Below are 67,858 nucleotides of genomic sequence, written 5' to 3'. Positions count from 1 at the left end.
TGTGGATTTTACTCATTCATTTCGAGCTTTGACATCCATTCGACTCCATTTCGTGCCACCAGATACTGTCGGGAAAAGAGAACAAGGATCTAATTCCCATTCCCACTACCTCCATTCGCCGGGTAACCAAACAGACCCAATTCACATCCTTTTGCGGCCAATACTCTTTACTTCTACTTTCGAGATTGACAATATTATCGACCCAACAAAACAAAAACAAGATTGACAATAATAGTGGCCAATGTACTTTTAGGTTTTTCATGGCTTGAAATAGGTGAAATTTCCCGGACAATGTTGAAGGTAATTTGTACAGTTCGTAGGAGAACACATCATATTTGTTGTCTTGTTGGCCATGATCTAGCCCACATAACCAGTGATTGAGGAACGGTCCAGACCTCGTGGGTTGGCATAGTGATGGAGAACGAGCTTCTGTACGTGGGTTAGGCGCACAAAACACATTCGATTCTCACATCGCAAAGTGCAAACGATTTCACATTCGAGCCATTTATCCGGACTTTGACTCGTGTCTTAATTAAACCGTTGAGATTAGCACGGTATAAGGCCTCATCCAATCTAAAATGACAAGGACTTATACTAACTGTGCAATTCTCCGTCGCTTTTGTGCCCCCGGATCAAGTGATAAATCCTTACGTTCCCGCCAAACAAGCAAAGAAAGAAAAAAGAAAGAAAGAAATGAATAGGGGTCTTTTCTATCAATATCAAATAAAAGACGCGATCGATTTTGATAACCGGCCACGCGAAAACAACAAGTACGAGAACGATACATTACACGAATTGAAAAGGTCCTAGATGCCATCATTCCTGATTGAATATGTGTCGAATCGAATAATAAATTTTTATATCGATAAGGAAATGAAAAGGGCATCGAGTCTTTCTCTACCGCCAATATTTCAAGACATGTCGGGGGTGGGGAGGGGGGGGGGGATAAATTGAGAATCGATGTGAATGTAAAGTGTAATTAATGCTAATGTTTATTACAAAATTAAGCTGAACAAAGCCGGATAAACTCACGAGTCTCGTGCGAGAAAAAAAAAAAGACGAAAAGGCGAAGCGGAGGCGTTTCCCTTGGGGGCGGCGGTGATACGACGTCGGCTCGAAGATAAAGGAGAGAGAGAGAGAGAGCACAACTGGAGTAGACGCGATAATTGAAGTGGAAGTCTTTCCATTCTCGGTATAAAGTCCCGCTCCGATCTTTAATGCCCACCTTAAAATGGCAAGTAATCTGACGGTTTTCCAAAACGTACCCCGTGGGGGTGGGGGACCGTTCGGCATCGATCCTCCGCCGTCGGATTCTTCGCTAAAACAAAATCCCCGTGGTCCCCACCTCGGCTTGCCTTTTTCGTTCTGCGCAGCTTATGGTCTTGGACAAAATTACTACCCTTTTCTTTAAATCCGGGAACACGACGCGGATGATTCCTAAACTTTTGGTTTAACATGCAATACGGTTTCTGAACTTTATCTTAATATGTAACGTGATCCATGAACTTTATCTTAATGATCGATATTGTCCTTCGATTAATTCGAGTTCGGGAACGACATCAAGTGCAATGATTAAATTGAACATGTACCGAAATTTCAGGGACTACATTGAACAAATTAAACATTCAGAGGATCACATTGCATATTGAGGTAAAGTTTATGACCCACATTGAACAAATTAAAAGTTTAGGGACCGCATTGCACGTTGGGGTAAAGTTCAAGTCCGTGGATCATTTGTGTCATTGTCGCTTTAACTTGGGATTATGTAGGACGATAGCCTCTCCCAATACTTAAAATGTCGATGAAATTATGTCCGATGAAATATCTTTCAATATAAACGAAAATTATGTTCCATCGGAATTGAATCGGCGTTGAAATAACTTTCATATGTATATGAATCGATGAGGGAATCGACAAAAGTTGTGAAGGATCCTTTGTTGACTTTAGACTGGAAAGTAAATGACAAGAAACTTAAAAGTGTGAAGTTAGGAGGCAATCGCGGCTAGTCATATAAATTGCGGAAAAGTAAAGATAAAGATAAATTTGCTTCTATGATTAATTGGGGGGGTTTTACAAAAAGTACGATGCGACTATTTAAAACCTACAATCGATGGCTACTAACAGTTATTGAATTTAAAAAGATAAATTCTTAATCTTATCTTCAAAACAAATAAGTTCATAATCCTAAAAGCACTTACAATAAATTATATTATCCATAGGAAGTTACAAATTTTTTTTAAATGGTGGCAATAGACATAACCATTCGGCGGTTGCCTAATATTTAGTACAACTTATCTAAAAAAAGTTACACACCCAAAAATACTTGCAGTTACATGTCGATGTCGATTATTTTATTTCCTCCGGTGAAGGTTTTCATCAATAACTGATGTTTGATAGTGATAACTTCCTTGACGAGTTATCGATGCTCTTCAATTTGTGGACTGTTCTTTTCATCGACGACTTCTGCTGTTCACCAAACTCTGCCGTTATCGACTAAGTCTATCACTCGTCGATCCTAACCAAAAGCTGGTCATTTTTTTGGTGTCAACAGCGATACTTCCTCTCATAACAATTAATAATTTCAGCGAGAAATGAGAGGCTGGGGTTGGGTTGGTCGTTGCACCTAAAAGGAGTTGGATCGACCAAAGGAGTTCCTATATTGAATTGGGTTGGTGAATTGGAACTGCCAAGCGAGTATAGTTTAACTCACTCGTGGTACTGCCATGTGGCCTTCGTTTTCTCACTTTGCTTCGTACTATGTTCTCTCTTTGTTTCGCCACTTTATGTTGGGACAACACCCGAGTACTTTGCGAGTAAAAACTAATGAAGTAGCCTTCCTAGAGGCTAGGCCAGCTACGCCCCCCACGCGAATCGAAAGGTAGGGAGAGAGTTCCGTTTGTGTGGTTCCATTCCATCGATCTATCATCATCTCCATTCATCTCCTCCATCTAGTTTACCATTTCCTCATGTATTCCTCCCCCTCAAAATTGGAAGAATCCATTCCTGTGCTTTTCCACAAAAGTGATTGATGCCCTTTTTTTCATGGATATGGCCTGATATATTCTATTCCTGTCCACCCACACGAAGGTCCTCTATACATATTGTCTTTATGAAGGGATAACGACACCGTTAGTAGATGGGCTTGTGTCATTCTTACAATCGAGTACCTAAATTTCCTTTTTGTTCGATCAAATGCCTCAACTGTTTTATCGTGAGGCCTCCATTAACATAAATTATCATGTCATGTGGTTTTGCTAACGTGGGTCGTTTACTTAGCAAAAGGTAAGCTGCTGACGGGGCTCGTTTACTTGGTAAAAGTTAAACCTTCTGACGTGGCTCGCTTGCAGTGCGATGAGAGAGAGAGAGAGAGAGGGGGGGGGGAACTTGGATGATTTTGGCTGTCCAAGAAGTTCCAATTAATGTGGCAGCATTTCAAAAGGCCACATTGAATGCCAATGTGGTGGTTAATGGTTATTTAACAGCATCAATTTCCAATTTGGCATTCTCGTCCATGATTTTTAGTGACCCATACTTAAAAAGTTGAAGTACCTGATTGAATAAAAAAACATATGAATACCCAATAATAAATTGGACAAAAGTTCACGTATTTACGGTTTCATTACCTATTTTATGAAATATTCTTGCCAAGGAGCGAGACAAAAAAAAAAGTGGTTTTTCTCTTGGGTCTTCTTAAGGATCCACATGATTACACCTAGTTAAAAAAATTGATTAACCACGATGCCATTGAAATTTATGCTTAAGTGCACGATGGATTAACGTTCCCGCACTTCCCGCGGTTTGACCGGCGCGAAATTGATTAATCACGATGCCGCTCAATCTATTCGCCATACTTCCGTCCGGTACCCAACATCATGTGTCACCCTCCGTTCGGCGGAATCCGGATGTAATCGGAACAACATTAACAATCGAATGACTCGATCACGACCAACTGTAAACTCGAGCACCGCATCGGAAGTCGATCTAACGACCGAAAAGATAAGGAAGGAAGGAAGGAAGGGATCGATCCTGAGTTCAGAAGGCAGGCTCGAAAGTACAAGGAAAGGGACGAACACCTGCGCCTTGCGATCTTTTGTAACCGGCGAACGTTTTTTTGTGGCTTCGAGATGTCTCGGCTCCGTCGCCCTCATCGGATCCATCCGCGATCCAGTTTCATTGGTCATCCCCCTCGGGGTCCCGTACCGACACCTGCTGGTTTCTGCTGTGCATTTGGACCACGCCACAATTGTAACTAAAGCCCCATGTGGACCTCCTAGTAATTATTGGTGCGCCTGTTGCTGGTCCCCGCCGTCCCATCATTCATGCGCACCAGAAGATGTGAAACCACAACTTGGATTTGATGCGGTGAAGAAAGGCGAATCGCGGTGCAGAAAGTGTTTGGAAACTCGTTTCTTGGTGAGAGCTGTTACAGATAACGAGGTGGCAAAATTGTTCCAAAAGTCGTTAAACTATTACATTTTTGTTAATTTAGTTATAAATCTTTTAATTTTGTCATTTGAATCTATAATCCTTTCACATTTTGCCAGTTTAGTCCATCTAGCTAATTTCAACAGGAAATCGCTGACGTAGACGCCATTAATGCTACGCAGAATGTGAACATTTTTTTTATTATTTTATTATTTTTTCTTTCTTTCTTTTCCTTTTTTTTTTCTATTAAGTTTGACAAGGGTTGCCGGCCGACCCTTGCCCAAATCTGGCAAAGGCTGCGACCCTCATTGGCCGTGGCGAGGATTGGCTAGCAGCCCTCGCCAGGCTTGGAATAAGAGAAAGAAAACGAAAGAAAGAAAAAAATAATTGAAAAAAGAAGAAAAAATAAATGTTAAAAATATTATAAAAAAAATTGTTCCTATCAGCACACAGACCGTGCCACGTAGGAAAATCTGCATCAACGTCGACACTGGCCATGCTTATCTTGAATCCAATGCCAGTACCATGTTTAGTCTGTCTGGACAATTAATGACGTTATGGAACAAACAGAGAGAGATAAATGTTGAATGCCCCAAACATGGCCACTCGTCGCCCAGCCATTATAACGGATACATGAAATTCCTTTTCTTTCCTTCTCCTGTTGATGCCTAATTTTGGGCTTAAGCCACAAATTCTCGAAGGAATTGACCCCACATCGATTTATAATTATTTATTATTTATTTTTAGATTAATATCACGAAAAATTTCAAACTGATACACCTGTAATAATTTTACACCATATTAATTTTTTGACTACCAAAAACCTCAAACTAGTATGCATGTGATAAACTTATTCCAAACTAATTTTTTGACCATTAAAAACCCCAATCTGGTACACATGTGATAATTTTACCTCAAACTAATTTGTTGACCACCAAAAATTCCAAACTGGTATACCTGTGACAATTTTACCTTGAACTAATTTTTTGATCACCAAAAACCTCAAATTGGTACACTTGCGACAAATTTACCCTCCGCTAAATTGGATTAATATCATGAAAAATCATAAATTGATAAACTTGTGACAAACGGAAGGTTAAAGCCACAAACTAGTACACCCGTCAATTACCACGTGTCATCAAATTTAGCAATTTGACAGTAAAAATTTAACGAAAACTAACGGAGGGTAAATTTGTCACAGGTGTACCAGTTTGGGGTTTTTGGTGGTCAAAAAATTAGTTCGGGGCAAATTTGTTATAAGTGTACCAGTTTGAGGTTTTTGGTGGTCAACAAATTAGTTTGGGGTGCTAACAAAAAAAAATTAGTTTGGGGTAAAATTATCACATGTGTACCAATTTGGGAATTTTAATGATAAAAAAAATTAGTTTGGAATAAGTTTATCACAGGCATACTAGCTTGGGGTTTTTCATTGTATTAACCCTTTATTTTTTGTGGTTCAGAACAGACTATTATTTTCACAGTAGATTAAAAACCGTCATTCACTCATTTCTCATTTAGTATTATGTGTGTTATAGTTGCAATACCTCAAAACTGGGCGAGACTACGTTTGAAAACGACGTAGTAGTGAGGACTTTGTAGAACATCTCATACAAGGCTACAATGTCTTTTCACAATTGTAACTGCCGGAAGAAAACTGTTTCTAATCTTAAGTCCTGCGATATTGGTAACGCGATATAGGTTCTTGTAGTCAATTGGAAATGTGTTAGCAAATTGTTTTCCACAAGAGTTTAAGGCACGGCAAATGGACAAAGAATGTCCACATAACACGCCGTGTAACACTTCCCCTTGCGTGCAAGCCGGTCCTTACGCACGCGATATGAGATTTGGACATAATTAAATCAAACAGATGACGGGAGACACGAAATCTACACAATAATAAGAATAATGGACATAATTAAATCACTTGTGGTCCGTATATTGGACAAACTATTTTTTTCCTATAAATACAAGCTATCGGGAAGCTAGACGATAATATATACAAAATGTTGCTTATGTTATACGCCCCAGAATGTCACGAACGAACATGTTTATATTTATCTTTTTTCGCTGGTAATAACAATCACTTTCCAAACCTTTTTCGATAAATAATACTCGTAATGTACATATGCCAAATATTAGAAGTGTCGCATTTTCCTTTTATATTTATCGAAAAGGATTTGTTTCACGAAAAAAGGTTTAAGATATGAATGAACACTAAACCGGTGTGGTATCTTTAAAAATCTACGCAATACCTCAATTAATCTGTAATCATTTCTTTTCCTTTGGACATGTTTATCGCAACAAATTATAGTGGCGCAATTAAATCCGACAATAGAGAAAACCCTAAAGTACTAGTTTTTAGGGACATACGATTTTCTCTAATCTTTTTGTTAAGGTTAAAGTTCTGTTTGTTTCACGGAAAACGTGACACGTCTGGAAAATGTTTTCCAGAAAACAATTTTTTAGGAAGATGACAATATCTTTTGTTGTTTGGCTGAAACTTAAAAATGAACTAGAAAATATTTTCCGTCGTTTGATTTGAAAAATCTGATTTGATTTTCCTAAAGAAAATTACCAAAAAAAATTGCATTCTTAATTAATTTTCTTTTTCTTCTTTTTATTTTTTTCTTTTCTAATTTCTTGGCTTGCAACCGGCCACAGGTTAGAAATGAGCTCACCCAAGGCTAGCGAGCTCAAGCCTCGATAGAGGTCGAACTCACCGCGACGAGGTCGAACTCGCCGCGACGAGCTTGACCTCGTCAACCTCTAGCGAGGACTCAAGCTCGCTGCACGTCACCATGGTCGACCATCGGGAGAGGAAGAACGAAAAGAAAAAAACGAAAAAGAAAAGAAAATTAAAAATAATTAAAAAAGTTGATTTTTGAAAAAAATACTGTTATAAAAATGAATGTTTAATTAACTAAGGATCCGAGCTGAGCGTGGGCCGAGCCTGAGCCGCGGACTTGCGCTCGGCCTTTGTGAACCTGGGCCTGAGTGCCAGGGACCAAAGCTCGAGCATCAAGGACCCAAGCACGACATTTATGAACTCAGGCTCGGGTGTCGAAACATCGAGTACAGGCACCAGGGCTTTGGGCCTAGCCTCGATGGACCCGAGCGTGGGCGCTAGGGCATCAGGCTTAGCTTCGATGTACCTGAACCCAGGCTTGGGCGCTGAAGAAATGATCCTGACCGCCGGGGACTCAAGAATCAGCGTTGGGATTTCTATGCTCAAGAGTAAAGTTTCGGGTTCAAGTGCCGATACATGGCCATATTTTAGAAAATGTCTTTCGATTTTTCAGAGAGAAAATCATTTTCCTGAATTTAAGTATAGGCTTTTCATTGATTTGGAAAACAATTTTCGTTAATTTATATTTCTAAGCAAAATGAACCTCGATCAAAAAAAATCTTTTTGCAAAACAAACGGACCATTATTCGTAGATCGATCTCTACTTCTCCTCTTGACACGTGGCACTGGCCGGGGACCTTTCGCATTGATCACGCCAGCCTCTCCAACGTGTGCCTCTCCACTCGCAGCTGACCATTGTCTATCTCTCCTGGTCTCCGTTGGATGTCGTTCCTCAAGCTTTCGTCTTCCCCGCTCCTCCACCGTCCGATCGAACTTTTATTCCCAGCGACAAACGATAAATAGAACCAATCACATCACATAAGTCATAATAGACTTCGTATTTTCAAGCTTTGTGAGCTCTACAAATGAATGCTTTGATATGTGATTGATTCGATCTAATATAACCGGCCTAACTAACATTCCATCGCATGTCATTTTCAGCGAATTTCCAAAGTCCTACCTGTTACGTAGCAATAATACATGCAGGAACCATTATGCATTCAAACTAATCAAGGAGGGGGAGTTTTCTGGGTCTGGTTTATTGGGTGGTTCTGGTCTCTTGACACTGTAATTGCCCTCGAAGAACCTCATCATGACAAAAAGTACACGGGGGGCTGATACTTTTGTTGACTTTACAGCGGTGACGCTTCCTATGAGAGAGGGGAGGAGGAGAGAGACCATGCATAAGTATGGCTAGACACAAGAAGGGTTACAGAAACGAGAAGAGATCTCTTTTGAAGAAGTGAACAAATTTGTGGGATCGTGGGTTGGTGACGAAAACAGCAAAGACAAGAGAAAGGAAAAGAAAAAGGGAGGGGGGGAAAGGATGGGGAGAGGAAGGGTGGAGCTGAAGAGGATCGAGAACAAGATCAACAGGCAAGTGACCTTTGCGAAGAGAAGGAATGGTCTTTTGAAGAAAGCTTACGAGCTTTCCGTGCTTTGCGATGCGGAGGTTGCTCTCATCATCTTCTCCAATAGAGGAAAGCTGTACGAGTTCTGCAGCAGCTCGAGGTATTATCACCAAAACAACAACAAATTATTTCGTATAGCCTCTCCCTCCTAAGTTAAAAAAGAAGAAGCAAGGAAACCAAAGCGAAACCTACCTTTTTTTTCCTCTCTCTCTGTATCTCTCTCCCTAACTCTATTGGGTCATCTTAGATTCTCCAGATTTTGGCTGTTTTCAACCTTTTCTTCTGCTTCTTTTCATTTATTTCGGTTTGGGTCTTGAAGGGTGCGGTGTGAGATGGTTTCTTGCTTTTTTCAGTCTTCTTTGAAAATTAAAGGGAAATAAAGAGGCAGTGTCTTTTTTCCTCTCTTTGATGTTTAGGTTTGAATGTTTTATTTTTTTTGTTTCCTTTTTGAGGAATGTCTCGGCGTTTTCAGAAGGTTGAGTGTTGCTTTGATGTTAGATCTGCAAAAGGGAAACCATGGAAAGAAGCTACCGAGTCTTCTGTGGCTCCTTGTTTTGTGTTCTTTCTTCCTTTTCTCTTTTCTTGGGCTCTTTTCCCCTTCCTTCTCTCTTTCCTTCTTTGGTTCACAATTCAATGCAAAAATCATACATTTTTATGGTAAGTCTGTTCAAAGTGCGATACGATGCACTGCCTTGAGAACGAAACCAATCTTCAGACTTGGTCATGTCCTCAATATAATCCAATCTTTTTGGCTCCATTATCTGATGATAAAATGAAGCACTTTGAAGACGATGCTGCTGCGGAGATCTTCTGATCCGGTAAAGCTCCTCAACCTCAAAACCTTTTCGGTTCCTCCTATCAAAAGGGTCTCATGTGATGCTCAAATCTTGAAGAGTGTCTGATCTATTACTTCTCCTTTTCCTCTCTGAATCTGCGGCCACAGAAGAGGAAGCTGACATTTTTGCAGCAGATCATGAAAATTTATCCTAGCAGAAACCATCTTTCAACTGACCCATTTGATTTTTCGTTTCCTTTATTTCATAATCTGTTGGGTTTAGGAGGGTCTCTAGCTTGAGGAAGAGGTTTAGGTCTTGTTCAAGCTTAACCAGCTTCACGTTGTTTTTGGGTTCTTGTCTATGCCTTCCACCTTAGAGCCCCCAACATGTTTGGGCATTCATATCAAGTTTCCCTTTTTTGTTTTTTTTTTTTTTGGTTTTTTGCTGATCAAACTTACTTGTTCAACTTCACTGCAGTTTTTCTTTCCTTCGGTAACCCAGTTTTGAGAGACAGAAAAGACACCATTTTTCCCAAGAAATGTTGCGTTAAATCGATGGTTTTAAAAAATTTTAAGCAACTGTTCTATCCTGTGTTAGTGTTGCCTCTCTTACCGCTGTGTCTTAAGCCGTCTCTCCTTCTCTATCTTCACATATTGATGTTGCGCAATCAATTTGATTGAACATCTAATCCAGACATCAACTTTCTTCCTAGGGTTTGATGTTCCCGAAGTTGATGGAAGTCTAGGGTTTCCATTCTCTCTCTCTCTCTCTTTCTCACTCTCACTCTCTCTCTCTCTCTCTATTCACGTCTAGATTTGTGGGCGTGATTGAGTGTTTCTTAATGATTCGTGTCTGGATTTTCGCAAATACGATCTCCATCTGCGTGTGATTTTGTGTCTGAAAGGTTTCAAGATGTGCCCTTTTGCGGGGATTCTTGTTATTAACCGCGGGATCGCTCATTTCCTCATGCAAATTCCCCTTGAGACTGAACTATTCAAGTTCCTATCTTTAAGCCTTTTCCTTCTTAGCCAGAAGCTGTTCCAATTCCTTTCTGATCAATTTTTTTTCCCTTATGTGGTCTACACAAATAATAATTAAAAAGAAGTCGTACTCACTCGAGCATACAATTTTCTATGCAGCGCAATGAATCAATCCATAATTAAATTATTCGCATTTTGTTTTCTTTGATCAGTGGATTTTCAAGCAATGGCTCAAACATACGGGCATCAAGTTACGAATTCCTGCCGACATCCTCAATTTAATCGATGAGATGTTTTTGACGGCTTGTATCAATCTTTCCTAAGTTTTAGTCTTTATGGCTCCTGTTCATATGCTTTGTGCTACCTTAGCTTATTATCTCCAAAGCAATGATTCAGATTAGGTCACTTGCAAAGCGGTTCTGGTGCTTGTGTAAATTGCTCTTATCTTTGATTAATTCATTTTGAACGTCTCCAAAGGAGCTCATATCTTCTCCAGCGTTAGCGAGTGCTTGAAAAGCATTCAAGAAGTTTCCCGCAAATAGATCGTAGTCCGCCTGACTACGTGCTGTTATTGACCATTTCTTCCTCTATGAAAATCGAAACTGCCGCTTAGCCATCAAATGTTCTAGTCTATTCTACTCCTAATTCATATTTTTCGTGACAATATTGTAGCATGCTCAAGACTCTAGAGAGATATCAGAAGTGCAACTATGGAGCCCTGGAGCCGAATGTGTCTGCAAGAGAATCCTTGGTAATGGACAGAACTGTCGATCATAATACTTACCTGAACATACTTTAACTCTCCTCTATTAGCTAAATCTTCCTATTACTGCTGGTCCTTGTTGCATTGATACATTGATAGTCTGGCAGTAAAATGCTATTAAAATCTTCTCAATGCCTGAAGCTCATGCACCCACTCATACACGTTTGTTCACTATATATTATAAATGGTATATAGTTTACTAATAAAGTTATTGTTTTCTCTGTGTCTTTTACCATATCAGGAGCTACAGATTTCACACGAGCAAGTTTATCCTTTAGCTAATTAACCATATACATCTGAAGCACAAACATGTCATGCAAATGCTGAACATATAATGGCATAACGCAACACAGCTATTGGTCCTTGATTGAGTTTGGCTTGTCTCATATGCTTGTGGATGGATAAGTATTGAGGGGAAGCATTTGAAAGGATTTGCACTTTGGGGATTTCGTGATTGATTAAAAAGTGCAAAATTTTTTTGGAATCACAGCCGATTGCTTCAAAAGCTTAAATAGCTAGATTAAGACGTGATTTAATATTTTAATACCGTAATAGAAAGAAACATATATAACCTTTTTAACTGATCATGTACTTGATTAGCCAAACTTATAAAAAAATGAATAAAGATGAGTAATGATTATGGTTTGGCGGATGTGGTTTTTACAAGTGAAAATGAATGTCGGGTTGGTTACACAGAAGGTAAGCGGAAGAGAAAAAAAAAATAGACAGTTGCAGCTTTTGCCCAAAAATCCAGGGGCACGAGTGTTGATGCCCCACTACCTGGACAATTGATTGTGTTTATACTGTAATATGATGTAACTTCATAGAAGGAAACATCGTCAAAATGGTAATGAAATTCGAGTCCAAAGTTTATCTACCTAAGGCGAGTTTCTTTTGCACGAACGTAAGAAAAGGCCTAAAAAGAAATTAGAAAAGACCTTTTAGTCATTGAAATTCATATACAAAATCGAGCATAAAATACTGCAAAAGTGTTATTTTAAATTAAGTCCTTTGATAGCAAAAGAGCTTGGTTATGGTATATTAGTGCATTTCAATTGTTGTCGCGGTTGCTTTTTCTTTTGTCTTTGCTGTAGTCTTAGTGGCAACCCCTCACAAGAAAAAAGAAGGGCTAAACGTGAATTTCTAGCAAAAAAAAAAAACGTGAATTATTAGCCGCATTTTGCTCTCATATGATAAGCCCTAGTAAGCCAGTAGGCAAGGGACGGTCGTCTAAGCATTCTAATGGTTTGGTCCATATAGCTTTTGGATATTATTGATCCTTTAGGATTGAAAAGAACAGGTTATGTAAAATCCTTTTCTTTAGGAGCTAGCTCCTCAAATACTTTTTGTGAGAAAGAAATGTTACTTTAACATTGAGTATAGTAATAGCAATTCAACATCTGCTACTTGTTGATTTGTTTAATCAGGAGAGGAGGAATCTTCAAGCTTGATGCGACATTGTCTGCAATCTTCTTGAACTGGTTTTAAATCTCACTGGCTGTTTTACAACTAATCGGGCTTTTAATTATCAAGTTTTCGCATTGAAATTGCCTATAAATATGTACTGTGCATATCAATGTCTAGTGACTAAACTTCCGCTTGTCACAAACGTTTCACTAAATTTGACAGTTGCATGTGTGCGCATGGATATGCACCATGTCTGTCTAGTGAACTTATGTCGATGCAGTTTTTACGCCAAAACTATAATCTGTAGATATGCACTGCATATTTGTTACCAATAATATAACTATTGCTTGAGCCTTGTGAATAAACATCTGTTTTCTAGCTCTTATTGCCCTTTTCTTTGGTCCGCATGTAGGAGCTAAGCTGTCAGCAGGAATATTTGAGACTTAAGGCTCGTTACGAAGCGCTACAGCGAACTCAAAGGTATTGAAGTTTCTATAGCCCTCTTAATTTAATTTCACCATTCGCAAGGCGCAATTAATTTCCTATATGATCGGGGTTTATCCATGTTATCGGGAACCAGGAATCTTCTGGGAGAAGAACTCGGCCCGTTAAGCAGCAAAGAGCTCGAGTCCTTGGAAAGGCAGTTAGATGCGTCATTGAAGCAGATCAGATCACGAAGGGTACGTAAATTGTTTTCATGAATTCTATTCAAGTCACATCCTGAGTCATTATCATGAATCCAAGTGACTCTGTCAATCGCTGCTGTTAATTTTCATCGATCTGCCTAACTTAGTGGTGAAACGAGGTAAAACAAATCGATGAATCTGCCATCATTCTATTGTTGCACTACTAAACTACTGCAATCGTCAAGGCAGATTTTGCAAGAAGTGCGAAGACTGCATTGAAAAAGTCAATTGGATGACTTAGTTTCAAGAGAAATGATTTGCTAAGACATGTTCCTTTGGGGCTTGTTCTGCTAAGACTTGTTTACTATTGTGCCTGTCGTCAAGATTTGATAGATGATCCAAAAAGGGCCCAAAGCTTTTTATCTTGCACCTCCCCCTTTAAGGAATTTATCCTACTTTGCGAATTTATTCCTAGCTACATTGTCTATTCAACCACGAAAACCTGACGAAGCATTCCTAGCATACCTTCAAGATAACAAGCTAATTTATTTGTATTTTCGCTAGCACGTGTGATCCCGTGTTAAGGTTATCTATCATGTCATCAGGAGGCACGTCGTGTAGCTATATATCTCTATGACAAACCACCTCAAAGAAAATAGAGTTTTCGAGCATTTGCGCAATGAACTTTTTCAATTCTATGTGCATTCGGATTTCTTCACTTTCTTCTTTGATTTTGCAGACTCAGTGCATGTTGGATCAGCTGAGTGATCTTCAACGTCGGGTCTGTCATCCTCCCAGCTCCCTCTCTTAACTCTGTATTCATCTGTATGCGTGCCCAGTCGGTTGGTTAATAGCAGCAATTGCATGTGCAGGAACAGTTGCTTCACGAAGCAAACAAGGCCTTGAATCAACGGGTAGGCCATGCGGAATCTAAGCTGTGTATTACGTGATTTTGTGAAAATTGCACCTACTCATTAAACTCATCACTCCAATTTGGCATGAACCGCTGATACTTTGATCTGTTCATATTATGCATACGAAATTTAAATTTGAAAAGTATCAAAGATTTGAGGGTTCACCTCATCATCCTGACTACATTGATATATCTATGATCAAGTTCGAATCGTGTCATAGGTTTGAAAGGTCACCTTCTCATCTCGACCAAATTGATATCACGATTTTGTCCCTTTGCATGATTATGGTTCATCTTAATAGAATATAATTTACGTACTTTTGGGTGATTGGCTTTTCAGTTGATGGAAGGATACCAAGTGAATGCGCTCCAGTTGAATCAATATGCAGAGGAAGTCGGAGGATACGGTCATCCGCCGCCGCCGCCGCCCCCACATGCTCAGCCTCACGGTGAAGCCTTTTTTCATCCCTTGGAATGCGAACCCACTTTGCAAATGGGGTAAGTAATCCTTAATCAAGCCAATCATCATGTTTTACTATTGATCACTCCTCGTTTTGGTAGACAATTGGATGATTTTGACGGGCTTGAGTCCATGTCACGTTTTACTATTCACGACCCAATAGCATTGATTGGTGCGATTGGATAGAAATTGGGTTTGTGTTTCTATTGAAATCAATTAGATGAAAGGATTGGATAGGGATGGAGATGATGGGCTTGAGCTCATGTTCCGCTTTACCCAAGCACAATCCATGTCATCACAAGCAACTATTGTACAACTGCATATACCATAGTTGACTTACTCTATGGGTGTCGTGACATTAGCGTTGTTTGAGGAGATTAGTTTTACCTGCCTAGGTGGTGCCTCTCGTTTTAACTGTTGTTCTATACGTTAATCTTGGGTTTCTTTTCTTTGAAACGATGAATAGCATATACCAACCCGATCCGATGTCGTCTGCTGTAACGGGAGGGCCAAGTACAAATAACTTCATGCCCGGATGGTTGCCTTGAAGACGACGAGGCCGTTGAGCGCTTGTATCGATTCTGGCCGTAAGAATCAGTGTCTTATGTCTGCCGTTCGATGAACATGCCGAATTGATAATGCTGCTATTAACTTTTGTGTTGGACCTTAGGGGCTTTGTAACCCTAATCGCTTTCGGATCGTTTGTTCACTAAAACACTGGATTAGTACTTTCAAACCTATCTACAATAATCTGCCTCTACAAGATCGATGGATTTGCAAGTGGCTCTTGAGTCAACTGAGAACGAGAGAGAGAGCGTCGCTCTAGCTGCTCTCGAAGTATCACGTCACTCCATTAAATCATCCAACCAATCTTGGACCGTCAATCGTGGTTAACTTAACGAACATCCTAAAGCCATTAGAGTCGTTAGCTATCAAAAAACAATAGAACCATCAGAATCAGAGAAGATCATTGGGCCAATTTGTGGCATTCGGTCGAATTGGATTTTCTGAGGGCCTAGTTGTATTGAATTGGGTTGAAGTGCACGAAATTTTTCATGAAGAACAATAACGAACGGACGAATGGAAAGCATCAAAGTGAACTTAAAGACTAGTGTTTGTCTCAAAAGATGGGTGATTATCTTATGCGAAGAAATGAGTAAGTCCTCTAGTCAATTGGTCTTAGCGGAGGAAATGCTAGGTTATTTAGTGGACCGGAAGTAGCTGTAAAAAAATGTATAATTTATATTCATTTTTCTCGTATTTGGCATTCATTTATCCGTACTATCTTTTAAATCGAACATTTAAATTCAAAGTAGAAAAATTGTTTTCGAAAAATTATTTTTCGACCTTCCAATGTTTGGATGCTAAAAAACTATTAGATCTATGTAAAACGTTTACCATGGACTGATAACAACAAGCTTAGATTAGGGGGAAAGCGACTTCTCCTTCTCGCAAGAAGAAAAACACTTTCCCTAAACCACCAACCAAATGAAAACTAACCGTTTTTTTAAAAAATAATATCCATGGAAAATCTTTTCCTTTATCATGAAATTTTCAATGAAAGAAATTCACCCTCCGTTTATTTTACAGAAAATGAATGATTTGAAACATAATTTCCTAAAATTAGTCGCTTATATCGCTTGAAATAATTAGTCAATGAAAAATATTTTTATTATATGTCTAACTATTTTCGTGTACGAAGAAAATATTTTTCGTTAATTCATTTTTGTAAGCAATAAAACGATTTGTTTTATGAAGATATTTTCCAAAAATCATTCATTTTCCGTGAAACAAACGCCCCCCTCATGATAAAGGAAAATGCTTTTCGGGAAATCATTTTTCAGGAAAATGTTATCCCCTTTTTTCAGTATAGGAAATTCATTTTTCCAACTCTAAGCATGCATATTTTTTTTTTATTGTAAATGCATTTTGTTGACTAATCATTTGTAACAAACCAAATGCGCGAAAGTCCATAAAACTAAATTTGCGAAAATTTCTTTCATTCAAATAAGCACACCCTTAGCTTGGCAACAAAAAAAAAAAAAAACAACACCCTCATCGTCCACCCCTAAAAATTGTGATATACCCTTTACGGGTGAGCATGGTTCCAAGGTTAGAACCTAAAACCTGAGAACCGGATCGACGGGAACCTGTCGATTCCAAGTTTCGGGATATGTGGGGTAGGTTTTGGGTTTCAAAAATTAAAAAATCTGTTTCGACGGATAGGTTCCTGATTGTAGATGGTGAAACATGGAACCTGAGACTAGTTTTTGTGTTTTTTTTTGTCTATGTCTTTGCGCAATCATGTGGTATTTCATGACATTCGATGATAAGTGTATAATCTTGAACCACTAGTCTGAGTTTTCCATTTTATGACTGAAACTTTTACTTTGTTAATTTTCATATTCTTCATGTGTTTAACTATAAGCTGTAATTAGTGTATTGTAGTAACAAGTGGTGCTCATTAAATGTGATGATTCACTGTAATCGTTCAATGAATAGCACATGTAAAATCTGGGTAACCCCTGAAATCTATTTTACCCTGAAATCTGTGACAGAATAGATTTCAGATTCTAAGATATGTAGAGTAGGTTTCAGGTTTTAAAAAATGAAGAATCTATTCTTATGGAAATCTGCACGGAAATTGAAACCGCTCCCCTCTGATACCTTTGAGATACACGGCTCTTTTTAACTGTATAGTGGGATAAAACTCATCCCACTCGCCCAATATTTTGTCACTCGTCCACCGGCTCTGTCGTTCTCCCTCTCGGACAACACAATGCATGCACCCATGAAATTGAAACCACACGTCTTGAAAAACCAACAAAACGTCAGAGTCATTGATTCGACTGTCCTCCACCGAAATGTTTTAGCGGATAAAGCCGGGATCATCCATAACGAAAAGGAAAGACATCGATTTCCTCCACCGTCTCTATCTGTATGCAGATTAGAAATCGTCTTGACCCAATTTGTTGTTATAAGATTTGCTTCAGACGGCGACACCTGGAGCATTCATCGGTGGTATTCTGAGGGCGTTCTTAATTTAGTACCTCTTTTTGGAAATTAATTTTGTCTAGCTTTAATGTTGCTGCCATTACTTGAAACACATATGACATCCAAAGAAGTTTTCAAGGTCTTATCAGTCGAATTCTTGACTATCCAATTATAATAGATTCCGTTTTTCGTGATTGGTTAAGAGCTCTTTTGGTATCACTAAGGCTGTACTATGATTATTTATTGAAGTTGTGAAGATCTCATTAATCAGTGTATTAACTGCAACTGTTAAGATCTTTAAAAATAGCAATGACGCATTGTTGGGACATAAATGAAAGTATACAAAATACAAATTAACGTCTAAAAATTACTATTCCTACTTTATCACCTAACAAAGCATGAATCAACTCTCTAGGAGACAGTGAGTAGAACATAGTGTGCAAGAGCTTCTTTATTCCAAGATTGGCAAGTCAATCGGCAAGTCAATCGGCAAGACGATTTCCTTTTCGGAGTTATGTTGTACTTTAAATTCAGAATAAGAGCCCAAACATTCTTCTAATGTCTTTTAGCAAAGTAGGTCCAATGCCATCCACCAAGGTCTCTTTGTTCATATGTTCAATAATAACTTTCAAGTCCATGTCAATAATGAGCTTGTGGAAACCATGTTGCTTGGCAAAGTTGAGTCTCAGCCTTTGTGCTCAAAATTCAGCTTGCAACAACAAACATATTCCAATGAAAGAGTCAAAACTTTCAAGGCAGGCACCCCCTTCAACACTAAATAATCCTCTTGTGCCTGTGAATCCGAATTTACCTATAAAAGCCCAATCCGTATTCAGTTCAATCCATCATGTGGGTGAAGGATCCCGATTGACAATAATGGGAGAAGGATGTGATCCACTTACAAGCAAGCTGTTCACAGATATGACGTTGGCCATTTCCTTCGTACGTAACCGACTAATCTGTACAGGATTTGAAGGAAGGAAAGACAATATTATCTTGGAAAGGTAACTTGTTCCGCCATTGCCCAAAAATGCACATAGTCACTGAGTTTAAGAATAACATGTTTCAAGAAAAAGTCGCTTGCTAAAAATAGAAAATTCCATGACCAAAGATACAATCGGTGAATCTTTAACGGATGTCGTAAAAGGGCCGTTTTATCTCGATGTTTTCCAAACTAAAGTACTTTATAGTTACTCTATTACGACATGCTTAGCAATCACTTTATATATAATAAAAAAAAAGGAATAGCAAGTTCCCTTCATGAGTATTGAATAATAAAACCCCCTTGCTAAAAAGCGTTAGCGAGCCGAACCATCATAAGTCGGAGAGCGTGGCAGCAAATCCCCAGAAAAAAAGACAAAGGAAGAAGAAGAAGAGCAGCAGCATCTAGCAGGGGACTCGCGAGCAAGACACGTGTCGACCTGCCTAATTTCTGGGATTATTTAATCCCGGAATTGACTGACTCAACTCAATATTAAATTATATTAAATTAAATTAAATTAAATTAGATTTTGACGAGAGAAGAGCGAAACAAAATGAGATTGGCGTGCGCGCGTCCTTTCAGTTCGGCCCCCTCCCCCCTTCCAAAGCACATCGCCGCACGCACACACTCTCGCTCGCTCTCTCTCTCTCTCTCTCTCTCTCTCTCGGAAAAGCTCTTCCTCCTCGATTCGGAGCGCCGGGGGGCGGAGCACGGCGGCGGCCGTCGCGGATGGGGCGGAGGAAGGTGGAGATTCGGAGGATCGCCGACAAGAGTAGCCGGCAGGTGACTTTCTCGAAGCGCCGGGGCGGGCTGATGAAGAAGGCGCGCGAGCTGTCGGTGCTCTGCGACGTCGACGTCGCCCTCGCCGTCTTCTCCAGCCGCGGCAAGCTCTACGAATTCTGCAGCGGCGACAGGTGCGCCCCTCGATTCCCCCCCCCCCCTCCACCCTCCGTCGCTCTCGCGGAACGCTCGTGTGCCTCGCTCGCTCGGTGTCGCTCCGTCGCACTGCGACCGTACGAGCGACCGTGAGGCTTTCGAAGCCTTTTCTGCTTGATGTTTACTGTTGTGTTTGTTTGCTTCACAATTCGATTTCTTTGTGGTTTGTTGCTTACCCGTTTGTTAGGATTTCCCTTTTGCTTTTTCGCTGCTTATCTTTGGTGCGTTCTGTGCGCGCGTTTGTTCTCTCTCTCTCTCTCTCTCTCTCTCGGTCGATTTTCGCTTTAAATTCGTGGCTGGGTGGAGTGTTACTGGGCTCTGACCTGGTCGCTGAACACTGTTTGGCATGGGAACTCGCGGCATTCCTTGTCATTTCCGCTCCTCTTCCTTTTTCCTGTTCGTGATCTCTTCCTTGTCATTTCAAACCGGGGGGGAGGAATAGGAGTTGTCATGCAATAACGAACCAGCGTCGAGAATTTTGTAAGCGACAAGAAAGGTGGTTTGTTATCTTATGTTGTACCGAATGCATGTGTGGTCGTTGAAGAGCGTGAGCTCAAACTCCTAAATAAGCTTCTAGGACACCCAACAGCAATTGGAGTTAGATTACGCTGAAAAAAGGCAACTTTCTCTTGTGGTGTTTAGGCTTCTACATGGGGACTTACAAGATTGATATGCATGTCTCACTGCAAGAGTTGAACATTTCTATTGCAGTATTTCTATGTGACAATTATCGACTAAATCCTGCACTTGTAATTATACACTAGCTTCTTAAGACTTAGTCGCCTGCGGCTCTGCAAATGTGTGACTCTTATCATTAGCAATTGAATCTCAACCTTGACTTCTTCGCAAAGCACAATTTTAGAGCTGCAGTAGCTCTAGCACTATTCTTTTCCTTGTATTTATAGAATGGGCCACCTCATGGGCATAGTAAGTAAGAGGAAAGCGACATAAAAGAATACAAAAAAGAGATTTGCGAAGGCTTCATTTCCAATCTTCTGTAATTATTTGAATTGTAATGCATATATTCTGCATCAGTACTTCAAGCTAAAATGATGCTAGCGTCCGGGTCATCAATGACATTTAATTGCTAGAACGTGCACAACACAATGGCAAACTGCGAAAGAACTGATGCTATGGAACATACAGTCAATTCGACTTTATCAAGAACCTTGTGTTCAAAAGATTCGTTGGGAATCTTTTTCTATACATTTCACTAACTAAATGCTATGACGATTGTGATGACAAAAAAATGTAATATTCTTCACAATATCGAAAGAAAAAGTACATGAGCCTATTTATAGGCTTTACAGGATAACTATCTAAATTAGCAAAATTATAATTACAATCAATCGGAACCAATCAAGGGAAATATACAAAATCTCCTAAATATATCTCTAACATCCCCTCAAAACTTAAGATGATTTGAAAGAGGTCAACTAGAGTTTGGAGAAAAGATCCATAAAACGCCCTGGTGAATGTGTTTTGGTGAAGACGTCAGCAGTTTGTTCAACTAATGAAGTTGAGACAAGTCCCAATACCACGAAGAATATGATATCGGGTGAAATGACAGTCTACTTCAACGTGCTTGTGCATTCGTAGAAAATATCATTATATGCTATTTGGGATAGCACTTTGGTTGCAACAATGAATGACTATCCCGCTATGATGACGCACTCTCAAGTCTTCTTGTAGTCATCGCAATCATAATAATTCTGATGTCGTATTAGCAAGAGCTCGATATTCTGCTTCTGTGCTAGAGCAAGCGATAGGGTCTATTTTTTGCTACGCCACGAGAAAAGTGAGGTGCCCAATAAGAAACAGTGGCCTGTAGTGGAGCGACGATCTTGAGGGTCACCAGCCTAGTCAGCATCAAAATAAGCTGTCAACGTCTAAAGTAGATTGAGTAGAAAAGTGAAAGTCATCAAATAACATACCTTGATGTAGCAAAGAATTCAAAGGACTGCAGCAAAATGACTCATACGGGGCGCAGTCTTGTATTGACTAACACTATGAACAACATAGGCAATGTCAGGTTGAGAAACTGTGAGATACATAAGATTGCCGACTAGCTGCCGGTAGAGTGTAGCATTTGAAAGATGGGCCTCATTATGACATCAAATATGGCATTGGTCTTAATAGGGGTTGTAGTGACCTCGTTGTTAGTAAGATCGCCTTGAGAAATGAGATCAATGGCATATTTGGCTTGTGAAAGATAATAACCAAAGAAGCCCGCCCCATTTGAAATTGTTGACTTAGATTTTTCTTTAATTTTAAAATGCCAATATGATCATTGCCAATAATAACCATATCGTCCACATATAAGAGCAACATATACCCACGAAATGTGTGCTGAACAAAAAAAAAGCATGGTTATAGGGACTAAATTTGAAGCCAAGAGATTCCATGGTGGAACTAAACTTGGAAACCATGCACAAGGATCCTGTTCAGGTTATAGAATGCTCTACATAATTGACACACTTTGTTGGAAGAGGAGTGTATCAAAGAGAAGACAGCATTTTAACTTACTTAGCAATTCACCATTTAGGAATGCATTTTTAACAACTATCTAGAACAGAGACTAGCGCTTAACTGTGGCAACAACAAGAAGGTTGTGGATAGAAGTAAGGCATGCAAAAAGAGCAAAAGTCTTTTCATAGTCAACTATGTATTCTTGAGTAAAGCCTTTCGCCACTAGTCGAGTTTTGTAACGGTTTATAGTACTATCTACCTTTATTTTAATCTTATATACCCATTTACAAGCTACATGGACTTTTTAGGAGACAATTGACCAAATACCACATATGAGATTTGTCTAAGGCCTGCAACTCATTTGCAATTGCTTTTTGCCACAGAGAATTAGTATTAGCTTCTCTATTTGTGCGGGGTACAGAAAGAAAAACAATTGTATAGTAACAATTGTAATTAAGAAGTCAAACGGAAGGTCGACTTACTTTGGTGGAGCGACAATGTCGGTTAGTGACGAATCTACATATGGAGCATACACATCAAAAGCTTCCGAGGTGGTATCACTTGTAGGACCTACGTCAATATTATAAGAAGAAGGCACTTCCGGAGAGAAGATTCACAAGAGGACGAAATTTGGGATAAATCCATTGAAGTATTGGTAAAGAAGGGAAAATGAGTCAATGATTGAAGGGATCGAGAGATGAGAACATCTTGTGTTCCCAAAAGGTAACATGATGAGACATGAAGACGATTAGATATGTGATGCCAACATTTATACTTTTTGTCTTCAATGTCATACCCAAAAAAGCAATGTAAACGAGCACAGGGTTCTAACTTTGTGCTCATATGGAAGAAGATGTATAAGACAAACACTACCAAAACTCGAAGTAGATTGAAATTGGGGACACTACCATACAAGCGCTTATAAGGAGAAATGTTACCTATGATAGGTGATGGAGTATGGTTGATAGTGTATACAGCAATAAGATAAGCCTCTCCCCAAAACTGTTTTGGACATGATGCAGAGACTAGAAGAGTGCGTGGAATATCTAAAATATGACTATGTTCTGCTCTCTGCATGACCATTTTGTTGGAAAGTTCCTGGACAAGAACAATGAACAATAGTGCCATTTTGGGAGAGAATTCTAAGAAGTTCAATGTCTTTATATTCCGTGGCATTATCCGAATGAAAAACTTGATATTTTGAGAAAATTGTGCTTTTATCATGACAACAAAATCACAGTAGAAATGAGTAAATTCAGATCAATTTTTCATAAGATAAAGCCATGTATAACGAGAATAATCGTCCACAAAGATTATAAAGTCCGCAACTTGGCGGAGAAACAGGAGCGACGCGGCCGATGATGCGGTTGGCGTCGTCACTACCACCGTAGAGAATCGTGGTCAATGTAGCTGGCGTTGTTCAAAACAAACTTAATGAGGCTCTAATGCCAAGTTGAGAATTGTGATGACAAAAATGTAATATTTTGTACATTGTTAAATGGAAGAGCAAATGGGTCTATTTTTAAGCTTTATAAGATGACTATCTAAAGTAGTAAAATATCAATTACAATCAATTAAGGCCAATAAAGGGAAATATACAGAATCTCCTAAATATATCTGTTACCACTACCACCCAAAATCAGGCCCTATGCTTAAGCTAGTGATACTTTCAAGTACAAGTTGCAAGCCATTTCCAATCACACGAGCTAAATAAATTGAGAAAGATAGAACATGGCAGAAATGGCGTCTACATTGAACAAAGCCAAATTTCGTTTGTGCATGTCATCCTGCTCTAGCAAGCAGCATGTGAAGTCTATGAAATTTTTCTTCTAATCTTGTGCCAATTATGTTGTATTTCTTTACATGTTAAACAAATATCCTGATATTTCTGACATAAAGTACCCGACTATTGTAGCTTTACCAACATCCTCGAGCGATACCACAACCATCTTGGAGAAGCAGAGACCTCCAAAGATGCCAAAACGGTTGAGGTATGTAAGATTTTCTCTAAGCAAAGAGAAGTGGTTATTGACGCATATCATCATTGAAGTAAGGGAAACTACTAAAAACATGCTTCGGTTTTCCACCCATGAACAAAAACATACCTCAACTATTAAAACTACGAGTTTGCTACTTTAACTCGGCCAATTTATGCACTTGCTTACAAGGTTGTCAGTATAAGGGAAAATACTAAAAGCACGCCCAAGTTGTCCATCCATGATCAGAAACAAACCTCTACTTTTAAAACTACAAGTTTGCTACTTCAACTCAGCAAATTCGCATACTTATGTACACGATTTTTATTTGTTTTTTTGCCAAAATGCCCCTACCCTTTTTCTTACACCAACCCACATCCAAATCCTAACCAACAAAGCACTTAACTAAAAATTGTAGCTTAGACAACATTGATGCCACCCTCCTCTGACCTCTCCGGCCATTCACCCATATGTTTCTCCAATGCCACCGCGAAGCCGCTAGACACAAGCATCATTGTTGAGCCCGACTTTCTGCCCGATCCTCTCTCATTGGAAGCACACCTCGCCTGGGGGACTTGATCACAGGTTTCCCATGGCGTCGTGACCTTGGATCACTATCGCCGATCCCATGGGCAACCTCATTGAGGTCAGCCACAGCGTCATGACCTCAATTCGAGGTCACCTATGGTGTCATGACCTCAATCCAGATCACTACGACCTACGGTAACCTCGACTCAAGGTCCCGGTGGCCGCTGCCCTTGAGTGAGTGAGACGAATTTACAGTGAGAGAGAGACAGTTGCAAAGGTGAGATCGCGAGATAGAGGAGTTGGTGGGGAAGGATTGATATTTGGCCTGATCCAAGCTTGGTTGAGGGGAGGGGTGATGAGAGATAAAGCGGGCCGTGACGGCAACGAGCGGAATTGGTGGGCGGTCCGAGTCGGCAGAGGTGGTGGCCGGTGGCAGGGGAGAGTGGCGATACATTTGGATTGAGAATTTGGGTGTTTTGAGTGATATGAGGGTAGGTTTTTGAGTGTTTTACACAAGAAAGGGTAATTAAGTTATTTAGTGAGGCAGAGATATGCAACTTGTAATCTTGAAAACATGAGTATGTTTTCGGTCATGGAGTGAAAACGGAGAGGCATGTTTTTGGTTTTTCCCTAAAATAACCAAAATTCATGATGACTTGTTAGAAGCACATAGAACTTTACAAAGGAAAGAATTTAGGATACGCGCAGAACCTTGCATAACAGCTTAGCAAATAGATTTATTCCCGTGCCTTAAATTTTAGTTGCTTAAAATCAGACAGAGATACTTGGCCAATTGATAAAAATTTTCGTATAGTTGTGTTCTTTTACAAGCAGTGCACATTGGTGAGATTAATACTGTCCTTTACTTAAAACAATTCATTTTGACATGAGGACATCAAAGCATAATCCTCCACCTTCTAGAATGACATTTTGAGAGCTACATCCTGCAAGTGTAGTAGAGGCACGAGCTGCCAATGGCATGAACTCTCCATCTCTTTCACCTGTGTAGTCAGTCTAAAAAGTGAGGTTTGTAAGAACATGTAGCGAAACACAGAAAGTATTTACACAGCTATACTAGTGATAACACCTAAAATTACCTCTTTACAGGGAAATGGATCTGAAGATGCGGTTTACTGGTCACATCCTGAGATGCTTCAGATAGTTCAAAGGTTGAACTTCTATTTATCAGCTCACCTCTCCATGAAAAGAATTCAGTTGGATTTTACATGAATATCTTTCATTTTCAGATACTTAAGTGGGCCAGATATTGAGAAGCTGAGTGTGACCGACTTAGTACAACTAGAGAAGCAACTACATTCTGCACTGAGACAAACTAGATCTAGAAAGGTGCTATTCTATCTATCCTTTTGCTTACAGTGAACAATAACATGGTGCAAAATTTTAGTGCAATTGAGTTAAGAAATTGACTCAACATAAAATATATGGGAATGCTCACTGACAGCGCCGAGACCGGTCTCCATCGATGAAGATGAGCTATATCTTGACTTGATTATTAGTGAGTAGTGGAAATAAATGTGAAATAACATAGGAACTAATGGATCATGCAATTCAAATCTAATGTGTAGAAAAAATTGTTAGAGAAATCAAAGAAGAAGCACACCAGAGATTTACGTGGTTTGATTCTAGTGTCTATACCTCCTCTACATAAAGAGCCATTCGTGAAAAAATCCACTATGAATTCGAAGAATTACAAAGTCACAATCACTTAAGTGTTTCCCATTCCTAGATTACTTCTAAAGCAAACCTACAAGTGTTATCTCATATTCTCTTGTGAGAGTTCTCTTAAAAAACTCTTAGAGAGAAACTCCTGACTTCTACTTGGATCGAGTTTCTTTTACGAACTAAAATTCGAGACTTATTTAACAATTTTACATCTTAGATCTTGTAGTCAAGTCATAGTGCTTATCATCCACACTGGCTTTTGCAAAGCCCAGGCGGGCGCTCAACCGTCACATATGTCAATCAAGCCCAAGCTAACCACGAACTCCTCTAGAAGAATTAACCTGGTCTACATGTCTGCAAGATTCTTCGTTGGAGGAAGCTTCTATATTAGACATGCCACATTTGATATAGAAATTCCAGTTACCAATGAACTCGTCTCTCTGATTATATCTCTGATTTCCACTAAACACCACATCAACTCGATGTTTCAAGCCAACATCACTAATCAAGTCATTTGACCACACCGCCTCTATAGCTCCATTCATCGTCTTCATGCCTCACCATGATGTCTTCCTAGTCAAAGCACAATTTAGAGAAGCAAAGGATTAGCTATCAGATTTCAACCATCCTTCTGGTTCATGCGTGACTCGGGTCCGCAAACCTAGATACTACCACACTACCTAAATCGCATCCTCCGCAACGTACCACAACGTTTATGGTTCACAACAATTGGATCCACTTGACTTCATCCCCATGTGCACTTTGATTAGCCGTATACATTCTCCTGACTGCACTTGAAAGATCAAGCTAGTATTATTTATGGCATAACTCGAACAACCAGCATGTGAATCTGGAGACAAGTATTCGATTCCATCCAAGTACATAGTGATAGGCTAAACGATTCATGATAGGCGGAAAGTGGGGTACTTATAAAATTTCTCAATCGTATGTTGAAGTGCTTCAACAATTTCCTGATGTAACTCCTTCCAGTCGCTCGCAACATTCCAGCAGTTTTCACTTTTTGCATCTCCAAACCTAGAACTATCTCTACAACACCGAAATTATTTATTTCGATATGTGCATACAGTTTATCTCATCCACCTCTGCTGACCACCTTGAAGATTCATTACTCCTTTGAACAACTGTCAGCTACTATGGAATTCAGTGGCTCTGTAGATACTTTCACATCTACTTCACTTGTTTTTCACACCTTTGATCTTTCTCTATAATCGATCCTTCACTGCTCTTCTGAAACAAAGCAAATTAGTTAAAGGTATCCTCTCTGCTGAACTTAAAACCAAGTGAAATCACCTTCAGTGCACCACAGATTATATCGCTTCATCCCATGTGCATAATTCAGGCCCATGCATCTCTTGCCATCGGCTTTAGCGTGCCAATATTCACACAAGTGTAAGCAGGGCAACACTGAACACTCTTAGCCTAGTGTAGTAGGGTTACCTAATTACTTTTGCTCCAGAGTTTTCTGATCAATTTCTGGTGATGTTGATAAATTCACTAATCAATAAGCGGAATTCAATGCTCCGACCCATTTTCACCTACTCTTGTATTGGACAGTAAGAGCGAGCTCTCTCCAATTCAATTTTGTTTATCAGTTATGCAACTCCGTTCAGCCATAGTGTGTTAATATCATGTAGTGTTTCACCATATCTTTCTCAGCGCAAAACCAACTAAGCTCCTCAAGATGGAATTCCAATTCTTTGTTAGTTCTCAGGCACATGATCTTTCTTCCTACCAACATTTTGATCGTCTTTCACGACTTGAATCAACAAGCACCTTGCTCTTGTGTTTAAAAAAACCTTGAAATGTCATCAACAAAGAACAACACATATCTAGCACTATCCTTGGATGAAACTTGAGAGAGTCCCTATAATGTCACAGAGCCTACAATCTCCAATGTTCGATGAAATGCCGTACAAAACTTCACTCTCTGCTAATTACTAATGTCGAAGCATTCAAAGAAGTTAAGCTTCTCCATTTGGTCCTCCTTGGAAATCCCTCTAATTATAACAATCATTTCTCTCACTCGTGCCACAATTGTTTCATGTCCAAACCTAAGGCTTCAAAGAACGGATGGGCCAATCATTGTCTTTTTTGGAGGAGATACTACCTACCGTCTATAATCCCTAGCATCATAGTAAGCACACCTCAAGGACCTTTAAAACTCCACATTTAATGGAGGTCGACATCAGAACTCATTAAGAGCACTCAGCGAAATAAGGTTCTTTCTCAGTTTCAGTACATACCTTACTTCAGTCAATGTTTCAACACTCCATTGTGCATCTTAATATAAATTGTTGCGTTCTTTACTATTTCACAAGCAGTACCATTTCCCGTAAGCACCTTATAACCTTCGTGTACCGAGAGTTAGTAACAATATTATCCTAGCCACAAACGTTACCTTAACTCCTTTACCCTTATTCATTGGATAATCTCTCCCATTGTACCTCATTGTAGTGATAACATCGCATGTTCGACCCCTTTTCAAAACGGCTGCTACCTCCAAACTCTCTGCGTATGTCTCTACCTCAAATAACTAAACTTTGCGCCATATCTTGTGCAAAGTTATCTTCTCATAACTTCTTTTGCCACTCCTTAGAAAACAAAGCGGACTATCTATTCCAAGATAATCGTAGTGCTGCCCTATAGCAGTGAAATGGTAAAGTGCTTAAAAGAATCCAGTAGACAATAAACATTGTACCTTGTTTCTCATCAAGCAAGGCCTTGTTGACATTCTTCATGTTTATCATGAGTTTGTTGAACTCATCTAAATGGGGTCTGATATTTGTTTGTTCAACCACCCGAAATTGAAACATCCTTTGAAACATATACGAGCGGTTTTTTAAACCCTTAATTAGATAAAGTGGCTAAATTTTACGCACAACAGTAGCAACATCTCATCCGACGGATTCAGCATGATTAAGTTTTTCGCCTTTTCCATCAAATCTACCTTATTGTCCTTTTTCATCGTTTCTGGCAATTTATCCTTGCAGTCAAAGCCTTCGCCAAACCTTGGTTATAAACAGGGCAAGCATTTTAATGCTCCAGGACCATAGTTGTCCCTTGTGTTCTCAATTCTTGCTTCACAGTAAGTGTTTTCTCAATTCTTGCTTCACAGTAATTGTAAGCGCACATTTTTTAAACAATGACCAAATAAACAAAAGCTCCAAATAAACTTTAGAAATACTAATCTTACTCTAATACCTATTGTTATGAAATAACGCGAATTGGAAATTCAAATTTAATGTGGGAAAAAGAAATTACCAGAGAAATTAACGAAGAACAAAAAGACCCTAGAAATTACGTGATTCGATCCGAGCGTCGGTGCCTACTTCACGAGAGTCTAGCCATCCACAAAGAAATCCACTACGAATCTGGAGAATTGCAAAGTCACCATTTGTCAATCGCTCGAGTGTTTCCCTGCCTTAAATTACACGTAAAACAAACCAACAAGTGTTTTCTCGCTCAAAAAATTCACAAAGAGAAAACCCTAACACTTCTATTGTTTGCTTTAGTGTGTAATAACTAAGTAGAATTCCGTTCTTATATGTTCATATGTGACTTGCCGACTCAGACTATTCAAACTAAGAATTTAACATCAACGTGGAAAGTATATCAATTGCTTGTTTGGACGTCAAATCATAAGTCCAATTCGGATTTAGAATTCTATTTAGATCAGCTTTTTTCGCGGGCTTAAAGTTGAGACATACAGAAGTGGCAAGCTATCCAGAGAAAACCTTTTCTTATGTCAATGTGTCTCCTCCTGCATTCTGTGTGAACATTGGATTTGACAAATTATATGGGGATGATTAAGTGTTCTCCACATGTCACATTTACGTAGGGGAGTTCATTTTCCTGTATTTCACTGGCTTTTCTTTACCTAGCTGGCGTTTGCAGCTGAAAACTTTCTGAAAGTATTGTGTGCCAATTTGGCTGATAGCCTCAGCTTAAAGATTAAATGAAACCAAAACCAAAGAAGATGGGTGCACATGATCAAAACATTGTGATCAATTTGCTGTATCAGTATATGTTGGATGCTGGTCAGTGGATTATATGGACTAAGCTTGGTTGTCCCTGCTTATTTATGATGTAACTAAACATATGCCTGGTAATAGTTCTCACCATCGTGTTACTGAATTTGTCTTCTTTTTTTAATAACTCAAAGAATAGAGCTGGTTCCACAAAAGTAGGCATTGTTGTGGCTGAGGCCTCCATTTGATGGGTTTGCACGAGTGAAGTGGCATATAACACTGGTTCTGCGAAAGCGGAAGCTGTTTAGACTTTTCCCTTTTGGTATGCTGGACTCTGCATCCACTTTCACCTTCTTCCTTCATCTTCTGTGAGCTCCGTCTCATGATCTTACTTATCAAAAAGATAGCAGGCACAGTTGTGGGTAGAATATGAGTGCAGAAGTGAGGCGGTTTATGATTCCATTATTTCAAAAGTGGAAGCTAGGCTTTCCCTTTTGACATGCTGGGCTCTGCATCCACTTTCACTTGTGTCCCTCTTCTTCTGTGAGCTCAGTCTAATGATCTTTCTTATCAAAAAAGGGAAAAAGAAAATTGCAAGATTAAAACTTTGGACACTTTTCCAAATTCTAAACTGTGTTGAGAGACTTCACAATAGAAGTCACATGCTTCTCCACCAAGAGGTTATTATTTGCTACAAAAGTAACATTTGTAGGCACGAAAAGCTGAATTCAGATTCACTTCTGTAATCTGATGAACAGATTCATGTTTTAGGTAAAATACTGCTGTTTCCTAGTTGAGATAAAAGTTACTAGTCACCCGTTCTACTGATATGTCTCCATGTCTGCCTAAACTACAATTATCGGCGAGTTTTAAATGAATTTGTTCATACATACTCCATCCCATATGCAAAGTAAATTTTATTTCACGCAACCTGCTGCTGAAATCCTCATGCAGATTTCAAACTGATTAATTCTTCCTGCAGACAGAGCTAATGTTGGAGTCCAAAACTACCTTGCAGGAACAGGTACAAAACAGACTCTTATTTCTTGGATTAGAATTACAGCATATACGCTCCCGATAAGTAGCAGTTAATCGAAGAGTCTTCTGCATCTATGCTACAGCATGTACTGAATTACTGTGATACTTTCCAACTATGGACCGAGTAATTTGTTTCAAAGCCACACATCATAGTAAAACTACCGACCTGTCCGTAATCCACACTAATGGGTTCTTCGCAACACTTAATACCCATTTGCACCAATATTCCCCCAGACAATCTCTGTGCTGCAGTTGTTTCTGTCTCATATTTGTTCACATTTCCAGTTGTCCACTACCTGGTATAAACCCACTAAGGACACTGAGCATTTGATTACCAGTCAATAATTCATTAACCAGCATCCTGTTTACCTTAGTTGGACTGGCATTTCTATCATAATATAGATCTCCAGGGTCCTAGTTCCACAAAGCTGCAGAAGAATGTGTATGCGCTTTTCTGAAAATAGAATTGGCAGTTCTAGAATCTGGAGAAACATGACTTTGGCTTCTTCATTGCCATTTTGTTGTTTCTTTTAAGAGCTTGAACGAAGTTAGTATTCAATTAACATAAATTCTTCATTGCCATCATCTTTGTGTGGTCACGGCCTTGAAAAATGTCATTTCAGCATTCCAGAACAAACATGATCCGTTTATCCTGTTGAGATACATGTGTGAGTTGTGTTAGAGAAGTCCCACATCGGATAATTGATGTGGTGGAGCAGTTAATATATCCTAGTTGGCTCATAACTCATTGGCTTAAGCTTTTTGAGTGAAGGTCGGTTCAACTAGATATATTGACGAGCTCAAACTTGAGCTCCCTTTTGGCAATCTCCCCAGTTGAAGGTATCGGATTTTTGCTGCGTGCTTCCAACTAATGGTATCAGAGACGATGATTGATTGGTGGCCCTTCAATCTGTTCCGGTATTTGGTGAATATCTCAACAAAGAAATCTCATGATTGACGCTTGTTTCAGATGGAAATTGCCATCACAATTGGTCTGGCGAGAAGTGACCATGGACAGTTGGTCTGGTGACGCGAGATAGAGACCATGGGTGATGCAATCCCAAGTTAGCAGTTGATGATGGTTGTTGTGCATAATTGTGGGTGCATTGCAATGACTTAGAGATTCAAGTTGAGATAAGCTGATGCAGAAGAATACCTAAATTAAGGATGAGCAAACCTAACACTGAGCTCATACGTGAGGGGGAGATTGTTGAGATACACGTGTGAGTTGTGTTAGAGAAGTCCCACATCGGATAATTAATGTGGTATTAAGCAGTTAATATATCCTAGTTAGCACATAACTCATTGGTTTAAGCTTTTTGAGTGAAGTTGGGTCCAACTGGATATGTTGACGGGCTCGGACTTGAGCTCTCTCTTGCAATCTCCCTAGGTGAAGGTATTGGGCTTCTGCTGCGTGCTCCCAATACATCCAGCCAATTGACCTTGATTTCCCAGGGCTTTGAGGAATAGTCATTAGCAACTTTCAAGAGTGTATAGATGAGAAAAGGAGTTTAAAAATTTCATCTTAACAACTCTAGGTGTTTGATTTTACTTTTTCTAAAGAGTTTTAATTGAATAGAAATATTTGCGGACGGATTGACCTATTCGAGTCAAGGGTCCAGCAGGAAGGAAAATAGGCCAGTTCAAACACAACTAGCAAGGAAGTAAACCCTGAACTAATAGAATAAGAACAGAGGATGTGTTAGGAAGAACTGCTACAGAAAGAGAGAGCAAGTTGCATCTACTGTCACCAGAGAAAGCAGCCTGATGAAAGTTTACATGTTGTGCCACTGGCTTTATAGCGTAGTTAAACAATTAAGTCAGGAAGGGATAAGAATCGAAGCATGGCTTTTCACAAACCTGATTTATGTGTTTCTGCACCATGTAGCCCCACAGAACACTAGAAACATGAATTCTGACAAATAATTGTGAATATTCTAATCTAATCTTCTGAACAGGAAAAGATGATGAGAGAGGAGCATGAGTCTCTGAAGGAGGAGGTAAGATGACTCTCATGGACTTGCTTCACAACAAGTGACCATCATATATGTGGTTTTCAGTATCCATGCAAAGACCTTAATACTGTTCATGACTTGCAGATTACTTCCCTGGTGAGCTATGATGATAATGTCAACGAGGTTGCTCTTGGGATTTCTGAAATGAACACTACATTTTTTCATCCTCGACAGGCTACTCTCCATTTACTCCGATAGTGGTGGAAAATGGTTGTGCACTTACTAACAGAATCTAGCTTGACCTGCTGCGATCCTCTTGTGAATATGATCTTGGCTTAGAACAGTTATCATGCAAGATCAAACCATGTCGTCTTTATGGACCTTATGACCTAGTTGACACACTCTCTTTGAATTATAATCTATGGGCACAACGACATGATAATATGGACTACTAAGAGATTCTCACTGAACTTCATATCAACCAGGACAGTAGGAGTCAGCTACCGGTTAGCAGAATTGAGAATGGAAATCCCCTTAGTACAGGAGGGTACATGTAAAACATAATTCAACATGCCTTCTTTGAGCGAAAACAGACTCCAGACTTTTCGGAGGCAAAAGTAAGAGAGTTTCTACTTGGGGACACCCGAACAGTCCATAAATCTTACCATTGGATGAAATAGATTATCCTCATCTTCACCCAACTAGAATATGATGTCCTCAACTAGGTGAGCTCTCTCTCATGTTAACATACATTGGTCGAATCTACAATTCTAGTTCTCCCCAAGCTGAATCCGGTAGTGCCATGTCTCCATATACTATGAATATATTGCATAGATGCCTGCCATCAAGACCGGGCAGATCCATGTCCTCAATGTCTGTTTAATGCCACTATGATCCATCTTGCCTTTTATTATCAGATGGCAAGAGGACAAGCCCTAGATAGAACCAGAAGCTGAGCTGAAGAACATCTGTACATATCTGGGAAGCTAGTATTGCATGCTCCGGCTTACATGCATGAATAAACCATGTGAGTGCATCTTATCTAGTGATGCATGTGAGTTGGGCTTTACAAGTTCTGGGAACACCCGCGAATTTTTCGTAGGTTTGCTCTATTCCTTGGTGCACACACGGTATTATATGAAAGGACATGCCAATGGTTACCAGTCATATCACGAGACTCGTGGAAAAAGAACAAGTTGATAGTGTTAGCTGCTTCGTTCAGACAGAAATACAAACCATAGCAGGGGGAAAGCGCCATACCTTCAACAATTTATCCTATCGAACCGCATCAGACCCATGCAAGAGCAGATGAGACACACCAAGCATTCGGCCATTCTCTGTGAAATGTAAAGAACCTGCACTAAATTTAATCGGAAGGATAATAAGGATCGAGTGCTACTGTAGTGAATGGAACTATTATCCTTCGTCGCATCATTAACAAGTTTTCCATAGTGGATATACAATCACACACATCCATATATATATATATATATATATATATATATATATATATATATATATATATATGTATTCAATCGTGCAGAAATGACTATCCACACTCAATAAAAGAACTACCCGAAGGCAATCTTTTCCATCAGAGAGAGAGAGAGAGGAGCGACGACGTACGTAACATTGAAAAGCGAAACACATGGGAACCCTGGCACATATTTAGAGTCTTTCATTTCAAAGATCTCAGCTAAAACTAACGTAAAGAATCACATTATAAACAGTGACCTAACGAGTGATCACTGATCGCAACCGTGCGAGCCCGGGCAAGCGATGTGCAAACTTGATCGAACACGAGCATCAAACAATTGTTGCGAAAGAGAAAGCGACCGGTCATTTTCTTTAGATCGTTGAAGAAATTTCCCTCACCGTTGAAGGATGGCATATGCTAACGAACGTAACTTCAGTCACGAGGTAAGATAAGCTAGGAGGAGTTTCTACAAAAACCGAAGCAGAGATATCAAACTACTAATTAAACTATGAACGAAAGATGAATGCGAGAGAGAGAGAGGGGAAGCTCGACATTTTTCGGCGCGAGAAGCTTACTCTGCGGCCTCTGTCAGAGATCATGAGCTTGGAGATCGTAGCAATGGAGGATGACAAGCGCATTTTCAGGAGCAAAAAGGGCAAAAAGAGAGAGAGTTTGAGATGATCGCACGAAGCGAGAGATTTCCTTCTAGAGGTGGAAAGTGGGTTCTAGGAGAGTCGGCTGACATCAGCGGATTCATGCAGAGCGCTAAAGCAGGTGTCTTTATTTTCGAGAAACCTAGAAACAGATAAGGTTAGGTGCCCACAAAAATTTTCTACTAGCTTAATTTATAATCGATTCGATAAATAGCTCTAATTACGATATTAGAGACAGTATAGCGTGACGTGTCATGGTTCTATAGATTCTTAAGATGCAATCAACTAATTTAATTTACGAAATAATTGCTCTTTACCACGTCCATCGTGCAAAAATTAATTTCATTACAACTGTCTTTGCATGCGCTAAAATGAATATATTCGACGTGCTTAACCATGTCAAGTCATATAAAGTTAGCGTTCACCAAATTCTTTTGCTACACTTGAAGGGGCGGTTTTCGATTTGTGGAACCGGAAACCGGGAACCAAACCGGATCAGATCTAGGAACCGGCGGTGATATGTTTTTCTTTTCTTTTCCCTATTCCCTACAAGACTGCAAGTGTAGTTGTACAGTTTGAAATCTCATTCTTTAGTGTTTTTTTATCTTTAATCAATGAAAAATTAAATGTGATATAATATGATCAAGTATCATTAACTTACTAAGAGAAAATATATCGGTCTGATCCGCGCGATCCAGGTGATTTGTTTCCACACTTGGAATTGGAACCAAACCGACGATCATCAGTTCCTGCAGAATCGCCCAAAATCGGCTGGTCGGATCCGATGACTCCTACGCTCGATTCTTTTGCTTCAAGGTCTCCATAAAACTTGACCTTACTTTATTTCATCTATTAAATCATGTTTCTTCTTTCCTGCGGTGGATGGAAACAAGCTTGACCTTTCTGCAAACCCAGTAGCCAAAAGTAGGCTAGGGTTTTGACTCCTATCTTTCGCAAGGAACCATCGTCGGTGACGGGACTCGGTCGATTTTTGACGTAATATTTCCCGTAATCAAACCCATTGACGAATTCGACATATGCTCCTAATATTATTAACTATATTTATGTTTCGGTATGCTTAAATTTCCAAAAAAAGTCGTAAATGCGAATGAAACATACTAAGTACCGGAAATCGACATGAGGCGTCCGCATGTTATATATAATGCAAAATTCGATGACCCATTAGCAACTCTCTCTTAATAGTCATCGCTTGAATACTCTTTTTGAGAGTTTCGCTCACACGAGCAATTTAAGTCGTCTTTCTTCGTAGCTTATTTCAAATCGATGCATGTGTTGGCCTTTCGCTCTCAGTCGATTTTTTTTATCCACATACGGAGCGAAATACGAAATGATCTCAAAACCCAAGACTTAGTCTGGAGACCAAATCTTAGACCATAATCAAATAGGAACAATGATAGACGGACCACTTTTCACAATTTCCGTAACTTTTTTTTTATCCGTAGTCATTCCACGTCAATGCCACGTGTGTTCGTCTACGGCGCATACCCAGCATTTTCGATCAATATCTCAAGAGAAAGGAGGTACTTGTCCAAGAATATTCACGGGAGATTAATTTATAGCCCAAAAATTTCTTACGAAATAAAGCACAAAGACCAAACTAGCACAGTGTCTTTTTTCCCCAAGTATAATCCACTCTCGTTCTTCACAAGCCCAATTTCGACCTTTTCAAATGCGCACCGCCCGCTTGCGATTCATCAGCTAGTGGGCTTTTCCGCGGCCCATAACAACGGGCCCAACGGGCCCGTCCGGGCTGAAAAGGGGGATCGCCGGAGACAAGGAGGCCCAAAAGGCGCCCACGCGCCGCCCGAAAATTAGCAAGCCCTCCTCAAATCTGAGCTTATCCTAAATTTGCCGGGGGGGGGGGCCCAAAACAAAATGCTTATAATGAACAGTCGCGAAACACCGTCCCCGCGAAACGCTCCACCGGTCGCCGCCCTTCCCACGCGCCCCGCAACCGCCGCCGCCGCTGCCTCCTCCTCCTCCGCAGGGAGCAGCGCACGTGCGGCCGCCGCCGGCCGCAGAGGATAAAAGGTCCCGCCACGTCAGCCGGGCCCCACCCACCCCATCCCCCCGGCCCCGGCCCCTCACCCCACATCCGAAAGCGCGTGTCCCTCGCGCGCGCCCGATCTGTGACGTGTCGCCCGCCCCTAATCCGTCGGTGGCTAACGGATAAAGCAACCCCCCCCAAAGAAAAATAGAACCACACGCGTCGACAAGATCTCCATTTTCCGGGAAAATCTTTTTTAAATTTTCCTATCCCGCTTGATCAATATATACATAAATCCTCAATAAATATTTAGAAAAAAAAAAGATAAAAAAAAAATAACGGATTATGTCGCGCAACTTTCCCCCAGACCCTCCTTCGACCAGAAATGATTGCATCGCCGCGTCCCTTTCCGTCCCTGCCAAGAATTCCCAATATTTTCCCGAGAAAATAATACCCCGGAGCTCTGCGCGCAGCCACCCGCCCCATTTTGCCGAGAAAATCATTGACTGAAGGAAAATCATTGCCTCGTTTTTTGGCGAAATTCGGGAAGGGATTTTATTCGATCATCATCAGGACGTCCAGATTTTCTTCCGACGAGGTTGAAGATGGTGAGGAGGCAGCAACCGGACCGTCAGTCCCGGGCCTTCTGCGAGCTCTCCGCCTTCGTGCTGAACCTGCTCCGATCGCCCCCGACGCCTGTCTCGTTCTCCGATCAGTCCCCGGCGGCGGCGGCGGCGGCGGCGGAGGGTTCGTCGTCGTCGTCGTCGTCGAGGGGGTCGGTGGCGCAGATCACGCCGGCGGGGTTCGCGTCGCTGATGCTGGGGATATCGCTGGCGCTGATGCTGTGCGGATCGGTCACGTTCTTCATCGGCTTCATGCTGATGCCGTGGGTGCTCGGGCTGGTGATGCTCCTGTACGTGGCCGGGATTGTCTCGAGCCTCTCGGTCTTGGGGCGGTCGATCCTGTACTACGCCACGGGTCCACCGGCGCCGCGGAAGGAGATTCCGTGTAAGAAATCTCTCCGTACCCTCGTGAGCTGTTCTGTCTGACTCTGTGTCCTGTCTCTGGGAACCGCTGTTGGGGCTGAATTTGTCGCCGGAATCTTAAATTTCACATTGCTGTTTGATGGATTTGTTGCTTAATCGTTCTATTTGATTTTGGCGGTAGCTTGTGTTGATGCTAGCGTTAGCTTTGTATGCGTTCAAGGGCTTGTTCATCAATTCCATGGGTCAGTTATTGGGTTATTCATAGCAAAAAGGAAAGCAGGGGAGCAACTTATGATTAGGAAGCTCATTTTGCAACACTATGTAGTTTCTCAATGAAATTGAGATAACTTATTTGTCGATCTTTGGTTCCTAATGCTGCTGTTGACATTTTTTTTTGTTTTTTGTTTTTTGGGCTCTGTGGGATCTCTCTGTGATGAACTTGTATTGATGCGAACCTCGGGTAGTCTATTTCCAGCTGCTTGAATTTGTTATGCTCGATTGATAATGAGAAAATTGGGCAAAAAAAATGTCTTTTTGTGATGGTGTCTTTCCTCTGACATGGTCAATTTCGATATAGTTAGGCACTGTTATAGGTTGCCCTTTTTCACTTCCTTCTGACATGTGCTCTGTTCAATTTACATGATGTATGCTCTTTTCGATGAAATAAGGACGGATTTGGCATTGGCCAGTAAATGCATGGAAAGTTTTGGAATTTGGAAGATGAGCATTTCAAGCAAAGCATATTCTTGTTGCCGTGATTCATATGGCAGCGATATTACAAAATCTTAGCTTGATTATGCTTTCTGCACAATGCGTCGTATATGCTTTTCTGGAGTTTCACTGATTTGACTTTGCCATTGCTCTTCTGCCAACAGCGAAATTGCTGCTTGTGCATTTTATAAGTAGATTCCCTATGCAACACTTGCTGTAAATTCTTTGTTTGATTTGTAGCTGGTGCAACTTTTTGACCTCTCCAACAATAACGTAGAAATCATTTACTCAAATGAGAATTACTTCAAAACAGTTCTAGTCATGTATTGATAAACATATGAGGTTCTTTGGAGTGTACATCTGTATTGTATCGTGTTTAGAGTAGGATTCTTTGATCAACTTCCGGCCGAAGTCAAACCTGCTCATATGCGTCGGGGTGTTTGTACCTTGATTTTTCTATTCATCAAATTCATGTAGGTAGGGCTTGATAAAAGTTTGGAAGGGGAATAACTAATTCTTAGGCTTCTAGCCAAGTTTTCAGAATGTCATGGTTGGCTGCTGTTGGAAGTATTGAAAATGCACCTTCATTCGATGAAGCTCAAAGAGAATTTTGAGTTGAAATTGGCTTGCTTCACCCAATAGAATTGCCAAAAGATTTGGTTTGAGCTGTCCACAGAAATTTCTGCTCTGGTCAGTGATTATTGCCTCTGACTCTGTTTGTCTAGAATTTGGCTAGCTAGGAAAATGGGAATATTGACTTTAGCTAAAGGTTTTATATAACTGATCGAGTCAAATAGAATTGCTCACGTTTGGTCATTTGGGCTTTTGAGCATACGTGACGGAGTACATCGCTAAAACAAGTTTCACTCGGGCAAGTTATCTGTATCTTTGTTGCGCTCTTTTCTTCGACTTTGGACATCTTGTTGCGACTCCACATAGTCTTGTGATGGTTTCCTTTGTTTCTCGCTTCTCTTTCCTTGTACATTTCTGATGTACTTGAATTTTGTTTTTGGTCGAACTTGAAATTTATTTAACTGGTACACAAAGTGCTCTACATGTCGGTCAGCTTCATGTTCAGATGGTAGTAGCTCTTCTTTTCCTTTTCTTGTTCACATTTCGATCAGTTTCCTGTGTCTACATGTTTTAGATGAGTGCAGCAATAGTCCATGGTTAATTTTCTAACATGTCCCTTTTGTGAATTTGAAATGATCAGCATGGAAGCTATTGTGAATGGAAAGACCGTTTGGAGATGTGCTGAAGGGATGAATTATGTCCCAGAGGATTGAGAGCACAGAACTCGGTTGTTCTTGCAATTACTACTGCCTTAAGTTACACATATAGGGACATTGAGATTACGGAGCTTTTCAAGTATTGATGCAGAATTGCGGATACCTTTCTCTTTGTAGATTCTGCGGATAATATTTCGAGATGGCTTTTGAAGTAGTTAGATTCAGAAATGATGTATCGTTGAAGCCTTTTTTTAGGATAATATACAGTTCAATACCTGTTTTGGATGAGAGCTGGGGAGCTAGTTCTCAGTTCCTATGTATCTCGCATTTTCAAATTTTTATTCCCATGCCTCCGAGTTTCTGTATTTGTAATCTTCAGGAGGTCGGCATTTTCGATTATAGTAGTTTGATCCCCGTCTAAGGATCTCTATTACCTCGTTCTTTGACCTTTTTATTGTTGATTCGATGATGATCAGTTCAAATCTCATGATTCCATGATTGTCATTCCATGTCGAATTCCATCATGGACCGAGGCTAGGTCAGAATATGCCGCTGCCCGTTTACTAGCGGGTGTGATGCTGGATAATTGTTGGGGCGATGAATGTGTTCAACGTTGTGTGTTTAACGAAACAACAGATCGAATGTTGGTTTGTGTCTGAGGTGTGTCTTCAAATACAGAATCGTCGTCCTTTGTCCTGTTATCTCTAAGGCATAAAATTCGCGCTCGTCTGGAATCGGAAGTTGGACCGGATTATCTGAAGAAAGCTTCAAGAAACAGCTCGTGTGGCAGAATTGGCTTCATACGCTACAATTTAATACGATGATCGGTTTTATCCCGATCGCCAGCCTCTAGCCTGGTTTGGATTGTGCTGTTGTCCCCGGGAACTTTTCCAAACTGGACATAAGCTCGAGTCATTTTCATCGCGGCTTTGCCAGCATTTGAGGCGATGTAATTCATGTCAAGTGTTGTCGTACGGATTGGGTACACGTGATGCGAATCTGGAATCCGTGATCATGTGGATTCATTGTAAAATACTAACAACATAATTAGATACTAAGCGGAACCCCGGGGATCATTTCGAGTCATTTGGTTTTCTAGTTTTCCGGGCAAATATAAGCAAAAGAAAGAGTCTTAATTTGTGGTAAGTTTTCAACTTGAGGTAGTACCTAATCAGAATCGACTCTCGTAGAAACAACCGATCATGAGTGCATCACACCCGTTTGACTTTCAGGTGCATCCTCTGCGATCAATTTATCTGATTTGAACCTTCACGCTCGGATCTTGGCTTTGCAAGTACCCTTGCTTGTCAAGTCTCGAAGAAAATGGAAGGAGAATGAATCAATAGTCATATGCGTGCACTGTCATATATTGTCTGCGAGTTAACTATTCAGAGGGTGATAGCATGGCAGAGAAAACTCTCAAGAGAAGATCCCTGGCATTCTCTGTGGCATCGGCCGAAGAAACAGCACGGACCCAAGTTAGAGCAGAGATCTTTGTCATAGCATCTTCATCACTCGGCTACACTCGACTAAAATCAAGCAAACAAGCCCAACAAAGAAAAAAATGAAGCGGAACAGGATCACAACACAATAAAACCAATCAAAAGCGACTATCACAGGAGAAAATAAAAGGAAGAGCGCCCGGATCGGTTTGGACTATCCGGTGTAGATGTGGACGCCGACGGCGATGAGGAAGATGGTGATGAGACAGAAGAAGATGATGGTGTGGACGAGAATGGCGGGCCCGCTCGTCTGCATGTTCCCGAACTCCACCACCCTCATCTTCCCCGGCAGCTGAAACAGCAGCCCCGGGCTCAGCAGTATGAACAGCACCACCGCTATCACCACCGGACCCCAGTCCGCCATCTCTCTCTATCTCTCTCAGAGCGCGCGCGTTATCGGGTGTCTCTAGCAACTTTTGGAGGTCTCTTAGCCTATAGCTGTCGTGACTTGTCCTCTTTATACGGAGGAAAAGAAGGGACAAGGAGGGTTTGTGCGAGTTTGCCGAGTACCAGAGGAGGAAGAAAGGAATAATATCAAATGCAGACCGAGCATCAGTGACGGGGAAGAAATCTTTCTGGCAAGCGGTCGGTGATGCGCTTAGCCCCTGTGCTTGGGCTCTGCATCACGTGCTCCGTCCTTTGTGTTATTGTAGTTTGGGTTCACGAAGGACGATGCGGTGTTAAATAATGAATCCATTTCTTTCTCTATGAACGAGATCCTCGTTTTTGCTCATCGTCTTCTCCATCTGTTTTGAACTTTGAAGTGCGATGTAAAGGAACTGAGAACTAGCGCCCCATTAGGGAGATGCACGAATACTAATGCAGTAGTCGTATTGGTGATTAGTGCATACATCAACGCGAAGAAGAGGGTATAGAAATCAAGCGGGTAACTAAAAACGAGTAGAACTATTTGGATTGAACTCGTCTTTTATGAAATGATGGAGAGATTAAGAGTAATCATCGAAATTCGCGTTTCTTATGACTTATATCCTGTTCAGAAATTCAATTTGTTTTGATAGTTTATATAAATTAAGGTAAGGACAAGAGTTGTCATTTATCAAGAGAGGGCTAAAGAGGCACCAATGTTGATTTACTTAACACCAGTGAAAAAAAAGATTCCTAGCCCTCCGCGGACGGGTTGGTCCCATGTTCTTATGTCCATAACTTGGAAACATCTGATAGAAGATCCGGTGCCTTGGCCTCGTACGCTCCTATTAACACAAGACACGGGGCAATTCTAACTCTCTTTGAAAGTAGTAGGCTGGCCCAATTCCCTAAAAAATCCCAACTTTAGCCTTTATCCCAAATATATCCCAAAATTTTTTTTGTCTAATAAAAAGCCCCAAACTTTTACTTTTGTCCCAAATCTACCCCATTTACTATTCATCCAATTTTTTAATATTATTTTTTATTTTTTCGAATTTTTTTATTTTTTATTTTTTACTTTTATTTTTCTTGTTTTTTTCACCATCAACCTCCGACTGGTCGCCGATCCAACGACCGGCCAGAGGCGAGGGCCGGCGAGGTCGGCCCTGCCGGCCGCTGGCGAGGCTCGGCCTCGCCGTTCTTTGGCGAGGCCGACCTCGCCGACGGCCGGCGGGCCGAGCCTCGCCAAGATCCGGCGAGGCTCGGCCCACGCCGGCGGTGGCGAGGTCGGCCTCGCCCGGAACCTGCGAGGCTCCGGCCGAGGCCGAACCTCGCCGTTCTTCAGGCGAGGCCGACCAATGAGGCCGAACCTCGCCGTTCTGGCTGGGCGAGGCCGACCTCGCCAGTGCCGTGGCGGGCCGACCCTCGCCCGGATCCGGCGAGGCTCGGCCCACGGCCGTCGGCGAGGCCGACCTTGCCAGAGGCCGGCGGGGCCGACCTCGCCGGCCGGAGGTTGAAGGTGAAAAAAAAAAGAAAAAAATTCGAAAAAATAAAAAATAATATTAAAAAATTGGATGAATAGTAAACGGGGTAGATTTGGGACAAAAGTAAAAGTTTGGGGTTTTTTATGAGACAAAAAAAAGTTTGGGATATAATTGGGACAAAGGCTAAAGTTGGAGATTTTTTAGGGAATTGGGCCTCACATACATAGCCCACAAAGGAAGAAGTAGCGGTATCAAAGATCTTTTCCTCGTCATGAAGCACCTTATGTGTTAAAGTATCGCATGATTTTCTGTTCATGGAGTTTCAATGGCTCTTCTATTTACGGGGTCTCCTTTCATATGTTATCTTTACATCTCTTGCTTGACTTTTTCACAAGAAGAACAAATAACCTTGATTTTTACTATAGTACCTATAAAGGAAGGTTCTTAAGTAGAAACAGATTGAAACAAACAAAAAAGGGTCTGAACACAGAGGCTTAGCAACAAATATAGCTATCCGTAAAGACTCACCGGCGTTGTCATTGAACACCGACATCGGTCCTAGTGCCCATCGTTCAACAACCGCCAGATGAGAAAAGTGTCAAAAAAGTCCTAAACTTTTTGCATTGATGTCAATTTAGTTTCAAACCTTTTTTTTATGCCAATTTAGTCCTAAACCTTTTGCATTGGTGTCAATTCAATCCTAAACCTTTTTTTGGTGTCAATTCAGTTCTAAACATTTTGCATTGATGCCAATTTAGTCCTTCCGGCTAATCGCTATTCACGTATCGAAAGATTGAATTGGCACCAATGTAAAAGGTTTATGACTGAATTGGCACCAAAAAAAAGGTTTAGGACTCAATTGGCACCAATGCAAAAGGTTTAGGACTGAATTGGCACAAAAAAAAAAGGTTTGTGACTAAATTGGCACCAATGTAAAAGGTTTATGACTTTTTTGACACTTTTCCCATCGCCAGATAGTGCATGGATCAGGTAGGCACATACACGTACAGAAAGTAATGGAGCTCAAGCAAAAATTGATTGGATAGGACATTCAAAATCTAAGAACCCTGATCAAATCAAAGAGAGAGAGCGGTCCAATGGCCCCAGACCTGGGCCTAATTCCAAAAAAAACCCCAAACTTTACACTTTGTCCCAATTATACCCTGAACTTTTTTTTGTCTCAAGAAAAACCTCAAACTTTTCTCAGTCCCAAATCTACCCTCTACCGTTATAACTCGTCCAATTAACGTCGAAAAAAAAAAAAAAAAAAAAAAAAAAAAAGAACACAGTGCGGCGTGGCAAGCCTTCGCCGGTGGCCGCGCCAGCCGCCGGGAAGGAGAGCGCGGCCTCGCTGGGCCTTCCGGAGCCGGCGACCCTCGCCGGCCCGGGCGAGTCGCCGGCGAGGGCCTGCAGCCCGACGGGGCGAGGGTCGCGCCCTCCCCAGACGGGGCTTGCGGTGCCCTCGCCGGCGACTCGCCGGGCCGGCGAGGGTCTCCGCCTCGGGAGGCCCAGGCGAGGCCTCGCTCGGGTCGGCGGCCTCGCTCGGGCCTTCCCGAAGGCGGCGACCCTCGCCGGCCCGGGCGAGTCGCCGGCGAGGGCACGCAAGCCCCGATATGGGGAGGGCGCGACCCGCCCCCAGATCGGGGCCGATCCTCGCCGGCGAGGGTCGTCGGCCTTCGGGAGGCCCAGGCGAGGCCTCGCCTGGGTCGGCGGCCCTCGCCTGGGCCTTCCCGAAGGCCGGCGACCCTCGCCGCCCCGGCGAGTCGCCGGCGAGGGCTCGCAAGCCCCGATCCGGGGGAGGGCGCGACCTCGCCCGGATCGGGCGCATCCCTCCGCCGACGAGGGTCGTCGGCCTTCGGGAGGCCCAGGCGACGCCTCGCCAGGGTCGGCGGCCCTGCCTGGGCCTTCCGGCCGCCGCGACCCTCGCCGGCCCGGGCGAGTCGCCGGCGAGGGCCTCCGCCCCGATCTGGGCGAGGTCGCGCCGCCCGAGATCGGGGCCGCAGCCCTCGCCGGCGACTCGCCCGGGCCGGCGAGGTCGCCGCCTTCGAGAAGGCCCAGCGAGGGCCGCGCTCCTTCCCGGCGGCTAGTGGCGGCGGCCACCGGCGAAGGCTTGGCCACGCCGCACCGCATTGCTCTTTTTTTTTTTTTTTTTTTTTTTTTCCGACGTTAATTGGACGGAGTTATAACGGTAGGGTAGATTGGGACTCAGAGCAAAGTTTGAGGTTTTTCTTGGGACAAAAAAAAGTTCAGGGTATAATTGGGACAAAGTGTAAAGTTTGGGGTTTTTTTTGGAATTGGGCCCCCAGACCTGAGAGATACCATATGGACAAACTAGTGGGCTTAAGCAGCACGTTGTGCATTAGAAATGCTGGCCCGCCCAATTTTGACCCAGCTCGACGTAACCCGGTCTAAACATTTCAATGTACATCATAGGTCATGGGGGAGCTGAACAACACGTTAGACCCGACTTACGAGCCTCAGTTCGCCTGATTATCACGTCTACCATCTATTACCTATCGACTAACAAGATAGAAAAGGAGTGGTGCTTGAAAGGTAATTGAATTTCAAAGTGAGAAACTTTTTTCTTAAATCATAATAATAATTGGCACGCGGTGACATTAGCTCGCGAATTGGAACGTCATGTTTAAAAATACCTAATGCAACATCTATATCCATCACCGAATCGGATGGCGCATTCCGTTTTAGCATCGCATTCTTAGCCGCCCTCCTTTTCGTTGCTAAATTGAAGTTCGCTCGATCCGATATTGATTCGATATGCTTCAAGTTTACCCTACCGAGTTGGATATTGTATCGAGTCTATCGACCACGGACTACATCGACAACTGCAATATACACTTGGTCATAAAAAAGATGGACAAGGACATTTTGCACAGCTTGGTCATGACAACACAGTTAAACCAAACACGTAATACTAAAGATGTCCAGAGAGTTTTCCTTAAGAGGCCAAAACTTGTGCGGTAGGTGCCGCTGTATATCTTATTGAATGCACAAGTAACCCAGCAATCTCACGTGCTTCTTACTTGAACCCACAACTGACTCGTTCATCTCAGAAATCACCTAACCAATTGACCCGACTGCAATAAATTAGTATGGTCGGTTTCAACTGCAGTGAATTGGTACGGTTAGCTTCTCGATGACTTCTCCACCTACTAAGAGCCTGACCTCTCCCATTGTCATTAAAACGTGCGCAAACTCGGTCAAAGCCCCGTTCAAAGGTTGCTTGCCGTCGTTTCCGTAATCTTGGGAGCTGCAGATTTAACAAAAACCAAGCGGGGAAGAGAGGAAACCGTGCCAAAGTTGACTTCACAGTGTTGCCAGCAAGAAGGAGAGAAGTTTCCACGATACGCACCGTCGATTTCACGATACCCATGTGAAAGAAATCGATTACAGTACTCGAATCTTGTCGAAAGAGCGACAACAATTTTGACGAAAATTGAAGGGTGATGGTAGGAAAAGGGAACGGCGAAACAAATGACTCACCGCTTTTCTAATTCCTCGAAGCAGGAGCGAGAGTTTTTAGCCAAGATACAAGTGAACCTTGATGGCCAGAACAAAGACGGAGACGAGGCAAAAGTAGAGGAGCGAATGGACCATGATCGAAGCGCCGCTCGTCTGGAAGTTCCCGAACTCGACGAACCGGTGGCGACCCGGCAGCTGAAACAGCAGGCCCGGCGTCAGCAGCACGAACAGCACCACCGCCACGAAAACGGGGCCCCAATCCGACATCACTTCTTTGATTTAATCTCCGACTTTTCGTTTCCAAATTCAGTTTTCTATTAGCTTTCTTGGGAACTTAGAGATGATTAGATGAGTGACGGCCAATGGAGTGGTACATAAGTGAAAGCGAAGAGGAACGAGACAGGACAGTGAAGAGCTTGTGGATGGAATTAGGAGATGGAAAGCGTGGTGTAGTTTAGTGGTTGAAGTTGCATGAAGCATCATGAGGTGCAAATTTCTCATTTTTTTTTTTAAATTTTTTTGGGTATGCTATGTTAACGGGTTTCTCTGAATTATTGCGAATAAAATTTGTCCTACGAAATTATTGGAAAGACACATGATGACAAAAGCCATTGCCTTTGATCGCAACTTTCTATCGTCTGGCCATTTTGCGTCCTTGCCACAATGATTAGCAACCTTTTCTTTTTGTAAGAACGAAAATAAGAGGCGAGAACCAATGCCGCAGCTCTACTTTTGGAACCAACCAATTCAGTTCTTGAATGGTTTCCACACATGAACCAACCAAAGTTGACTGAGAAGTCCTAAAATTTGTCACGAAAATACAACTGAGTTCTGAAACTTTCAAAATGTGCAATCAAGTCCTAAAATTTATCGCGAAAGTGCAATTGGATCCTAAAACTTTCAAAAAGTACAATCAACTGTCACAAAAGTATAATCGAGTTCTAAAATTTTCAAAAAGTGCAATCAACGGAACAATTAATTTGATAAATTTTAAGATTTGATTGAACTTTTTGAAAGTTTTATGCCCCAATTGCACTTTCGCGACAAGTTTTAGGATTTTCAATGTACTTATTCCAGTTTTTTAAGGAACTCAGAAGCAAAACAAATAGCCCTTATCTAAAATTACAATCGTTCACGAACCAAGAACTTTTCCCAATCGAAAATAATGCTGTCCGCAAACCACGTGCGCTTCTCAAGAATTCTTGTCCTTATTGAAAACGAAAGGGGGAGAACATGTTATCGTGATCCTTTCAAGTTCTAAGAGTCACTATTGTAGATAAATCGCTTCTCCCTGATCACCAATCCCTTTTTATCGCGTTAAGCGCGATGATTCTGATTGATTTTGAAGCATACAGAAACGTTCAACTGGTTCGACATCCTCTTCGAAGGCCGAGTGCTGAGGAGAACGAGAAGACGACAAACGGCCCGAGGGGACACACATCGTGCCTTCAATTATCAAAGTCTCATGATGTTTGTTATGCAACGTGACAAACGTTGTGTCAAAGCAAATGGGCAGGGACAGCTATGCAGTGAAGTCAAAAAACAGGTGATAGCGAAGCCAAAAGTGTCAGGATTGTTCCTGGTTTCTTCTCTTTTGCACTAAATTAGTGGAGACCAGACCACCACCCCAAAACTGACTCATCTCTTCTTCCGTCACACGTCTCTGGTCAAGACATCAACGGAAAAAGTTGATCACATTCAAACTAGCTGGAAAATTGGAATGACGATCCTCTATGGTGCGCACTCGTACAGACAAAACACGAGTCAAAAGCCGCGGAGTAAGAAAGGGTTCAGCTAATGGAGATGTTAACTTTTTTCGAGGATCAGCGACGCATGAGCCATGTCAAGCCAGGACCAATCGATGTCCGAACGGATCGTGATCCCTTGTTTCGGTAGACAAGAAGACATAAATGGTAGAAGTTGAGGATCAAATCCAAACTAGCTGGAATGGCAATTTTCTCCAAAGGCACGCGCATACAGACAAAAAATACGAGTCAAAAGGCGGGATAAGAAAGTGTTTAGCTAATGGAGATGCTAACTTTTTCGGAAACCGGCAACACGTAAATCATGTCAAGCCAAGAACGATCAATGTCTGAACGGATCGCGATCCCTTATTTCGGTAGAAAAGAAGATCTGTTGTTAGCTATTGAGTCGTGGGCGAGTAAATAAAAAGCAATAGCCACTAATGAAAGCATGAAAACTAAGGGTGATCGGTTATCTGTCCAGTTACCGGGAGGACCGATTCCGATTCGATCTAATGGAATTGGTCACTTTTTTTTTCCCACTATTTGATGCCATCTCTTCGTGTTCCCCGTTACTTTTTTTGAAAAAGATCTTAGTAAAAGGACCCTAACTATATGTTCATATGTCTTCTAAGATAGACAAAAATTAAAAAGCAGATTTACAAATTACAAATCGAAAACAATAAACTAAACCAACCAATCATCAAGAGATAATAATTATTTTGCAACCATGAATAATCAACAAATTGAAAAGATGAACCAAAAAATATACTTCACTTATGGTTTAGTTCACATTTTACTCTATTTTTTTTGAAGAAATAAAAAAAGTATATGTGGTCGATCCGGTCCGGTTCTGTGGGGTTCCCTTTGGAACTAGATCGCTCGAACACTAGTTTTATTTTTAGAAATCGGGAACCGGACTGACACTTTCAGGAATCGGACCCAACCAGTCAATTCAGTCCGGTCTGGGCAGTTTTTAATTTGAACGGTCCGTTTTGTACGTCCCTAATGAAAATTTTAAAAAAAAGAAGTGTGTTTGCGTGTTTGCGATTTTATCCCTTTTTGGTAGCTACTCTTTCCACTATCAAGAGTTAGACCAAAGAACTTCCTCTATTGGAGGGAGGCCCAAGCCCAATGGCGCAGCGCCACGTCACCGATTTCTCAAACCCTCTCTCCGTGCACCGGCCCGCACCCGATCCTCGCCTGGATTTTTCTTTCCCTTTCTTATTCATTACTTTCTTACCCGCCCGCCCAGCTTTCCTCGCTTCAGTATGAAACGGAAAGACGGTAAGGGACCGAAGACCCGCCCGACACCGTACGACGTGCGACCTCGGTCAGGGTCAACACCGCGCGCGCGCTCGGTCGCTCCGCCGAAGCAGCTTCCCTGCTGATCCTTCAAGGCGAGATTTTTTTTAACTCCGAAAACCGGTCCGCGCGGTCCTGTCGATTTCTACCCAGCAACCTCTCTCGTTCACTGGGGAGTGCGCGCGCGCGCGTGGTGGGAGCTTCGCTCGGGGAGGACCGCTCGCTCGCTCGATCGAAGCGCGCGCCTGCCTGCCTGCCTGCCTGTCGACGGGTTGCCTTCCCATTCGAATGGTCGCGAGCGAGGGCGGCGACTCCGCAATTCAGCTCGGTCCTTGTTGATACCGGAAGCATGACGGCGTCCGTCGGTAATCCTTCGTTGTCGTTCGCTTGCGGGGTAATGGGTTGGGGCGCGCTTCGAATTTGGGCGCTCGAGATGGTTCGATTTTTGTGATGCTCTTGGATAGAGTAGGGGGATGCTTCGGTGAGCGTTCGGGGGTTTGATCGTTTGAACTCGAGCGTGTCGGTTTTTTTTTTTTTTGACGAGGGGAAATGATGGGTCGGAGAGCGTCACTGTAGAGATCGAATGGAGAGAGGCATTCGCTGCGTTTGAGCTGTCTGTCTATTAGTTTTTTTTTTTTTTTTAAAAACAACCGTGAGGGGGAACCAGCGCAGCTATCTTTAGTTCAACATGCATTGTGGGTTACTGACATAAGGGTCTCCACTTCCTAGGTGATAAGAGTTAAGGCGGGACTCGTATATACTGATGAATTCGCCACATGCGTGGTCTTGGTTTCTCGGTGCGCGAACTTTTTCTTGCATTTTCTTTACCAAAAAAAAAAAAAAACTTTTTCTTGCATTTTATGTTACGAGGAGGATGTCAATTTCATAGAAGAAAGGTGTGATGCTATGGTGGAAATGTGCGGTAGGGTTGGGGGGAAAAGTCAATAAGGATTCAGGGGATACTTTGAACAAAGATCTCTTGGGCAATTTGATTTCATGGATGATACGAGACTGGATAAGCTCAAAGGCCTAAGGATCCCTGCAGTCGACCTCACTTTAGAGGAAATAAAACGGTTGACTTTTGTCCTGGCATTGTTGTTGTTGTATAAAAGGGAAAACTTTAACCAGTCTTATGGGCTAATGGCTGCGTTAAACTATATTCTTTATGCCTTGCATCTGATATATTGGCATGAATTCATTTGCCTGGATGGTATTTTCTCTTTGTTAAGACATCGCTGTAGCAGAGCTCTTTGGTGATTATAGAGATAGTGGCTCTTTATTGGTAAATAAATTCATTAGGCTACAATTTGCATTATTATTCTATGTGGTCCTTTCTGTGTTTCTGCTTCCTCTGGTCTTTGTGCCTTTTCATTTGTTGTGCCTCAAGCAGAGAAGCACTACGTGAAAGTTCGATAAATACTCCTTTTTCTGAATTCTCAGGATACAGCATGGATGATCTCTACCAGGAAGCTCAGTATCGTTGGCTTAAACCTGCCGAAGTCCTTTATATTTTGCAAAACCACGAAAACTGCCAGATTACCCAACAGCCACGTCAACGTCCAAGCAGTAAACTTCACCTCCTTTGTGCATCACTAAATAACTAGCGCTCTTGAAATCCTTAGTTAGGTCTATAATGAATGGCAATGTGCGTATGACAATTCTTAACAGGTGGATCCTTGTTCCTTTTCAATAAGAGAGTTCTTCGAAACTTCCGTCGTGACGGGCATAATTGGCGGAAAAAGAAGGACCAGAGGACTGTTGGGGAGGCTCATGAACGGCTCAAGGTGTGCTAATCTCTGTTGATAAGTTGCAAGGAGCTTATAATATGTGATAATCATGGTTATTGTCACTTCCTTCTGCTGCATTTTCCATGGCTGTTATCAACTTTTCTGTGTCTAACAGGGTATTTCTATTTTTTAAATGTGCCAGAACTGACGATCAAATTCATTTATATGTTTAGGTGGGAAATGTTGAAAAATTAAATTGTTATTATGCACATGGAGAGGACAACCCAAATTTTCAGAGGCGCAGCTACTGGATGCTTGATCCGTGAGTGTAAATATTGGTAGCATGTCATATTCTCTTGTGATTATGCTTGTCATTACACTTTTATGATTCCCTCCCTCGCTTGATTTAAAGGATGCAACTGCTGCCACTTGAAACTGGAAAAAGAGCACTCAAAGAATGAATGGCTTCTAGTTTAATTATGTAATTGATATAGCACACAAGTACTCTGTGCAGATGAATACTGCCTTGACAATTTCACCTTAGTGGCCAACTTATCTAGTAATGGCTAACCGAGTGATCTTACAGTGCTCTGTTATGCGGGGAATAAGCAACACAAGTTTGTGCGTTGGAACTTTAGAAGCCCTGCTACATAGAGTATTCCAAGCAATATTCAAGGTGAAAGCACCATTTGGTATTATGAGCCAAACTCCCTTAAGGTGGCTAGCAGCAGTTAGAATGTGTCCCAGCAAAACTGATCGTGTCCTTGGCCACTCCCACTCATTTATGTCAATTTACCAGAAAACTTAATAATAGCATCAATTTACCAGATTGTGTTGTCTCGCACCTTCTTTCCCTTCAAAATAGCTGCCTCTCATCTTGGATGACAGCCGAAAGAGCCTCCTTTTCAACATATCTTCAATACGTCCATTCAAAATGACAGAATTGATGAGTATTATCACAGCTTCTTATCCACTATGTAAACTGTGAGATTTTTTTGAATTACAACCAACTGTTCTAAAAGCTTAAACTGTTAGATGAAGACGTGGTTTAATATTTAATTATTCTAACACTCCCCCTCACGCTTAGTCTGGCCTTTTTGCCTAGTACTAAGCGTGTACATATCTAATTGAAGAGGCAAATGGGGCTTGGAAAGATTCGAACTCAGAACCTCCAGCTTTGATACCATGTGGAATTTTTGTGGGACCACGGCCAACTGTTCCAAAAGCTTAAGCTATTAGATGAAGGTGTGGTTTAATATTTAATTATTCTAACATAAACAGTCTCAGAAAAGCTTAGTAAACAGTCTCAGAAAAGCTAAAGCATGAAGAATGTTGAACATAAATGTCCAGTCCACCAAATCCAGACACCTTCTTAAGATCAGCCTTAATAAAAGATGTAGGAGATATGTTCTCGACAAGCTCTTCAGCAAGAAGGATATTATCACCGATATGCCTACCCTCTATAAAGGGCGACTAATTCATGCTTTCTGGTGGCACCTTTTTAAGCCTCAAAATCGGAATTCTTGAAATCCATCCATACACAGCATCACAGCATGAAATAGGGTAGAGAGTTGGACATCTTTTAGGGTTCGTACCACACCCACCTCTAGTCCTCTTATTTCTCTTCTCTAAGATGGAGAGTGGGACACAAATTCACTAACACCTTGCTTTTACTTTTTTGGTGGGCAGGGCATGTGACCACATAGTTCTCGTTCATTATCGAGACATAACTGAGGTCAGTTCATAACTCCTGGATCCAGCTTATATTTTATTTGATCATTCTATGATTAATCAAGTTGTCGAGTGTACATATCTCCAGTCCCTACAGTCAGCCTTTATTTGGAAGGTTAAGTAGCATCATGACAATAATCTAAGCTTCTTCCCCACTAGTTATGTTTTTTGAAGTTGACAATTTTTAGTTCAAATTGGTGAGCACCGCTTACTCTTTGTCTGGTCATTATTTTATCATCTACTTTTTGTTAATGGTCCTAGGTCCTTGCTTGTTTTATTGCTCCAATGTCATCTACCAGATGTGGTTGATGTATATTTTGAGCGCAATTTTGACAACTTAAGTTTTTGGAAAAAGCATTTACTATATAGGACATAGCACAGCTCAAGAGCATGTATCATAACACACTCTCTCTCAGTGTTATTTTGACAAATTTTCTTGTTATTCTGATCCTACTCCTTTAATCTGTTTGATGCGGTTATGTCATGATTAACGTGTTAGGTTCGGCTTACCTTAAGTGGGAGCATCGAGAATTATGCTTAATATACATGATGGGCCTATTTTTTGACAGTTTAAGTTTCAGGGAAGAACATTTATCTAATATATGAATTTTTTTTGTCTTTACTGGGGTTGACCTTCTAATATACTGCTCCAAATCCCACCCACCCATGACCACTAGGCCGACTGTGTAGGGTCTATCCAATATTATTGGATTTAGCATCTTTCTTTGCCTGTGTTGCAGGGGAAACATAGTTCTGGATCCAAAGCACTGTTTTCTCCAGGGTCATCGTCTGCTTTTAGTCGTAGTCTGAGTCCCAGCCCTTACTCTATTCAGAATCAAGGTTCTGCCTCACTTGACTCTTGTCAAACTCAGTCCAGTCCAAGTCCTGCAGAAGTTACTTCTGTCAAAGCTGTCATCAACCATGGGATGGATAACTTGGACAGGGTGGAAGGAGCAGCACTCTGCAGTTCGTCTGATCTTAATATGAGTAAAGCTTTGAGGAGGATTGAGGAACAGCTCAGTTTGAATGACGACACAATGAAAGAAATTGATCCACTATTCGTTGATGATGAATATTTCAATTCAGTAGGATTTCTGGACTGCGAAAGGGAGATTTCTCAGCAAGATCAACATGAAGCATTATTGCATGTTTCAGACCCTGTAAATTGTCAATTTCTTAGTGAAAATAATGGCGTGCGAGATGTTTCGAGCGACTATATGCCACATAAGGATACAGGTATCACATCTTTTTTTTTTTGTGCTTAGAGTGGCAACAGTCTGTTGGCTAATAGTTGACATAGTGCTACTTATCTTACGAGGTGGGATTCTGTAGCATTTTGCGGGGGCCACTTTTACATTTTAAAGTTAAGAATGATCTGTAGTCTATAGTCTGGACCCATACATTTAAGTACGAAACCCACCTTGATTGGGCAACTATCACGTTAATGTAGGGTTCTCCATCTGCTATGTTAACCTTTTGGTTTCATACTGAACAGTATTTACTAGATTTGGTCGCATGTCATCACTCTGAGAAACATACCCCAAACTTGACTCGTTAAGGAACTATATGTGATAGGATCATTTTTCTATGGGGTTGGCAGGTGTTAGGAGTATTAGGATTTATATTGTTGAATTTGTCACCACTGATGTCTCTTCAGTATGTTGGACTCCGTTCATTGTCTTAAAACTTCTCATTAGTGCTCGCTCTCATCTGCACCATGAAATTCTTATCTCTGTATTGCATGATGATAATGCTGCTTTGAGAAGCCAAGTATATAGACCGAAACAATCATGGTTTTCATTGTTTGCATAAAGAATTTTGCATGTTGCAACTAAAGTGACATCAAGTTTCTAAATGACTGCGAAAGTAAGCAAAGCAACCAAAGTTAGCCTCCTCGAATCATAATTAACCATAAACAATGCGGCAAATGAATTTTCATTTGCAATAACACAGAGCTACCCCAATTTTTTTTATCACAAAGTAGATTGTACCTACTTTTATGCAAGATCTTATGTTCAACGAGTTGAGTCTTATTCTCAAGTCTATCATAATTGAGGCAGATCTTCTCTTCCTTCTTTGTCTAAGTCTCAAGGAGGAGGAAAAAGAGAAAATTTTGACTTGCCACTTATCATAAGTTTCATTTAGTTAAACAGCATTCCTAGAAAATTCAGATTATCTATTGGTGTCATTTGTTGCTAATTTTTTCTAGTAAATCTAATAGAGGCTAGTAATTTCGGTATAAGAAAGAGACTTCATCTAATCAGCAATATTATTTGTCTGAAGAGGAAATGTTGTGTCTATAGCAAATGCAATTGAAGATTGTAAGTGTAAAAGCGTGCAGGACTCATGCAGCTGCTTTCTGCAGATGATAATGGCCAGCATCGTCTTCAGGCATTTGAACAGGCAGATCTGGTTAAAGTAGAATCTTTTGAGTGGACAGAAATGGAGTCATTCTTGAGCTCGTCAGCCAATGGATCCCTAGAGCAGAGTGCTCAGATACCAAATGAAAATGTGAGTCATAACATGAGTGTGAAAAGTTAAATATTCGTATATCTGAGGATTAGCTTGTTTTCATGGATTTCTTACTGGAAGTGTTCTAGATGTGCCTCTATGTTGAAACTGAGGATTTGCCTATCTGGCAAATGTCACTTTTCCATTCGCTAAACTTGGGTTGACGTTTCACCAATCCTTCTATCACCCATCTAGAAAACACAACTATTTCTATACATAACCAGCTTAGTGCTTTTGAAAATGATACCAGACTCATATAAGCGGGCATGAGATCTTTCCTTCGGGATAGTTGAACAGCTTTTTGTAGCAGTGTTAAGGAAAAGGCTCAAGTCATGTGTGTGAGTTGTGTAGTGGTAGCATGTGGTTATGGGCATATACGTTTCAATAAAAAATTAATACAGTTCATGCTATAAAATTTCAATTAAAACTTGTCTTTCCTGAATGGGTGTTGTCGCTTATTTGGTCAATGTGCTACAGGAAAAATTACACTCTTTCACAGAGACGGGACCAGCAGAAGGACAAGAAGGCTATCTCCTGTCAGATGCTACTAAGAACAGGGATCCATGTATGATTCTTTAGAATACTGCATAATTATTACTCAGTATAGTATATTATGAACTTTTTGGAACCGTGCCATTTCTATTTAGGGCAGTGAACCGTACCTTAAGTATATTTTAATTTGGGTCAATATTCCTGTCTAACAAATGTCATAAATCTCTTTCTATAGCAGCCTCATTGTTGCTTTCTGAACTTGACAATTTCCAACTCTCTGTTTACCCTTCCACGGGAGAAACTCATGGGGCAAATCCAGAATACTATCCTGTCTTGTTTGGACAAGGCCAACCAGGAATGTCAGTTGTGGGAAATTCATGTTTGACTGTAGCAAAAACTCAGAAATTTACAATTGAAGAAATATCTCCTGAATGGGGTTACACCACTGAAGCTACAAAGGTGGGTATGAATTGTTACATTGTTCAGATTGAATTGTAAGTGAATTTTTTATTCTTCATTCATTTATATATAATGATTTATTCCTAGTTTATGGCTGCATGTATCATGATTTTTTCTAAATCCTGCCATGTTATATCTTAAGGGGAGCAAACTGGTAATATATTAGTTTCTTCTTTTATTCTTTTGTAGTCCTATTACCATGTTTATGCTGTGTCGTTGTGGTGCCAACTTTTGGCAACAGTATAAATTGCAAATGATTTGCTTTAAAAGAATTGCACATTCTCTAGCTTGTGTGTTCATAAACCAAGATCAAAATCCTGAATCAGGAAGCATTTCATCAAATTGTAGATGTTGAATTAACCAACAGTATATGGTGCATTTGAATATTTTGACCAATTTAACGAAAAGTTCTGAGTTTATCGACTTTGATGCTGATAGGAGAACTCAAATTGCATAATTGCATGGCAAATTAATTAAATACATTACATGCTGAAGAACTAGAATTATTTGATAATAGTGGCTTTGATGATGCCTTATAAACAAACCTGTTAAACATTGATCTGATCGTAATAGTTTCAAGATGTGCTCATATGGAAACAAAAAACTTACAGTGTTTTGGAGTTTTACCTTAACCTATTTGATCGGCTTTTTTTTTTTTTTAATTGTGTAATTTGTTTAGTTAGAATGGGTTGGAATGGAATGAGACTAGCAAATTTTTTTTTTTTGGGGGGGGTCCCTTTTCTTTTATTTTATCACCAGATTATTTCTGTCTTGAAATGAATATCAATAATTGATTATTCATCAATAAAATCTCATATTGAGAGTTAATTTTTGTTTCCAGAGTGATTAGATGAGATCGAATCACATCTTGTGATGCAGGCAGTTTACAAAAGAGCATGTATTTGTGCAGAATATCGATTTACATTTCAATCACATGAAATATGACAATTCAAATTTGAGAATTTATTAGTTTTTCCATGCAGATCGTCATTGTTGGATCTTTTCTGTGTGATCCGTCGGAATCTGGATGGAGTTGTATGTTTGGTGATATTGAAGTTCCTGTAAAGATCATTCAACAAGGTGTCATCCGCTGTGAAGCTCCTCCTCACTTACCTGGGAAGGTCACCCTTTGCATTATTTCTAGCAACCGGCAGTCCTGCTCCGAGGTCAGAGAATTTGAGTATAGAGTAAAATCGAATTTTTGCGCTCACTGTAACTTGGAACAGACAGAAGTTGCTAGGCACACAGACGAGCTGTTGCTACTCGTTAGATTTGTGCAAATGCTTTTATGTGATTCAGCGATGCAGAAAGAAGATGGTGTTACTTCAGGAATTCATGTTCTGAGAAATTTGAAAGCTGAGGATGATTCTTGGAGTCACATCATAGAGGGGCTTCTGGTTGGCCATGAAAATTCATCCGAAACAACTAATTGGCTTCTTCAGGAGCTCTTAAAGGATAAATTGCAACAGTGGGTTGCATTTAGATCCAGGCAAGAACATGACCAGGGAGGCTGTTCCTTGTCCAAGAAAGAGCAAGGTATTATTCACATGATTGCAGGCTTGGGTTTTGAATGGGCTCTGAACTCAATTCTTGGCTGTGGAGTCAATGTAAATTTCCGTGACATTAATGGATGCACTGCTCTCCATTGGGCTGCTCGTTTCGGAAGGTATGCAGGAGCATCTTTTTCAATTTATTTCTTCTGTGAACCACAATGATGCTTATTTGGAAAATTTAGTTTAAAGAGAAGAGTAGTTTTAGACTCAAGGAAGGCACTCGGTAACATCATTATCGAACACTTGTAGTGTTTTACTGAACTATCAGTTCTAAAAGAAAAAAAAAAAGAGGGACTTCTTTATCATGCGAGTTTCTTTTCTTTTTTCATTGGTCAGATCTAGGTTATCAAAGAAAATTACTTTCCTTGTTTTAAGCATGAAGTCGCCTGAGTAGCTCACAAGCAATAACATGCCCCTAGGAAATGGAAATTCAAATATTTTAAAGTCTGCTAAAGCGACTGTTTAATTTTTTTTGAGGTTCATTTTCAAAAAGAGTGCACAGTGCCTTCCTGCTTCTTAGTACTTAGATATGATGGGGATTTTGAAGAAACATTCCACTACCACACTTTTATCATGTCAGTTTTTGGTTAAATTCCAGTTTAGCTTTCTTTATTTTTAATAGAGCATGATCCACTCACTCATCCCTGTTCTTATATTCTGGCTTTAACCAAGTAATATAGTAGTCAGCAGTAAGTAGTACTAGAATTTTTTTTTCCTTTGGCATAGTAAAAGCACTACAAATGGAAGCATCTGTTTTTCTGCATCCATTTGCCATGCTACTCGTGTTTAGATTTTCTGCTGCCACTGAAGCACGTGAACTAAATCGTATGAGACATCATTGCTTCATATTTGACAATTTTTATTTACCGTTATTTTTAATTCTTTGGATTCTGTCTTTTTTGGATAATACTGTAATAAGCTTTATGTAGTAGATGGATATGGGAAACAGCTAAGTAAGTAATGAGGAAAAAAGAAAGTCTGGGGCAAAGAGGAACATTGAATATCTGGAGTGTAACAACTCAACCGCATCCTGTTCAATGTGGGGTTCAGGTTATTCGGATCGTTCCACATCCTCGACTGTACGAATCTGCTCTAATACCATCTTTTAACGATCCAACCCGATCCATGTGTGCTAAGCCCCTGAAGGAGTGCTCAAATGGTGACCATTTGGGATTGATCTGTACATATGAATCATTTTACAAGTCCTCTATCATCTAGTGTAGGATTTAGAGTGTCACGATAACAAATTACTAAACTAGGGTATATAAAAGGGTGAGTCTGGTGGCCCTGAATCGTATAAATTTCGAAAGTTCTCCATGAAATCCAATACTCATTACTACTTGCCTTCCAAGCAGTTTACCAGCATTGCAGAAAACTTCACATGTTATTGGGTGATAAGCTAGGAATTCCTTTCTCCTGTTGATCTGCATCAATGTCTTGTAGCACACCCAATGCTACCCATGGGCTTTACATAATATACAGCGAAGTATTACAACTTACAAGTCACATTCCATCTACATCAGTTTACCCCTTTTTTGCCCTAGTGACTTGTCATTGTTGTTAAAAATGCTCATATCAAATACCTGGGTTTACTCGCATCCATAATGAGTCACGTTTTGACTGTCTACAACTTTTGAATTAGGGAAAAAATGGTTGCTGCACTGGTAGCTTCAGGGGCATCAGCTGGAGCAGTCACAGACCCCAACTGTAAAGATCCTGCCGGTAAAACTCCTGCAAGTATTGCTTCCTCCAGTGGACATAAAGGACTAGCTGGCTATCTGTCAGAGTTGGCCCTGACCAGCCATCTTTCATCTCTTACACTCGAGGAGAGTGAGCTTTCGAGAGGCTCTGCTGAGCTTGAAGCAGAGAGAACTATAAATAGCATCACAAATCAAAATCTAACTTCCAATGAGGATCAACTTTCACTACAGGATACCTTGGCTGCGGTTCGTAATGCTGCTCAGGCTGCTGCACGTATACAATCTGCATTCCGTGCACATTCGTTCAGGAAGCGACAGCAAATGGACGCTGCTGTTGCTGATTATGGCATCAGTTCAGGTGACATTCAAGGATTCACAGGTATGCTGAAGCTTTCCTCACGCAATGCTCGTGACCACAATTCAGCTGCATTATCCATTCAGAAGAAATATCGAGGCTGGAAAGGTCGGAAAGACTTCCTAACATTTCGCCAGAAAGTTGTCAAAATACAGGTATCCTCTTTGGAACTTCTACAGCAAGTGTTGATGTGGGGATTGAGCCTATGCATTTTGCATCTGAAATACTTATTTACATGCTTCAAGGTAGTCCCGCTGTAGAGGAACTTTGTGATCATGTTCTCTTGTTCTTGCAGGCTCATGTGAGAGGTTATCAGGTAAGGAAACATTACAAGGTACTATGTTGGGCTGTTGGAATTTTAGACAAGGTTGTACTGCGATGGCGGAGGAAGGGGGTTGGTTTACGAAGTTTTCAGAAGGAGACAGAATCTATTGAAGATAGTGATGATGAAGATATTCTAAAAGTTTTTCGTAAGCAAAAGGTGGATGCAGCTGTTGATGAGGCAGTTTCACGAGTTTTATCCATGGTTGATTCTCCAAATGCACGTCAGCAGTATCGTCGCATGCTTGAAAGATACCGTCAAGCTAAGGTTAGTCAGTTGTAAATCCTTAATCTAATCACGTCCTTAGTGTCGCTATCTTCCTGATAGTTATGACCAGGAGTAAATAGTCTATTCAAATTTGCTAGTCATTAAAATATATATAATATATACATGTATATACATTAGTTTACTTATACTCCTAGCATGCTGCTGCTGTAATTTCTCTACTTCACAATATCTTCTTAGGATCCCATGTGGAACATCTGAGATAATTCTGTGGTTTTTTTTTTTTGAACGTAAGATAATTCTATGGTTGGACTGTCAAGAAATGGAAAAGAACTCCAATTTTCAAATTGAAGTCAAATTTTAGGATGAAGGAATTGAAAGAATGGATTCGTTTACCCAGCCGCTGGATTCAAAAAATCTCTTTAGAGCATTTTCTTTATCTAAATGGATTGCTTGCTTCTCTATAGGTGGACACCTGCGAGGAAAGCCTACTCTTCTTTATTACGAATTCCGCAATAGTCAGTAGGTGTTGTGTGTCACAGGCATTATGTTGTATCACCGCCAAACATCTGCTTGCTCGTTCTTAGCAGAGGTAAAATGCAATGCATGGCCCATGCACTCCCTCTCCAGCCACTACAGAAGTTATCCCTTTTCAGTCAACAAATGCTCACACGGTTTAATTCACTCGACCGTGGCAATCCCCCTATTCGAAATCCTATAGGTTTACCCTGGAGCTCACAAAAAAGCACATGATTTCCTCATAATTATACAGTGTCTACCATATTAATAGTAGAGTGAATCTGCACAAAAGTTTAGCTTTTCATTCTTCCAAGGAGCATGACTGCTTAGACACGAAAAAGCCTCTGGGGGTGCTTTCAGGGTCTACCATATTAGTAGTAGAATGAATCTGCACTAACTTTTTCCCGTTTCTTTCTCTCACAGAGCATTACTGCTTAGACTTGGACAAGCCTATGGGGGGGTACTATCACCTATCAATCTATTATTATTTTGCAAGGACCCAGTTGGTGTTTTTTTTTTTTGGTAAGGGAACCCAGTTGGTGTTAGCTCTACATAAAACTGAGAAAATTTTATTCCTCTCTTTGTCCCTCTTGCATTGGGTAGATGAGACAAATTGTACATATGAAACACGATGACAGAGATGCTTTGCTGCTGCTATTTTCATTGGTAGTTAGGTGATGGAAATGCAGTTAATTTAATATTGAGGGAATAATGGTTATTCCTTCCCTTAATAATTGTGAGTTGCCTGTCTTATGCTCTATTAAGTGTGAGTGTGTGTGGTGCACGTGCACAAGTGCATGTCTGTGCGTGCGCATGCAAACCACGGGTATTCCTCGCACCAAAATCTCGTGCGAAATGATTCTCCATGTTTGAACTATTATTGCAGGCTGAACTCGACAGCACATCTAGTGAGGCAGCACCATCACCTTCTGTGGAATTTAGCAATATGGACGACGATGACTTCATGTACCAATTCCCATGAAGGTTCTAAGACGTGTAACTCATGCTGCATTGTGTATATTTGTCCAGTATAGCATTCTGATTGAGCTTATGTTAGAGAGGATACCGGTTGATTGTACAGTCATATTTGGAGTGTCTCTTAGAAGACTGAAAACGTGTAAGAACTCCTTAGCGAACATGTTTTGACTGATAAATTGTCATGAAAATGTGTTCCTTTTTGTTGGTTGGCAGTACTAAACATCAAATGTATTTTCTGTCTCGCCGGATCTGTGTGTGGTCGAGGAACTGAAAGAACATCTGCTCCGTATTTTCCCGTTGGGATGATCTAGGGGTCTCGATGAAATGATTTGTGGTTAGATGTAAGAAACATGTTTAAATTTCCCCAGACACCGGTAATAAACAAGCTCGTGGTTGAACTATCAACTCAAAACTCTTACTCGGTAACTTGAGATCTAATTGCGTGTTAAAGTACCTCAATTTGTTGCACTCAGTCCTCTTGGATTTTGAGGTCTTCGATTTCTCTTCTCAACTGAGATTTTGAGTGGCCATGGAACAGAAAAAGGGAAACCGGGTCTTTTACCTCCTTAATAAAGAAGGAAAAATTATCCAATCAGTTTTAACCCTATTATACGGATGTCAATTCAGTTATAAACTTTTCAATTTTATCGATTTAATTTTAAATTTTTATTCGAAATTTCAAAATAATCTTTCCAGTAAAATTTCACCAAAAATAGCTAACGTAACGGTCCAGTCAACGTCAGTTATCCTATGGCATACCACCAAGTCAGCATTTTCTGACGAAAATTGACCAGGACTACATTGGAATTTCGCATAAAGGCTTAAAGATTAAATTGGAAAAATTGAAAAGTTAATGACTAAATTGACATGTGTACAATAAGTTTATGATTGATCTGACAATTTCCCCAAATAAAGATTAATCTCTGTTAATCCACTTGCTACGGTTGCAACAACCCACCCTATAAATCTGATCCCGGGTATATTAGTCCATCTTTCAGAAATGCTGAACATGTAGTGTCCACCCTAAACGAGGAGCAGCTTGCATAGACTAAGACTAAGACTATCAACCGTGCTGTGAGTTTTTTATCAACCAATCAAGCAGGGACCATGTGCAGATCATTTAGCCCATGATCAATGAAATCACTAGATGTTCCCTGTCCTGTGGTACCAGAAATGAACAGAACCGACCAAGGGCTTCTCAAATTGACTAAGAGATCATTGTCCAAGGAGATCCGATAACTTGGCGATTCATAAGCAAATTGCAAACAGAGACGCATCAACGGTAGTTATAGTACACGAGGTTCTCATAAATATTTATTATTCCATCAAAATGAAAGCTTAGTTCCCTCATCCGATTTCACCTCTAACTTGTAAAACAAATGATGTCCTGCAATCCATTTCAAGCGAATCCAAATAGTGAGGATAAATGTAAGCCCGTGCAAGCATGTGTTTCCTCCAATTTTAAGAAAGATCTTTAGGGGCTAAACAGGTCTATTGACACCGATGAGCAAGGAACACAAGAAGACAAGCAAAAATGCAATTAGAGAACTGTAAGTCAACATTCTTGCAAACCTATTATGCCCGCAAACATAGTATAGGAAAAGACACTGTTGTCTGTAGCGGCTATAATGCAGTTCTTTTTTTTTCTCTTTTCAAATCAAGCACAAAGATCACAAGAAGTAGCAATCTGACATAGGCGACTCAATTCGAACATGAATTCCAATTAAGACCTCCTCAGTTCCATCTTAACGAACAGTATAGAAATCTATTTTCAGATCCCACCAATCTCAACAAAGACATCTTCGAACAGTACAGCAATAGAACATCAAAAAACACCAACTGAAAATCCCAGCCTGTAAAGCCTAGGAATTTGACATTCAAGATCAAGGCAAGGTGGCCTCACAGTTGTTGGATCCAAGATGTCAATCCGGTCTTCATGCATAGTTCAACCGAAAAATGTCATTCAACACATAAAAGCTTCCTTGTGGTGTTGGCATTAAATGGAACATCTGAGAGCAGATAACATCACGGCAGAGTGTTAGGCAAATAAAAACGGGGCAAAGAAGCAGAACAAATAACTATACAAAATATGAGTACACGACTTGTATAATCACAATGCAATACACCAACTGCATTGGTAATGTATCAAGCATTAATGTGAAAAATGTGACTTAGTACCTCCTAGAGTACCAAAAAAATGGAGCTAAAAGGTCAATCCTACTCTCATTCAATACTTTCTAACAGGGAATATAATATATCTTACAATATCATGAACCCTGCATCGAAAACATCCTGCCAGACAGACCAAACCTTTGGGATATAGAAAAGTATCCAATCTCTTCACAAACTAATTCCCCACATAGTCGCTGCATGGTAGACATATGAATCTCCTTGCTGAGGGCTTCTTTAAGAGCAACTATGAGGTCTAATTTTAGGTAAAAATGGAAAACCAAATGACAGAAGGATGCAACAAAGTTAAGCAGATACAACACAAATTACTCCCCAGATAATAGAAACTATAGATGGACATGAAGCAAATCCGGAAAGATTCCCAATATATCAATATGGGTAGCATGATATTTAAAAGAATCCTTTTTGGAAAAATGCAGTCAACGTTGCAAGCTCTTTTAAGTACTTTGCCTTGGCAATGCCATAAACTATGGTTAACACAGAAAGACAATCAAAACTGACAGCAACAGAAAAGATGGTGACAGCACCAACCGTTCATGCTTCACATATGTTAGACAGCAAAAGAAATTTTAGCACTTGAAAAGAATATGAAGAAGAATTCCTCAGTGGCCAGCCACACATTTGTGTCGGGAAACAATTTATCACAACTTTCCACACAACCAAGAGACAAAGTAGATTGCCTTACTGCCCAATGCCCCTCCCCACCAAAAAAAGGGCAGATTGCCAAAAGCACATTAATGCAATGCCCCTTTTATGCTAGAATGTACAACTGTAAAGGCCAGCTTTGTTGCAAGTCTACAGCGAGGACAATTGGCAACTTCCAAGGGACTGGTAACATAGTGAGCATAGAATTTCTCCAATAAAATAACACGAGAAATTTGGAGAGAGAGAGAGAGAGAGAGAGAGAGAGAGAGAAACAAGTCCGATTTGATAAAGAACTTGCAAAGAATTAACAAGAAATGATAACTTAAAAGGTAAATTTCTTAAGGCATCAACCCAAAGTAGAAGCAAATTTAATAAAATTTTGACAATACTCAAATCCTAATTGACAAGATAATCCTTTTAAGTCTCTTATTTGAGTTGTGGATCCATGCAATGTCTTTTCACCAAAATCAGATGGTAATGGAAATACTACGATAAATATCAACTCATTCAATGTTGTGGGCTACACTGGAGATGCTCTCATCAAAGGATGCCGTTGACATTGTGAGCCCTCCATCTTGCTGATGCGCTCTCATCGTCCCTCTTTCCCTCCCAACTTTCTTTCGAACATAGTCTCATTGTCCAGTCATGTACACTAGAGATTGGACCATGTCTAATTCCCAAACTAGGAAGCAGCAACAAGTTAATCTGATTTTTCCAATCTCGTCCAACCAAGAAAAGATATGCATGCCGAAATTCTGCAGTTCTTTAAAGTTCCGGAGGCAATGAGCAACCTGCTGGTGTTTTCCACCAATATGCTATCACTAGTTGCCAACCGGTGCCAAGCTTCTTAAGCCTCTAATATTTGTTATTCTTTACTCTCACTTTCCTAAGTAGCATAAGTCAAAACAAGCCCATAAATGAAACAAAGGGTGGGATCTGGTAGAGCCATATGCAGTCCTACATAAAGCCACTTCATAAACAAGAGATTGGAAATAAAAGATCTTATCATATCATATCAGTTACGACTTTTCATCCCAGTAACTGAACCGCATAAACAAGAGGAGTCAATTGGCATGCCAGAGGAAAGACCAAAATATGTGCATATTAACAGAAGTGGCAACATACTAGAACGGCCAGATCTCGATGCCCCTAAAGAAATAGCATTGATAGCCTTTTTCTGAAAGCTCATCAAAGCAACAATTCTGTTCCCTATAAATCTTATAAATATGCAATCCGTTAACAATGAATGAACGGATCATATTAGGTGATATTCAATCAATTAATGATCATCATCCAAACCACCCTTTGACACTCAAAAACAATTTAATAAAATACAAATGCATCTCTATGAATAAACAGAAGAAATTACAAGATGCAAGATCACTGGCTCGTCCACAATCAAACAGAGATGGGACAGCAAGCAAAGAAACAAATCCATGCTAATTACTACCAGAGAATCGCATCCAATGTCATTTAACCCAGACACACTGCAAAGCGCAACAAATTAAAGGCGAGAAATTCGTTGATGCAAAATAGTCAAAGCCAACATGATACCAGCAAATCAGAGCAAGAGAAGAGAGGATTCAATTCAGCGGTCGAATCACCACGACATGCGCCGATCACGCCGTAAATCTAGCCAAGAAGACAGGAAACAAAACGCTAGCTTCCACAAACCGACGAGCCTAACGCTGACAATAACAGCAGTTCTTTCGACACGCATCGAATCAGATCCACGCGAAATCAACCGACGGAGGGAGAAGGGAGGAGGGGGAGACACGGAAAGAGAGACCTGGCTGAACTTGAGGGCGTGCTGCTCGCCGACGAGCTGGAGGTGGCCGCTGACGAAGACGAGCATGCCGCCGGCGGGGCCGGAGGGCTGGCAGTCGACGGTGGTGATGCTGTGCTGGCACTGCTGGAAGGGGAGGGAGGTGAGCTTGGCGACGATGCTCGGGCAGCCCTGGATCTTCTGGCCCTCGAAGGTGAGCATCGACCCTTCCTGGTACAGGTTGGCCAGGCCCGCCCGGTTCGCGTCGAACGTCGAGTAGTAGTGCTCCACGAACGCCTTCGCCACCGCGTCTGGATCCATTCTCTTCCTCAGATCGCCGCCGCCGCCGCCGCCGCCGTCGTCCCTCTCTCTGTCCTTCTCGTCCCTTCGAGCCTGTGCTTCAGACCCACGCGACGAACAAGAGGGTACAGAGGAGAGAGATTACAGAGAGAGAATGCTAGGGCAAAAGGGTTGGCTATATCGGCATATTTAGCGAATTATGGGTTTTTATATATATATATATATATTCTTTTTTCTCTGCTTTTTTTTTTTGAATTATTGTATAAGGAAATTTTTCGACCGGATA

The 67,858-nt window shown here is 40.9% G+C and overlaps 7 protein-coding genes and 1 long non-coding RNA gene across 13 annotated transcripts; 4 read left to right on the top strand and 4 right to left on the bottom strand.

Annotated features, from left to right (window-relative positions):
* The first annotated feature begins 8,294 nt into the window (after positions 1-8,294).
* On the top strand, positions 8,295-15,370 carry LOC115680238 (agamous-like MADS-box protein MADS4). 3 transcript variants are annotated; one of them, XM_056312261.1, is made up of 8 exons: positions 8,295-8,782; positions 11,111-11,189; positions 13,021-13,088; positions 13,189-13,288; positions 13,974-14,015; positions 14,113-14,148; positions 14,488-14,645; positions 15,074-15,370. In XM_056312261.1, the coding sequence occupies exons 1-8, from the start codon at positions 8,598-8,600 to the stop codon at positions 15,153-15,155; spliced, it is 750 nt and encodes a 249-aa protein (XP_056168236.1). In that variant the 5' UTR covers positions 8,295-8,597; the 3' UTR covers positions 15,156-15,370. The 3 variants fall into 3 exon arrangements, with proteins under 3 accessions (XP_056168236.1, XP_056168235.1, XP_056168237.1); XM_056312260.1 differs by having other exon boundaries at positions 8,307-8,782; positions 14,107-14,148; XM_056312262.1 differs by lacking the exon at positions 8,295-8,782 and adding an exon at positions 9,936-10,050 and having other exon boundaries at positions 14,107-14,148.
* A 3,821-nt stretch (positions 15,371-19,191) lies between these two features.
* On the top strand, positions 19,192-33,612 carry LOC115680239 (MADS-box protein 04g005320-like). 2 transcript variants are annotated; one of them, XM_030604010.2, is made up of 7 exons: positions 19,192-19,497; positions 23,904-23,979; positions 25,600-25,661; positions 25,740-25,839; positions 31,147-31,188; positions 33,161-33,202; positions 33,302-33,612. In XM_030604010.2, the coding sequence occupies exons 1-7, from the start codon at positions 19,313-19,315 to the stop codon at positions 33,413-33,415; spliced, it is 621 nt and encodes a 206-aa protein (XP_030459870.1). In that variant the 5' UTR covers positions 19,192-19,312; the 3' UTR covers positions 33,416-33,612. The 2 variants fall into 2 exon arrangements, with proteins under 2 accessions (XP_030459870.1, XP_056168238.1); XM_056312263.1 differs by lacking the exons at positions 33,161-33,202; positions 33,302-33,612 and adding an exon at positions 31,975-32,055.
* Positions 33,613-33,705: 93 nt separating this feature from the next.
* On the bottom strand, positions 33,706-35,496 carry LOC130138383 (uncharacterized). Its single transcript, XR_008816787.1, has 3 exons — positions 35,210-35,496; positions 35,033-35,100; positions 33,706-34,494 (listed from the first exon to the last, which is right to left on the bottom strand). It is a non-coding gene; the product is annotated as an uncharacterized LOC130138383 (long non-coding RNA).
* A 2,126-nt stretch (positions 35,497-37,622) lies between these two features.
* Positions 37,623-40,586, top strand: LOC115680223 (uncharacterized). Its single transcript, XM_030603989.2, has 2 exons — positions 37,623-38,303; positions 40,206-40,586. Exons 1-2 carry the CDS (start codon positions 37,901-37,903, stop codon positions 40,220-40,222), a joined length of 420 nt encoding a protein of 139 aa, XP_030459849.1. The 5' UTR covers positions 37,623-37,900; the 3' UTR covers positions 40,223-40,586.
* A 970-nt stretch (positions 40,587-41,556) lies between these two features.
* LOC115680111 (uncharacterized) lies at positions 41,557-42,370 on the bottom strand. The gene has a single exon (XM_030603849.2). The coding sequence runs from the start codon at positions 42,085-42,087 to the stop codon at positions 41,878-41,880; it is 210 nt and encodes a 69-aa protein (XP_030459709.2). The 5' UTR covers positions 42,088-42,370; the 3' UTR covers positions 41,557-41,877.
* A 4,549-nt stretch (positions 42,371-46,919) lies between these two features.
* Positions 46,920-47,458, bottom strand: LOC130138434 (uncharacterized). Its single transcript, XM_056312558.1, has one exon. It carries the CDS (start codon positions 47,318-47,320, stop codon positions 47,111-47,113), a length of 210 nt encoding a protein of 69 aa, XP_056168533.1. The 5' UTR covers positions 47,321-47,458; the 3' UTR covers positions 46,920-47,110.
* Positions 47,459-50,052: 2,594 nt separating this feature from the next.
* Positions 50,053-62,892, top strand: LOC115680187 (calmodulin-binding transcription activator 4). 3 transcript variants are annotated; one of them, XM_056312264.1, is made up of 14 exons: positions 50,053-50,274; positions 50,446-50,465; positions 51,541-51,666; positions 51,769-51,884; positions 52,061-52,149; positions 53,517-53,562; positions 54,299-54,794; positions 55,924-56,069; positions 56,547-56,634; positions 56,797-57,020; positions 58,004-58,686; positions 60,216-60,783; positions 60,924-61,217; positions 62,581-62,892. In XM_056312264.1, exons 2-14 carry the CDS (start codon positions 50,450-50,452, stop codon positions 62,674-62,676), a joined length of 2,988 nt encoding a protein of 995 aa, XP_056168239.1. In that variant the 5' UTR covers positions 50,053-50,274; positions 50,446-50,449; the 3' UTR covers positions 62,677-62,892. The 3 variants fall into 3 exon arrangements, with proteins under 3 accessions (XP_056168239.1, XP_030459801.1, XP_030459800.1); XM_030603941.2 differs by lacking the exon at positions 50,053-50,274 and having other exon boundaries at positions 50,304-50,465; positions 56,800-57,020; XM_030603940.2 differs by lacking the exon at positions 50,053-50,274 and having other exon boundaries at positions 50,304-50,465.
* Positions 62,893-64,373: 1,481 nt separating this feature from the next.
* On the bottom strand, positions 64,374-67,755 carry LOC115680154 (nuclear transport factor 2B). Its single transcript, XM_056312615.1, has 2 exons — positions 67,297-67,755; positions 64,374-64,681 (listed from the first exon to the last, which is right to left on the bottom strand). The coding sequence occupies exons 1-2, from the start codon at positions 67,591-67,593 to the stop codon at positions 64,607-64,609; spliced, it is 372 nt and encodes a 123-aa protein (XP_056168590.1). The 5' UTR covers positions 67,594-67,755; the 3' UTR covers positions 64,374-64,606.
* Positions 67,756-67,858: the final 103 nt, after the last annotated feature.

The sequence above is a fragment of the Syzygium oleosum genome, unplaced genomic scaffold (assembly GCF_021117445.2).
Source record: "Syzygium oleosum isolate NSW1041296 unplaced genomic scaffold, Sole_v2.1 Sole_v2.06, whole genome shotgun sequence".
In the NCBI taxonomy this organism is placed as follows: domain Eukaryota; kingdom Viridiplantae; phylum Streptophyta; class Magnoliopsida; order Myrtales; family Myrtaceae; genus Syzygium; species Syzygium oleosum.
This window is presented reverse-complemented; position numbering and strand designations above follow the sequence as displayed.

Bases quoted from the DNA above. Each gene is read 5' to 3' on its own strand.
- LOC115680238 (XM_056312260.1), top strand. From the start codon at position 8,598: ATGGGGAGAGGAAGGGTGGAGCTGAAGAGGATCGAGAACAAGATCAAC. The intron at 8,783-11,110 runs GTATTATCACCA...ACAATATTGTAG, and splicing joins GAGTTCTGCAGCAGCTCGAG to CATGCTCAAGACTCTAGAGA. The intron at 14,016-14,106 runs GTCTGTCATCCT...TTGCATGTGCAG, and splicing joins TGAGTGATCTTCAACGTCGG to GAACAGTTGCTTCACGAAGC.
- LOC115680239 (XM_030604010.2), top strand. From the start codon at position 19,313: ATGGGGCGGAGGAAGGTGGAGATTCGGAGGATCGCCGACAAGAGTAGC. The intron at 23,980-25,599 runs GTATGTAAGATT...ACCTCTTTACAG, and splicing joins AAGATGCCAAAACGGTTGAG to GGAAATGGATCTGAAGATGC. The intron at 31,189-33,160 runs GTACAAAACAGA...TCTTCTGAACAG, and splicing joins AAACTACCTTGCAGGAACAG to GAAAAGATGATGAGAGAGGA.
- LOC115680223 (XM_030603989.2), top strand. From the start codon at position 37,901: ATGGTGAGGAGGCAGCAACCGGACCGTCAGTCCCGGGCCTTCTGCGAG.
- LOC115680111 (XM_030603849.2), bottom strand. From the start codon at position 42,087: ATGGCGGACTGGGGTCCGGTGGTGATAGCGGTGGTGCTGTTCATACTG.
- LOC130138434 (XM_056312558.1), bottom strand. From the start codon at position 47,320: ATGTCGGATTGGGGCCCCGTTTTCGTGGCGGTGGTGCTGTTCGTGCTG.
- LOC115680187 (XM_056312264.1), top strand. The intron at 54,795-55,923 runs GTATCACATCTT...TGCTTTCTGCAG, and splicing joins TATGCCACATAAGGATACAG to ATGATAATGGCCAGCATCGT. The intron at 56,635-56,796 runs GTATGATTCTTT...CTCTTTCTATAG, and splicing joins TACTAAGAACAGGGATCCAT to CAGCCTCATTGTTGCTTTCT.
- LOC115680154 (XM_056312615.1), bottom strand. From the start codon at position 67,593: ATGGATCCAGACGCGGTGGCGAAGGCGTTCGTGGAGCACTACTACTCG. The intron at 64,682-67,296 runs GTCTCTCTTTCC...ATCTGCTCTCAG, and splicing joins ACGCCCTCAAGTTCAGCCAG to ATGTTCCATTTAATGCCAAC.